This window comes from Bubalus kerabau, chromosome 1 (genome assembly GCF_029407905.1).
Source record: "Bubalus kerabau isolate K-KA32 ecotype Philippines breed swamp buffalo chromosome 1, PCC_UOA_SB_1v2, whole genome shotgun sequence".
NCBI classification, from domain to species: domain Eukaryota; kingdom Metazoa; phylum Chordata; class Mammalia; order Artiodactyla; family Bovidae; genus Bubalus; species Bubalus kerabau.
In genome coordinates, this window is record NC_073624.1 from 137,879,738 (window position 1) to 137,951,826 (window position 72,089).

A 72,089-nucleotide genomic window follows, 5' to 3' on the forward strand; every position below is an offset into this window, starting at 1 on the left:
TTTAGAAATGTGTTGTTTAATTGCCATATGTTTGTGTTTTTTACAGGTTTTTTTCCCTTGTAATTGATATCTAGTCTCATAGTGTTGTGGTCAGAGAAGATGCTTGATATGATTTCAATTTTCTTCAATTTACTGAGGTTTGACTTGTGACCCAAGATGTAGTCTATCTTGGAGGATGTTCCATGTGCACTTGAGAAGAAGGTGTATTCTTCTGCTTTTGGATGGAATGTCCTGAAGATATCAATGAGATCCATCTCATCTAATGTATCATTTAAGACTTGTGTTTCCTTATTAATTTTCTGTTTTGATGATCTGTCCATTGGTGTGAGTGGGGTGTTAAAGTCTCCTACTATTATTGTGTTACTGTCAATTTCTCCTTTTAGGTCTGTTAGTGCTTGTCCTATGTATTGAGGTGCTCCTATGCTGGGTGCATAGATATTTACAATTGTTATATCTTCCTCTTGGATTGAACCCTTGACCATTATGTAGTGTCCTTCCTTTTCTCTTGTAATCTTCTTTATTTTAAGGTCTATTTTGTATGATACAAGGATTGCTACTCTAGCTTTCTTTTGCTTCCCATTTGCATGGAATATATTTTTCCATCCTCTCACTTTCAGTCTATATGTGTCTTGAGGTCTGAAGTGGGTTTCTTGTAGACAACATATATATGGGTCTTGTTTTTGTATCCATTCATCCAGTCTGTGTCTTTTGGTTGGAGCATTAACCCACTTACATTTAAAGTAATTATTAATATATATGCTCCTATTGCCATTTTCTTTATTGTTTAGGTTGATTTAGTAGATCTTTGCTTTACCTCCTATCTTCTTCCTGGTTGATCTCTCAGTAAAACTCTTTTCTCAAAAGCCTATCACAATATTGGCCTTTCTCACTGTTTTTATTTTGTGATCAGTTCTTCGTGAGTGCAGGGGTGTTCTGCATTACCAGCATTATATGTGTATGTACTTATTAGCACAGGTCTGCATATTAAGGCTCCTAGAAAATATTGGTTTAACGGCAAAAAGAAAGTACAGAGGAACGAAAGGAGGAATCAGGCAAAGATTCAAATCCAGTTCTGTCAGAGTCTGAAGGCTGAGCCATTTCTAATTTCCCATACTACCATTACTGTGTTGTTGCATCCCATCCACTAGATTGTGGTCTACTTGAGTACAAGGTTAACATTTCACTTATCTTTACATTACCAGTGCTATGTAAAGTGGCTTCATATATAGTATATGATAGACATTTGTGGAACTGATTAGCAAAATAAACAGAACAACCTAATCATTTAATTTATGTGAGTGGAGACTGAGGAATGAGACCATTCCAGGAGATGTTAGTGAATTATATATGGCACTGAGCCTCCTCTTTGAAACTGTCCTTTATAAGTAACTGTCCTCTTCTTAGCATCATAGGGGAAAAAAAGCTCATCTGGTCTCTTAACCATAATGGAGTGTAACAAAAACTGACAATAAGTGGGTTCTCTGTATGCTGGTCTTCTTCTGTCTTCCCCTGACTTGGCTGAGAGCTGGGCTAACACACAATGGAGCTTGTTCTCCCTAGTCCTTCCTCTGTGACTTTTCTGCTGAGCTGCCATGCCCCTTTCTAATGTTTCTTTTCTCTTTCCCTTTCACTTAACTCAGCTTTTATGTATCTGTCCATCACTGACCCTCTAACTACCAGCTAGGATGGCCTGGCTCTTTTCTAACTTTCAAAGGAAGATGCCTGCTCTGAATGTGTGACATTAGAGAATGGGTTTGATAAGTCCTTAAGAACAGTTGTTTATATTCTTTCAAAATTTCCTGGGTAATAAACAGTTGTTTGAAAGTGAAGGGCAAAGTGGTATTTCATCAGCTTGTTCTCTGCTATTCCTGTGATGGCTCAAATCATACAACATTGCATTTCAACCTTTGTAAGGAGATCTCACCAGTTCAGGGCTACTGAGTGGGCTGAGTCACTTGCTTCCCTACTCAGTAGCCAGGGGCCTACTCAATTCTAGCCCAGTTGGAACTCCACTGGTTGAATCTTTGAAACTCTGAGGCTGATTGAAGCTTCTAAGCCAACAAAAAGAGGCAAAGGGCCTTTGTAATTCAGCAAGGAAATGTTCCAGTTCTTTTGCACTTTTGTAATGAAGGCTGGCCCAGCAGCCCTAGTGTCCCTGGCACACAGAGGGGGGTTGTAGGCAATAAAGGGGATGTGAGTCTTTGGGGTCACTCCTCTCTTCCCAGGACTTTTATAGATGACTTTCCAGCCATTGAGAGGTTCACTGCTCATTCACATTCCACAGCTTTGAATCTTGGGGAAAAAAAATTTTGTGTATCGATGAACTGCATCAGATGTTCCAATGCATCTTACACATGCCATGTCTCATTTACATCAATCCCTATCTAGCTTCATTAATTTGGGTCACTTGACCAGGCTTATAGGGATTTCGGTTTGCCATCTCAAACTTAATTTGTAAATTACAGGGCTAGGAAGATGTAAACTGTTCATCACTGTTGTTATTGCTAGAGTGAGTTAAAGTGCTTCACAGTATGAATTCAGGTATTAATTCCAGTACAGTGCAATGCCTCCAGTAAGCTGCATGAAGGGAGTTTTACTTTTCCTCCTAACATAATTTTAGAAAATGTGGCATTTTAAAAATCCCAGGACCAAAGTTGGAAATTCCATCATGACTAGTTTTGTTAGACATCTGGATGTGGAAACTGAAGTAAGTAGAATTGCAAACAGCAGCCCTGGAAGGAGCTTTGTGATTTGATCCTCAATCCTTGACTGTATAAATAAGCTATCAGGGACCGAGAGTAACTACTGGATATGACTCAGCTCATAAGATGACAACACTGTCCTCCTGATCATCAGTTAGAAATCTCCAAATATGCTGAATCCATTAGAATAATTATGGTACAGCATCTGAGTTGGCAATGAAAGAATGCAATGTAAAAGACTGTTCTGATACCACTTAGAAGCATCTGGCCCTAATCAGACTTTAATTTTAGACACAGTTCTACCTAAAGCTTTCTATAATTCATTACAGCAGAAGACAAAGAGTTATTTTTATGCAGAAAAAATTGGACTCAAGTAAAAGTTATTTTTAACACTTCATCTAATTACAAAGCTGAGCACAGTACCATGACTATTGAAATATGCTACAGAAATAACAAAGAGAGTGAACAGAAATGAAAGATTATCTTGACTAGCTGCCAAGGTAAGCAAAGATGAGGGGAATGATTCTCTTGATTAGAGGGGAAAGTGAGGAAGCAGTAATTTCTTTTCAGAATGTTTACACACTCTGTTTGGTTAGATATTTTATTACGGGTTCATGTTAACTATGATATTGATTATTTCTTAGCAGCATGTAGCTCATCTGAGCAATGAAGTGCATTTTTATTGCAAGTAACTTCAAGGAATATGGTATCCCACTGAGAAAATAAAGAGACAGACTTATGATTGGGTCAGGGAATGTGAATTTGAGCTAACAGACACAGAATCTAGACTTAGGCTACAGGTCCATATTCTTTCAGGCGATGTTTTCCTTCCCTCGGATAACACAAAACTGCATTATCATTGAGGAGGGAAACAGTAGCAATGACGAAAGAAGATCTATGCAGAAACAGTACCTTTTAAAAAGTGAAGCAAAAAAAAAAAAAATCTATATGATGAAAGAGAGCTCATAAGTCAGTCAACTATTTTGAGTTTTTGAAAAACACAAAGAACCCAGGTTTAGAGAAAAACTTCAGCTTACTCTCGACTCTCAATTACCTGTAGCAGGTTGAATAGATTTAATTTATCTAGTTTCTTTCTAATACACTGCTGCTGTGAAGCAGTCTGCCTACAAATCACAATCTTTCTAAACCTCAATTTCCTCATCCACTAAATAGTATAAATCAAGGTTATTTTGCACGAGAGGTTAAGTGTAAAAAGCTAAATCTCAATAAACAATAGTTTTAAATTTTAAAAAATTTAAAAACTGTCTGATGAACAGACCATTTTCTAAGACTCTGGACCGTCAGTATCGTTTCATTGTCTCTGGAAGTGATGGGAAGAATAGTTATTTTCTTATTCATTTAGTTACCCTTGCTGCCCAAGGAACAAACAACTTGAAAAAAGATATGTCTACTCAAGATGAGGGTTTGCACTAGTCCAAGATATATTACTCACTTGAAAAAGGAAGAGGGAGAAAGAGGTTGGAGCAAGTAATTTTCATGCTGTGAGCTAAAAACTTACTGAACTCTGAGTTTGACAGATCATCAGAGTTTCAGACATGGTTGTATATACATATGTTGTTATATAATTATAAATACCAGTGGCCAGTTGAGCAGGCTGGTAAAAGGCACCACTCCACGAGCATGGACATTTTTATTTTGCTTTAAATTCTTATTATTGTGCATCCACTATGTGTTCAACATACATATATTGTTTCGATGTGTATGTTTAGGTGTGTACTTTATATAACCCACCTGATTTAATTCTTGCCATTATACTATGGAAAGAATATTATTCTAATTTTTCAAGTGAGGGAACTAACACAGAGGCTAACCTGGATTCATGAGCAATTTTACAATGTAAAGTAGAGGTAGGTAGGCCAGTCAGGACTCCTTTGCATTAATCTAGTTGAGAGGAATTATTGGTCTGTGAGAAGGGAAAGTAGTTAATCTTTTGGGAAGATTCTATGATGTTGTTTTTCCCTAAATAGCATTTTACAGATATCAATTAATCCAGTTAAATTGCAACAGAATGTGAAAACATGTTCTTATGACTCATCTGGATCATATCTTGTACTTTCCCTTTAATAAATATGATTTATAAATACATTAAAAGCACTTGAATTCAGAGAGACTCTCCAAACCCCCTCCTAGTCTCTATTTTAAACATATTTAGATAGTGACATTGAGAAATCTGCCTTTCAAAGTGTTCTGCATCCTGACTGCCAGGCCTTGCTTTTAGAAATCTGAATAAAACTGAGTCTTTGGTAGGTGAGCATTATGTAGGTTCTGAAGGGATCACTATCATCTCATCAATTTAGCCTTATTATGAACCTACTAAATGAAGATATCCAATATAATGTTGTTTTATTTAGCTGTTTCTTTTATACTCCCTCTCTCTTCTCTATAGTGAAACATGTATACAAGACAGCATAAAATAGAATATATTAAAAATATATATTTATCTGAACTCCATCTTTTTTTGGGGGGTGTTAGTTCTAAAAGGTCTTATAGGTCTTCATAGAACCGTTCACCTTCAGCTTCTTCAGCGTTGCTGGTTGGGGCATAGACTTGGATTACTGTGATATTGAATGGTTTGCCTTGGAAACAAACAGAGATCATTCTGTCGTTTTTGAGATTGCATCCAAGTACTGCATTTCGGACTGTTTTGTTGACCATGATGGCTACTCCATTTCTTCTAAGGGATTCCTGCCCGCAGTAGTAGATATAATGATCATCCGAGTTAAATTCACCCATTCCAGTTCATTTTAGTTCGCTGATTCCTAGAATGTTGACGTTCCCTCTTGCCATCTCTTGTTTGACCACTTCCAATTTGCCTTGATTCATGGACCTGACATTCCAGGTTCCTAGGCAATATTTTCTCTTTATAGCATTGGACCTTGCTTCTATCATGAGTCACATCCACAATTGGGTATTGTTTTTGCTTTGGCTCCATCCCTTCATTCTTTCTGGAGTTATTTCTCCACTGATCTCCAGTAGCATATTGGGTACCTACTGACCTGGGGAGTTCCTCTTTCAGTATGCTATCATTTTGCCTTTTCATACTGTTCATGGGGTTCTCAAGGCAAGAATACTGAAATGGTTTGCCATTCCCTTCTCCAGTGGACCACATTCTGTCAGACTTCTCCACCATGACCCGCCCGTCTTGGGTGGCCCCACACAGCATGGCTTAGTTTCACTGAGTTAGACAAGGCTGTGGTCCTAGTGTGATTAGATTGCCTAGTTTTCTGTGATTATGGTTTCAGTGCGTCTGCCCTCTGATGCCCTCTTGCAACACCTACCATATTACTTGGGTTTCTCTTACCTTGGACGTGGGGTATCTCTTCACAGCTGCTCCAGCAATGTGCAGCCGCTGCTCCTTACCTTGGACGAGGGGTATCTCCTCACTGCTGCCCCTCCTGACCTTGAATGTGGAATAGCTCCTCTCGGCCCCCCTGCACCTGCGCAGCCACCGCTCCTTGGACGTGGGGTTGCTCCTCCCAGCTGCCGCCCCTGACCTCAGACACGGGGTAACTCCTCTCGGCTGCTGCCCCTGACCTCGGACGTGGGTTAGCTCCTCTCTGCTGTTCCTGCGCCGCCGCAGCCTGGCACTCTCGGCCGCTACCCCTGACCTCGGACATGGGGTAACTCCTCTTGGCCGCCACTCCTTGGGCATGGGGTCCTCCTGGCTTCTGCCCCTGACCTTGGACATGGGGTAGCTCCTCTCGGCCACGCTACATGCACCGGTCGCAGCCGCCCGTGCTACGCACGCCGGTCGCAACTGCTGCTGGGCTGGAAGAAGCACAAGCTGGAATCAAGATTGTCGGGAGAAATACCAATAACCTCAGATATGCAGATGACGCCACCCTTGTGGCAGAAAGTGAAGAGGAACTAAAAAGCCTCTTAATGAAGGTGAAAGTGGAGAGTGAAAAAGTTGGCTTAAAGCTCAACATTCAGAAAACGAAGATCATGACATCTGGTCCCATCACTTCATGGGAAATAGATGGGGAAACAGTGGAAACAATGTCAGACTTTATTTTTGGGCTCCAAAATCACTGCAGATGTTGACTGCAGCCATGAAATTAAAAGACGCTTACTCCTTGGAAGAAAAGTTATGACCAACCTAGATAGCATATTCAAAAGCAGAGCCATTACTTTGCCAACAAATGTCCGTCTAGTCAAGGCTATGGTTTTTCCTGTGGTCATGTATGGATGTGAGAGTTGGACTGTGAAGAAAGCTGAGCACCGAAGAATTGATGCTTTTGAACTGTGGTGTTGGAGTAGACTCTTGAGAGTCCCTTGGACTGCAAGGAGATCCAACCAGTCCATTCTGAAGGAGTTCAGCCCTGGGATGTCTTTGGAAGGAATGATGCTAAAGCTGAAACTCCAGTACTTTGGCCACCTCATGGGAAGAGTTGACTCATTGGAAAAGACTCTGATGCTGGGAAGGATTGGGGACAGGAGGAGAATGGGACGACAGAGGATGAGATGGCTGGATTCCATCACTGACTCAATGGATGTGAATCTGAGTGAACTCCGGGCGTTGGTGATGGACAGGGAGGCCTGGCATGCCGCAATTCATGGGGTTGCAAAGAATCAGACACCAAGAGCAACTGAACTGAACTGAACTCCATTTTGAAAAAATGTATGACTTATCTGTAAGTTACATGGTTGGCCACTAAAAACATTTCCTTCACTAACCTGATGCTAAAGTCATTCTGCCTTCAAAGAGGCTTCCAGTATCAAGATGTTAATTAATTTAGAGTGAAGTTTCTCAAACCTGACACTCCAAATGTCATTTTGGACCAGACAATTTTCTGTTGTAGGGAGTTAGTTGTCCTATGCATTGTAAGATGTTCAGCAACATCCCTGACTTCTCCACAATAAATGTCAGGGGCAAATGCCCCCTCCCCTTCAGGGATCACAGCCTTGTCATGGCGAAGGGGCTTGCATAACTCAATGAAAGCATGAGCCATGCCATGCAGGGCTGATGGATTGGTCATAGTGAAGAGTTCTGACAAAACATGGTGCTCTGGATGAGGAAACAGCAAACCACTCCAATATTCTTGCTGTGAGAACCCCATGAACAGTATGAAAAGGCAAAAATATATGACACCAGAACTGGAGCCCCCCAGGTTGAAAGGTGTCCAATATGCTACTGGGCAAGTGCAGAAGGCAATTACTATTAGCTCCAGAAAGAATGAATCAGCTGGGCCAAAGCTGAAATGATGCTTAGTTGTGGATGTGTCTGGTAGTGAAAACAAGACCAACGCTATAAAGAGCAATACTGCATAGGAACCTGGAAGGTTAGGTCCATGAATCAAGATATATTGGATGTGGTCAAGCACGATATGGGAAGAGTGAACATTAACATCTTAGGAATCAGGGAACTAAATGAATGGGAATGGGTAAATTTAATTTAGACGGCCATTATATCTACTACTGTGGGCAAGAATCACTTAGAAGAAGTGGAGTAGTCCTCACAGTCAACAAAAGAGTCAGAAATGCAGTACTTGGATGCTATCTCAAAAACGACAGAATGATCTTGGTTTCTTTCCAGGGCAAAGCATTCAACATTACAGTAATCCAAATCTATGACCCAACCATTGATGCTGAAGAAACTGAAGTTGAACACTTCCATGAAGACCTACAAGAGAACTAACACCAAAAAGGATGCTTTTCATCACAGAGGATTGGAATGCAAAAGTAAGAAGTCAAAAGATACCTGTTGTACAGGCAAGTTTACCTTGGAGTACAAAATGAAGCAGGGTAAAGGCTAACAGTTTTTTCAGGAGAATACACTGATCACAGCAAACACCCTCTTCCAACAACACAAGAGATGATTATACACATGGAGATCACCTGAAGATCAATATCAAAACCAGACTTATATATTCTTTGCAGCCAAAGATGATATATTCTTTGCAGCCAAACATGGAGAAGCTCTATAGAGTCAGTGAAAACAAGACTGGGAGCTGACTGAAACTCAGATCATGAGCTCCTTACTGCAAAATCAGGCTTAAATTGAAAAAAATAGGGAAAACCAATAGGCCTTTCAGGTGTGACCTAAATGTATTTCTTATGATTATATAGTGGAGGTGATGAATAAATTTAAGGGATTATATCTGGTAGACAGAGTGTGTAAAGAACTATGGATGGAGGTTCCTAACACTACATAGCAGGTGGTGATCAAAACCATTACAAAGAGAAAGAAATACAAGAAGGCAAAGTGGTTGACTGAAGAGGCCTAACAAATAGCTGAGGAAAGAAGAGATGTGCAAAGCAAGGGAGAAAGGGAAAGATATACTCAACTGAATGCAGAGTTCCAGAGAATAGCAAGGAGAGATAAGAAGGCCTTCTTGAATGAATAATGCAAAGAAATAGAGGGAAAAAATAGAGTGGGAAAGACTAGAGATTGCTTCAAGAAAATTGGAGATATCAAGAAAACATTTCATGCAAGGATGGGCACAAAAAAAGGACCTCAAAGAAATGGTAAGGACATAACAGAAGCAGAAGAGCTTAAGAAGAGGTGGAAGGAATACACAGAAAAACTATACAGAAAATGTCTTAATGACCAGTATAACCATGATAGAGTGATCACAACCTAGGGCCAGACATCCTGGAGTGTGAAGTCAAGTGGGCCTTAGGAAGCATTACTATGAGCAAAGCTAATGAATGTGATGGAATTCTAGCTGAGTTGCTTCAAATCCTAAAAGAAGGCACTGTAAACTGCTGAACTCAATTTATGTCAGCACATTTGGAAAACTCAGCAATGGTCACAGGATTGGGAAAAGACAATTTTCATTCCAATCTCAAGGAAGGGCAATGACAAAAATGTTCAAACTACCATACAACGACACTCATTTTACAGGCTAGCAAGGTAATGCTCAAATTCCTTCAAAACTAGGCTTCAGTAATATGTGAATCAAGAACGTCCAAGGATAGGGAACAAGATGGCCGAGGAGTAGGTGGACACGGAATATATCTCTTTTAACAGATACATCAGGAATACACCTTCAGACACAGAAGTACATGCAGAACCAGGCTTAGGAGGGCAGAAACCAAAAGGAAGAAAGAATTCAACCTTGAAGCCTGGGAAAAGGAGACCTCAAACACAATAAGTTAAAAAAAACAAAATGAAAAGGTAGATAACTAGTATCCAAATGAAGGAACAAACTAGAAACACAGAAGTCCAAATAAATGAAGAGGAAATAGGCAAACTACCTGAAAAAGAATTCAGAATAATGATAGTAAAGATGATCAAAAGCCTTGAGAAAAAAATGGATAAAATGCAAGAGAAAATAACAAAGACCTAGAAGAATTAAAGAAAAAACATGCAGAGACAAACAACACAATTACTGAAATTAAAAATACTGATGTTTGAGCTGGATCAGTGAGCTGGAAGATAAAATGGTGGAAATAACTTCTGAAGAGCAGAAAAAAGGAAAAAGAATAATAATAATAAAAAAAACTGAGGATAGTCTAAGAGACCTATGGGACAGTATCAAACACATCAACATTCGAATTATAGGGGTCCCAGAAGAAGAGAAAGAGAAAGGGTAAGAGAAAATTTTTGAAGAGATTATAGTTGAAAATTTCCCCAACATGGAAAAGGAAATAGTCAATCAAGCCCAAGAGGCACAAAGGGTCCCATACAGGATAAACCCAAGGAGAAACATGCTAAGACACATACTAATCAAACTAACAAAGACTAAACCCAAAGAAAGAATATTAAAAGCAGCAAAGGAGAAGCAACAAGTAACATACAAGGGAAATCCCATATGCTCAACAGCTGATCTTTCAGCAGAAACACTGCAGGCCAGGAGGGAATGGCAGGATATATTTAAAGTACTGAAAGGGAAAAATATACAACCAAGATTACTGTACCCAGCAAGGATCTCACTCAAAATTGGTGGAGAAATAAAAAGCTTTTCAGACAAGTAAAAGTTAAAAGAATTCAGTACCACCAAACCAGCTTTACAACAAATGTTAAAGGGACTTATATAGCTGAGAAATACAAGAGAAGAAAAAAGATCTACTAAGTCAACCTCAAACAATAAAGAAAATGGCAATAGGAGCATATATATTAATAATTACTTTAAATGTAAGTGGGTTAATGCTCCAACCAAAAGACACAGACTGGATGAATGGATACAAAAACAAGACCCGTATATATGTTGTCTACAAGAAACCCACTTCAGACCTCAAGACACATATAGACTGAAAGTGAGAGGGTGGAAAAATATATTCCATGCAAATGGGAAGCAAAAGAAAGCTAGAGTAGCAATCCTTGTATCATACAAAATAGACCTTAAAATAAAGAAGATTACAAGAGAAAAGGAAGGACACTACATAATGGTCAAGGGTTCAATCCAAGAGGAAGATATAACAATTGTAAATATCTATGCACCCAGCATAGGAGCACCTCAATACATAGGACAAGCACTAACAGACCTAAAAGGAGAAATTGACAGTAACACAATAATAGTAGGAGACTTTAACACCCCACTCACACCAATGGACAGATCATCAAAACAGAAAATTAATAAGGAAACACAAGTCTTAAATGATACATTAGATGAGATGGATCTCATTGATATCTTCAGGACATTCCATCCAAAAGCAGAAGAATACACCTTCTTCTCAAGTGCACATGGAACATCCTCCAAGATAGACTACATCTTGGGTCACAAGTCAAACCTCAGTAAATTGAAGAAAATTGAAATCATATCAAGCATCTTCTCTGACCACAACACTATGAGACTAGATATCAATTACAAGGGAAAAAAAAAACTGCAAAAAACACAAACATATGGCAATTAAACGACACATTTCTAAATAACCAACAGGTTATGGAAGAAATCAGAAGGGAAATCAAAAAATTTCTAGAAACAAATGAAACTGAAAACACGACAACTCAAAGCCTATGAGATGCAGCAAAAGCAGTCCTAAGAGGGAAGTTGATAGCAACACAATCCTACCTCAAGAAACAATAAAAACATTGAATAGACAACCTAACTTTACACCTGAAACAACTGGGAAAAGAATAAGAACAACAACAACATCAAAACCCCAAAGTTAGTACAAGAAAAGAAATCATAAAGATCCGAGCAGAAATAAATGAAAAAGAAACGAAAGAAACAATGTTAAAGATTAATAAAACTAAAAGGTGGTTCTTTGAGAGGATAAACAAAATCGAAAAACCTTTAGCAAGGCTCATCAAGAAATAAGAGAGAAGAATCAAATCAACAAAATTAGAAATGAAAAAGGAGAGGTTACAACAGACAAGGTAGAAATACAAAGGATTACAAGACACTATTATGAACAGCTATATGGCAATAATATAGATAACCTGGAAGAAATGGACAGATTCTTATAAAAGTTCAATCTTCCAAGACCGAATCAGGAAGAAATAGAAATTATGCACTAAAATTGAAGCTGTGATCAAAAATCTTGCAAGAAACAGAAGCCCAGGACCAGATGGCTTCGCAGGAGAATTCTATCAAACATTTAGAGAAGAGATAATGCCTATTCTTCTAAAACTCTTTCAAAAATTTATAGAGGAAGGGACACTTCCAAACTCATTCTATGAGGCCACCATCACCCTGATACCAAAGCCAGACAAAGACAACACAAAAAAAGAAAACCACAGGCCAATATCACTGATGAACATAGATGCAAAAATCCTCAACAAAAGTTTAGCAAACAGAATTCAGCAACACATCAAAAAGCTCACACACCATGATCAAGTAGGGTTTATTCCAGGAATGCAAAGGTTCTTCAATATACGCAAATCAATCAATGTGAAACATCATGTTAGCAAATTGAAAGATATAAACCATACAATAATCTCAATAATAAACTAATGCTTAAAATTCTCCAAGCCAGGTTTCAGCAATATGTGAACCCTGAACTTACAGCTGTTCAAGCTGGTTTTAGAAAAGGCAGAGGAACCAGAGATCAAATTGCCAACATCACTGGATTTTCGAAAAAGCAAGAGAGTTTAAGAAAAAAAATCTATTTCCACGTTATTGACTATGCCAAAGCCTTTGACTGTGTGGATCACAATAAACTGTGGAAAATTCCAAAAGAGATGGGAATACCAGACCCCCTGACCTGCCACTTGAGAAATCTGTATGCAGGTCAGGAAACAACAGTTAGAACTGGACATGGAACAACAGACTGGTTTCAAATAGGAAAAGGAGTACGTCAAGGCTGTATATTGTCACTCTACTTATTTAACTTATATGCAGACTACATCATGAGAAACGCTGGGCTGGATGAAGCACAAGCTGGAATCAATATTGCTGGGAGAAATATCAATAACCTCAGATATGCAGATGACACCACCCTTATGGCAGAAAGTGAAGAACTAAAGAGCCTCTTGATGAAAGTGAAAGAGGAGCGTGAAAAAGTTGGCTTAAAGCTCAACATTCAGAAAACTAAGATCATGGCATCCAGTCCCATCACTTCATGGAAAATAGATGGGGAAACAGTGGAAATAGTGGCTGACTTTATTTTTCTGGGCTCCAAAATCACTGCAGATGGTGGTTGCAGCTATGAAAGTAAAAGATGCTTACTCCTTGGAAGGAAATTTATGACCAACCTAGATAGCATATTAAAAAGCAGAGACATTACTTTCCCAACAAAGGTCCGTCTAGTCAAGGCTATGGTTTTCCAGTGGTCATTTACGGATGTGAGAGTTGGATTTTAAAGAAAGCTGAGCACTGAAGAATTGATGCTTTTGAACTGTGGTGTTGGAGAAGACTCTTGAGAGTCCCTTGGACTGCAAGGAGATCGAACTAGTCCATTCTAAAGGAGATCAGTCCTGGGTGTTCATTGGAAGGACTGATGTTGAAGCTGAAACTCCAATACTTTGGCCACCTGATGTGAAGACCTGACTCATTGGAAAAGACCCTGATGCTGGGAAAGATTGAGGGCAGAAGGCGAAGGGGACGACAGCGGATGAGATGGTTGCATGGCATCACCGACTCAATGGACGTGGGTTTGGGTGGACTCCGGGAGTTGGTGATGGACAAGCAGGCCTGGCATGCTGCAGTTCATGGCATCACAAAGACTTGGACACGAATGAGTAACTGAACTGACTCACTGACTGATCTCAATAGATGCAGAAAAAGCCTTTGACAAAATTCAGCACCCATTTATGATTAACACGCTTCAAAAAATCGGCATAGAAGGAACCTACCTCAACATGCTGCTGTTGCCGTTGCTACCTCAACATAGTAAAGGCCATATATGATAAGCCTAACAGCAAACATTATTCTCAATGGTGAAAAACTGAAAGCATTTCCCCTAAGATCAGGAACAAGACAAGGGTGTCCACTGTCATCACTGTTATTTAGCCTAGTTCTGGAAGTCCTAGCTATAGCAATGAGAGAAGAAAAATAAATAAAAGGAATGCCGATCGGAAAAGAAGAAGTAAAGCTCTCACTGTTTGCAGATGACGTGATACTGTGCATAGAAAACCCTAAAGATAGTATCAGAAAATTATTAGAGCTAATCAGTGAATTTAGAAAAGTTGCAGGATACAGAATCAATACACAGAAATCACTTGGATTTCTATATACCAACAATGAAAAATCAGAAAGAGAAATTAAGGAATCAATCCCATTCACCACTGCAACAAAAAGAGTTCAATATCTAGGAATAAACTTACCGAAGCAGACAAAAGAACTGTACACAGAAAATTATGAGACGCTGATGAAAGAAATCAAAGATGATGTAAACAGATGGAGCGATATTCCATGTTCCCTGGTAGGAAGAATCAATTTTGTGAAAATGACTATGCTACCAAATGCAGTCTATAGATTCAATGTGATCCCTATCAAATTACCAATGGTAGTTTTCACAGAACTAGAAGAAAAAAATTCACAATTCATATGGAAACACGAAAGACCCCCCATAGCCCAAGCAGTCTTGAGAAAGAAGAATGGATCTGGAGGAACCAACCTTCCTGACTTCAGATTATGCTACAAAGCTACAGTCATCAAGACAGCATGGTACTGCACAAAAACAGAAATATAGACCAGTGGAACAAAATAGAAAGCGCAGAAATAAACCCATGCACCTATGAGTACCTTATTTTTGACAGAGGAGGCAAGAATACACAATGGGGCAAAGACAGCCTCTTCAATAAATGGGGCTGGGAAAACTGGACAGCTACATGTAAAAGAATGAAATTAGAACACTTCCTAACACCATACACAAAGGTAAACTCAAAATGGATTAAAACCTAAATGTAAGACCTGAAACTATAAAACCCTTAGAGGGAAACATAGGCAGAACACTCAATGACATAAAGCAAGATCCTCTATGACCCACCTCCTAGAGTAATGGAAATAAAAACAAAAGTAAACAAGTGGGACCTGATTAAACTTAAAAGCTTTTTCACAGCAAAGGAAACTATAAGCAAGGTGAAAAGACAGCCCTCAAATGGGAGAAAATAGTAGCCAGTGAAACAACTGACAAAGGATTAATTTCCAAAATATACAAGCAGCTCATACAACTCAATGCCAGAAGAAGAAACAGCCCAATCCAAAATTGGGGAAAAGACCTAAACAGACATTTCTCCAAAGAAGACATACAGATGGCTAAAAAGGACATGAAAAGATACTCAACATCGCTCATTATTAAAGAAGTGCGAATCAAAAGCACAATGAGATATCACCTCACACTGATCAGAATGGCCATCATCTAAATGTCTACAAACAATAAATGCTGGAGAGGGCATGGAGAAAAGGCAATGCACTTGCACTGTTGGTAGGGATGTAAATAGATACAGCCACTATGGAAGAGGGTATGGAGACTCTTTAAAAAGCTAGGAATAAAATCACCATATGACCCAGCAATCCCATTCCTAGGTATATACCCTGAGGAAACTAAAATGGAAAAAGACACACTGTATCCCATTGTTCACTGCAGCACTATTTGTAAGAGCTAGAAGATGGAAGCAACCTAGATGTCCATCGACAGATGAACACATAAAGAAGTTGTGGTACACATACACAATGGAATATTCAGTTCAGTTCAGTTCAGTCATTCAGTTGTGTCCTACTCTTTGCGACCCCATGGACTACAGGACACGGGCTTCCCTGCCCATCACCAACTCCCGGAGAATGCTTAAACTCATGTCCGTTGAGTCGGTGATGCCACCCAATCATCTCAGCCTCTGTCGTCCCCTTCTCCTCCCACCTTCAATGTTTCCCAGCAACAGGGTCTTTTCCAATGAGTCAGTTCTTTGCACTGGTGGCCAGAGTCAGTTCTTCAGCATCTGTCCTTCCAATGAATATTCAGGACTGATTTCTTTTAGGAAGGACTGGTTGGGTCTCCTTGTTGTCCAAGGGAATCTGAAGAGGCTTCTCCAACACCACAGTTCAAAACCATCAATTCTTCAGTCCTCAGCTTTCTTTGTAGTCCAACTCTCACATACGTACATGACTACTGGATAAACCACAACTTTGACTAGATGGACCTTTGTTGGCAAAGTAATGTCTCTGCTTTTTAATATGCTGTCTAGGTTGGTCATAACTTTTCTTCCAAGGAGCAAGCGTCCTTTAATTTCATGGCTGCATATTACTCAGCCATAAAAAGGAACGCATTTGAGTCAGTTCTGATGAGATGGATGAACCTAGAATCTATTACACAGAGTGAAGTGCGTCAGAAAGAGAAAGATAAATATCATATTCTAACACACATATACGGAATCTAGATAAATGGTACTGAAGAAATTATTTACAGGGTGACAGTGGAGAAACAGACCTAGAGAATAGACTTATGGACATTGGGAGAGGGGAGGAGAGGGTGAGATGTATGGAAGAGTAACATGGAAACTTACATTACCATATGTAAAATAGATAGCCAAGGGGGAATTTGCTATATGGTGCAGGAAACTCAAACAGGGACTTGTATCTACCTAGAGGGGTGGGATTGGGAGGGAGATGGGAGGGATGTTCAAAAGGGTGGGGATATATGTATACCTATGGCTGATTCATGTTGAGGTTTGACAGAAAACAACAAAATTCTGTAAAACAATTATCGTTCAGCAACAAAATAAATTTCAAAAAATGAGTGAAAAAAAGAAAAAAATAGAATGTCCACATGTACAAGCTAGATGTATATAATGCAGAGAAACACAGGGAACAAACTGCCAATATCTTTGGATCATAGAGAAAGCAAGGGAATTCCAGAAAAATGTCTACTTTCTGCCTCATTAACTACTCTAAAGCCTTTGACTGTGAGGATCACAACAAATTTCGGAAAACTCTTAAAGAGATAGGATTACCAGATCACCTTACCTGTCTCCTCAGAAACCTGATTGCTGGACAAAGGCAAGAATTAGAACTGGACATGGAACAATGGACTGGTTCCAAATTGGGAAAAGAGTACATCAAGGCTGTATATTGTCACCCTGAGTATTTACCTCACATGCAAAGTACATCATGCTAAATGCAGGATGAATCACAAGCTGGAATCAAGACTGCTGGGTGAAACATCAACAACCTCAGATATGCAGATATACCACTCTAATGGCAGAAAGTGAAGAGGAACTAAAGAGCCTCTTGATGATGATGAAAGAGGAGAATGAAAAAGATGCCTTAAAACTCAACATTTAAAAAACTAAGATTAGAAATGGGGAAGATGGCAGAGGAATAGGATGGGGAGACCACTTTCTCCCCCACAAATTCATCAAAAGAACATTTAAACACCGAGCAAATTCCACAAAACAACTTCTGAATGCCGGCAGAGGACATCAGGCACCCAGAAAAGCAGCCCATTGTCTTCGAAAGGAGGTAGGAAAAAATATAAAAGACAAAAAAAGAGACAAAAGAGGGAAGGACAGAGCTCCATCCTGGGAAGGGAGTCTTAAAAAGACAGAAGTTTCCAAACACCAGGAAACACTCTCACTGCTGAGTCTGTGGCGAGCCTTGGGAGCACAGAGGGCAACATAACAGGGAGGAAAAATAAATAAATAATTAAATCCACAGATTACGAGCCCAACGGTAATCCTCCCAGCGGAGAAGCAGCACAGACGCCTGCACCGTCCACTAGCAAGTGGGGGCTGGGCAGGGAGGCGCGGGCTGCATGGCTGAGAGTAAGCATCTGGTCTGAATGCCCTGAGCACTATCTGAGTGAAATAACTTGGGCTAGCAAACCAGACTGTGGGATAACTACCATGCAAAAAGCCAGCCTTAACCTAAGACACCGCCAGGCCCGCGCACAGAACAAAGGACTGAACAGAGATAGCCAGCTACAGACCATCCCCCTCCAGTGACAGGCAGCCAGAGCCGGAAGGGGGCAACCGCAGCCCCAGAGAGACATTATCTACAAAACTGCAAACAGGGTTCTTTGCTAAGACTTCTTGGGGTTCTGGATGGTCAACATCTGCCTGAGAAAGTGCGCAGGTTGTACACCCAGAAATCCGAGCTGCAGGGAGGCGATAAGTCGCAGTGACCGCGCTCGCCAAACACCTCATCATCTGAGCTGCTCGGACCTGGGAAGGGCACAAAATGCAGGCCTAACTGAGTCTGTGCCTCTGAAGACTACCCGAGTGCCTGAACCTGAGTGGCTTAGACCTGGGAGGTGCATGCAGCCCAGGGCCGGCCTTGGATGGTTCCCGGCGGAGCAACCTAGAGCCTGAGCAGTGTGGGCAGGGAGGGCACACGCGCCATGAGCGGGGGCAGGCCCAGTGTGGCTGAGGCACTGCGAGCACACGCCAGTGTTATTTGTTTGCAGTGTCCCTCCCTCTCCACAGCACAACTGAACAAGTGAGCCTTTAAAAAAAAAAAAAAAAGTGTCCACCACCGCCCCTTTTGTGTCAGGGTGGAAATCAGACACTGAAGAGTCCAGCAAACAGAAGCTAAAACAGAGGGAACCACCTTGGAAGCGACAGATGCAATAGATTAAAACCCTGTCGTTAGTACCGATATCATAGGAAGGGGCCTATAGACCTTGAGTAATGTAAGCCAGACCAAGGAACTAGACGAAAATGAACTGGCCCCACAATACCCACAACAACACCAGAGAAAGTCCTAGATATATTTTTACTATTTTTACAATAATTCTTTCTTCCTTTTTTTTTAATTTTTTAAAAAAATTTAAGTCCTCTATCACTCCTTTAATTTTCACTTTTATGACCTACTATTACTTTGCAAAAAAAAAAAAAAACCTATTTTTTTTAAAAGCAAACTTAATATATGTATTTTTTATAATTTTTGTGACTTTGTTTATTTTTTTCTCTTTCTTTTCTTCTTCTTTTCTTTAACATTTTATTTTTGAAACTCCAAACTCTACTCTAGATTTTTAATTTTTGCTTTTTGGTATTATCAATTTTGTACCTATTTTTTTTTTTAATAATTTTTGTGACTTTTTTTTCTCTTTATTTTTCTTCTTCTTTTCTTTAACATTGTATTTCTGAAATTCCAAACTTTACTCTAGATTTTTAATTTTTGCTTTTCAGTATTTGTTATCAATTTTGTACCTATATTTTTTTTTATAATTTTTGTGACTTTTTCTTCTCTTTTTTCTCTTTCTTTTTCTTCTTCTTTTCTTTAACATTGTATTTCTGAAATTCCAAACTGTACTCTAGATTTTTAATTTTTGCTTTTTGGTATTTGTTTTCAATTTTGTACCTATATTTTCTTTATAATTTTTGTGACTTTTTTTTTCTTTTCTCTTTCTCTTTTTTCTTCTTTTCTTTAACATTGTATTTTTGAAATTCCAAACTCCACTCTAGATTTTTAATTTTTGCTTTTATGTATTTGTTATCAATTATGTACCTTTAAGAACCCAATCTTCAGTACCCATTTTTACTCGGGAGCATGATTACTGGCTTGACTGCTGTCTCCCTCTTTGGACACTCCTTTTTCTCCACCAGGTCGCCTGTGTCTCCTCCCTAACCCCTCTCTGCTCTACCCAACTCTGTGAATTTCTGTGTGTTCCAGACGGTGGAGAACACTTCGGGAACGGATTACTGGCTGGATCTGTCTCTCTCCTTTTCATTCCCCCCTTTTATCCTCCTGGCCAACTCTGTCTCCTTCCTCCCTCTTCTCTTCTCCATATAACTCCATGAACATCTCTGAGTGGTCCAGTTGTGGAGTGCACATAAGGAAGTGATTACTGGTTAGCCTGCTCTGTCCTCTCTTGATTCCACCTTATCTCATTCGGGTCACCTCTAACTCCCTCCTCCCTCTTCTCTTCTCCATGTAACTCTGTGAACCTCTCTGGGTGTCCCTCACTGTGGAGAAACTTTTCATCTTTAACCTAGATGTTTTATCAATGGTGCTGTATAGAAGGAGAAGTTTTGAGACTACTGTAAAAATAAGACTGAAAACCGGAAGCAGGAGGCTTAAGTCCAAACCCTGACTCCAGGGAACTCCTGACTCCAAGGAACATTAATTGACAGGAGCTCACCAAATGCCTCCATACCTACACTGAAACCAAGCACCACACAAGGGCCAACAAGTTCCCGAGCAAGACATACCATGCAAATTCTCCAGCAACACAGGAACACAACCCTGAGCTCCAATATACAGGCTGCCCAAAGTTACTACAAACCCATTGACATCTCATAACTCATTACTGGACACTTCACTGCACTCCAGAGAGAAGAAATCCAGCTCCACCCACCAGAACACCGACACAAGCTTCCCTAACCAAGAAACCTTGACAAGCCACCTGTACAAACCCACACACACCGAGGAAATGCCATAATAAAGAGAACTCCACAAATTGCCAGAATACAGAAAAGACACCCCAAACTCAGCAATATAAACAAGATGAAGAGATAGAGGAATATCCAGCAGGTAAAGGAACAGGATAAATGCCCACCAAACCAAACAAAAGAGGAAGAGATAGGGAATCTACCTGATAAAGAATTCTGAATAATGATAGTGAAAGTGATCCAAAATCTTGAAATCAAAATGGAATCACAGAAAAATAGCCTGGATAAAAGGATTGAGAAGATGCAAGAAAGATTTAACAAGGACCTAGAAGAAATAAAAAAGAGTCAATATATAATAAATAATGCAAAAACTCTCTGGAGGGAACAAATAGTAGAATAATGGAGGCAGAAGATAGGATTAGTGAATTAGAAGGTAGAATGGTAGAAATAAATGAATCAGAGATGAAAAAAGAAAAACGAATTAAAAGAAATGAGGACAATCTCAGAGGCCTCCAGGACAATATTAACCACTACAACATTCGAATCATAGGAGTCTCAGAAGAAGAAGACAAAAAGAAAGACCATGAAAAAATACTTGAGGAGATAATAGTTGAAAACTTCCCTAAAATGGGGAAGGAAATAATCACCCAAGTCCAAGAAACCCAGAGAGTCCCAAACAGGATAAACCCAAGGCAAAACACCCCAAGACACATATTAATAAAATTAACAAAGATCAAACACAAAGAACAAATATTAAAAGCAGCAAGGGAAAAACAACAAATATCACACAAGGGAATTCCCATAAGGATAACAGCTGATCTTTCAACAGAAACTCTTCAAGCCAGGAGGGAATGGCAAGACATACTTAAAGTGATGAAAGAAAATAACCTACAGCCCAGATTACTGTACCCAGCAAGGATCTCATTCAAATATGAAGGAGAAATCAAAAGCTTTACAGACAAGCAAAAGCTCAGAGAATTCAGCACCACCAAACCAGCTCTCCAACAAATAATAAAGGATATTCTCTAGACAGGAAACACAAAAATGGTGTATAAACTTGAACCCAAAACAATAAAGTAAATGGCAACGGGATCATACTTATATATAATTACCTTAAACGTAAATGGGTTGAATGCCCCAACCAAAAGACAAAGACTGGCTGAATGGATACAAAAACAAGACCCCTATATATGTGGTCTACAAGAGACCCACCTCAAAACAGGGGACACATACAGACTGAAACTGAAGGGCTGGAAAAAGATTTTCCATGCAAATAGAGACCAAAAGAAAGCAGGAGTAGCAATACTCATATCAGATAAAATAGACTTTAAAACAAAGGCTGTGAAAAGAGACAAAGGTCACTACATAATGATCAAAGGATCAATCCAAGAAGAAGATATGACAGTTATAAATATATATGCACCCAACATAAGAGCACTGCAATATGTAAGACAAATGCTAACAAGTATGAAAGGGGAAATTAACAATAACACAATAATAGTGGGAGACTTTAACACCCCACTCACACCTATGGATAGATCAACTAAACAGAAAATTAACAAGGAAACACAAACGTTGAACGATACAATAGACCAGTTAGACCTAATTGATATCTATAGGGCTGCTAAGTCACTTCAGTTGTGTCCGACTCTGTGCAACCCTATAGATGGCAGCCCTCCAGGCTCCGCTGTCCCTGGGATTCTCCAGGCAAGAACACTGGAATGGGTTGCCATTTCCTTCTCCAATGCATGAAAGTGAAAATTGAAAGTGAAGTCACTCAGTTGTGTCCAACTCTTAGCGACCCAATGGACTGCAGCCTACCAGGCTCCTCGGTCCATGGGATTTGCCAGGCAAGAGTACTGGAGTGGGCTGCCATTGCCTTCTCTGTCTATAGGGTATTTCACCCCAAAACTATGAATTTCACCTTTTTCTCAAATACACATGGAACCTTCTCCAGGATAGAGCACATCCTGGGCCATAAATCTAGCCTTGGTAAATTAAAAAAAACTGAAACATTCCAAGCATCTTTTCTGACCACAATGCAGTAAGATTAGATCTCAATTACAGGAGAAAAACTATTAAAAATTCCAACATATGGAGGCTGAACAACACGCTGCTGAATAACCAACAAATCACAGAAGAAATCAAAAAAGAAATCAAAATTTGCATAGAAACGAATGAAAATGAAAACACAACAACCCAAAACCTGTGGGACACGGTAAAAGCAGTCCTAAGGGGAAAGTTCATAGCAATACAGGCATACCTCAAGAAACAAGAAAAAAGTCAAATAAATAACCTAACTCTACACCTAAAGCAACTGGAAAAGGAAGAAATGAAGAACCCCAGGGTTAGTAGAAGGAAAGAAATCTTAAAAATTAGGGCAGAAATAAATGCAAAAGAAACAAAAGAGACCATAGCAAAAATCAACAAAGCCAAAAGCTGGTTCTTTGAAAGGATAAATAAAATTGACCAACCATTAGCCAGACTCATTAAAAAACAAAGGGAGAAAAATCAAATCAATAAAATTAGAAATGAAAATGGAGAGATCACAACAGACAACACAGAAATACAAAGGATCATAAGAGACTACTATCAGCAATTATATGCCAATAAAATGGACAACGTGGAAGAAATGGACAAATTCTTAGAAAAGTACAACTTCCCAAAACTGGACCAGGAAGAAATAGAAAATCTTAACAGACCCATCACAAGCACGGAAATTGAAACTGTAATCAGAAATCTTTCAGCAAACAAAAGCCCAGGTCCAGATGGCTTCACAGCTGAATTCTACCAAAAATTTAGAGAAGAGCTAACACCTATCCTACTCAAATGCTTCCAGAAAATTGCAGAGGAAGGTAAACTTCAAACTCATTCTATGAGGCCACCATCACCCTAATACCAAAACCTGACAAAGATGCCACAAAAAAAGAAAACTACAGGCCAATATCACTGATGAACATAGATGCAAAAATTCTTAACAAAATTCTAGCAATCAGAATCCAACAAGACATTGAAAAGATCATACACCATGACCAAGTGGGCTTTATCCCAGGGATGCAAGGATTCTTCAATATTCGAAATCAATGTAATACACCACATTAACAAATTGAAAAACAAAAACCATATCATTATCTCAATAGATGCAGAGAAAGCCTTTGACAAAATTCAACATCCATTTATGATAAAAACTCTCCAGAAAGCAGGAATAGAAGGAACATACCTCAACATAATAAAAGCTATATATGACAAACCCACAGCAAACATTATCCTCAATGGTGAAAAATTGAAAGCATTTACCCTAAAGTAGGGAACAAGACAAGGGTGCCCAGTTTCACCATTACCATTCAACATAATTTTGGAAGTTTTGGCCACAGCAATCAGAGCAGAAAAAGAAATAAAAGGAATCCAAATTGGAAAAGAAGAAGTAAAGCTCTCACTGTTTGCAGAAGACATGATCCTCTACATAGAAAACCCTAAAGACTCCACCAGAAAATTACTAGAACTAATCAATGAATATAGTAAAGTTTCAGGATATAAAACCAACACACAGAAATCCCTTGCATTTCTATATACTAATAATGAGAAAATAGAAAGAGAAATTAAGGAAAAAATTGCATTCACCATTGCAACAAAAAGAATAAAATACTTAGGAATATATCTACCTAAAGAAACTAAATACCTATATATAGAAAACTATAAAGCACTGGTGAAAGAAATCAAAGAGGACACTAATAGATGGAGAAATATACCATGTTCATGGATTGGAAGAATCAACATAGTGAAAATGAGTATACTACCCAAAGCAGTTTATAGATTCAATGCAATCCCTATCAAGCTACCAGCAGTATTCTTCACAGAGCTAGAACAAATAATTTCCCAATTTGTATGGAAATACAAAAAACCTCGAATAGCCAAAGCAATCTTGAGAAAGAAGAATGGAACTGGAGGAATCAACCTGCCTGACTTCAGGCTCTACTACAAAGCCACAGTTATCAAGACAGTATGGTACCGGCACAAAGACAGAAACATAGATCAATGGAACACAATAGAAAGCCCAGAGATAAATCCATGCACCTATGGACACCTTATCTTTGACAAAGGAGGCAAGAATATACAATGGAGAAAAGACAATCTCTTTAACAAGGCATGCTGGGAAAACTGGTCAACCACTTGTAAAAGAATGAAACTAGAACACTTTCTAACACCATACACAAAAATAAACTCAAAATGGATTAAAGATCTAAGTGTAAGACCAGAAACTATAAAACTCCTAGAGGAGAACATAGGCAAAACACTCTCTGACATACATCACAGCAGGATCCTCTATGACCCACCTCCCAGAATATTGGAAATAAAAGCAAAAATAAACAAATGGGACCTAATTAAACTTAAAAGCTTCTGCACAACAAAGGAAACTATAAGCAAGGTGAAAAGACAGCCTACAGAATGGGAGAAAATAATAGCAAATGAAGCAACTGACAAACAACTAATCTCAAAAATATACAAGCAACTCCTACAACTCAATTCCAGAAAAATAAATGACCCAATCATAAAATGGGCCAAAGAACTAAATAGACATTTCTCCAAAGAAGACATCCAGATGGCTAACAAACACATGAAAAGATGCTCAACATCACTCATTATCAGAGAAATGAAAATCAAAACCACTATGAGGTACCATTTCACGCCAGTCAGAATGGCTGCGATCCAAAGGTCTACAAGCAATAAATGCTGGAGAGGGTGTGGAGAAAAGGGAACCCTCTTACACTGTTGGTGGGAATGCAAACTAGTACAGCCACTATGGAGAACAGTGTGGAGATTCCTTAAAAAACTAGAAATAGAACTGCCTTATGACTCAGCAATCCCACTGCTGGGCATACACACTGAGGAAACCAGAATTGAAAGAGACACGTGTATCCACTCTTCATCGCAGCACTGTTTATAATAGCCAGGACATGGAAGCAACCTAGATGTCCATCAGCAGATGAATGGATAAGCAAGCTGTGGTACATATACACAATGGAGTACTACTCAGCCATTAAAAAGAATACATTTGAATCAGTCTAATGAGGTGGATGAAACTGGAGCCTATTATACAGAGTGAAGTAAGCCAGAAAGAAAAACACCAATACAGTATACTAATGTATGTATGTATGTATGTGTATATATATATATATATATATATATATATGGAATTTAGAAAGATGGTAACAATAACCCTGTATACAAGACAGCAAAAGAGACACTGATGTATAGAACAGTCTTTTGGACTCCGTGGGAGAGGGAGAGGGTGGGATGATTTGGGAGAATGGCATTGAAACATGTAAAATATCATATATGAAACGAGTCGCCAGTCCAGGTTCGATGCACGATACTGGATGCTTGGGGCTGGTGCACTGGGACGACCCAGAGGGATGGTATGGGGAGGGAGGAGGGAGGAGGGTTCAGGATGGGGAACATGTGTATACCTGTGGTGGATTCATGTTGATATATGGCAAAACCAATACAATATTGTAAAGTTAAAAAAAAAATAAACTGTTAAGTGTCAAAAAAAAAAAAAAAGAAATAGGGAAACACTGAAAACATATATTTCTATCTGTTGTGTTTATATATCATACATTATGATATACAGTTTTATAACATTTAGCTTTTTCTCCAAAATAGACTGTTGAAGCATTCTTAACTTCCATCTTGCTATTTAGACTAATTCTTAGATTCTATAGTTTTACATGTATTAGTGTGTATCCTGAGAATAAAATATATAAAATTTCTTAAAAAAATAAATATAAAAAACTAAGATTATGGCATTCTGTCCTATCACTTCATGGCAAACAGAAGTGGAAAAAGTGGAAGCAGTGACAAATTTTATTTTCTTGGGCTCCAAAATCACCGTGGACAGTGACTGAAGACACAAAATTAAGAATGCTTGCTCCTTGGAAAACAAGCTATGACAAAGCCAGACAACATATTAAAAAGCAGAGGTATCACTTTTGTCAATAAAAGTCTGCCTAGTCAGCTATGTTTTGTCCAGTAGTCATGTACAGATATGAGAGTTGGACCATAAAAAAGGCTGAGCATGGAAGAATTGATGCTTCTGAATTGTGGTTCTGGATAAGACTCTTGAGAGTCTATTGTACTGCAAAGAGATTTAAACCAGTCAATCCTAAAGGAAATCAACTCTGAATATTCATTCACTGGAAGGAGTAATGCTCTGGCTGAAACTCCAATACTTTAGCCACTTGGTGTGAAAAGCAGACTCACTAGAAAGACTGAAGACAAAAGGAGAAAGGGGTGGCAGAGGATAAGATGGTTAGATAGCATCACTGACTCAATGGAAAAGAATTTGGGCAAACTCCGGGAGATAGTGGAGGACAGAGGTGCCTGGTGTGCTGTAGTCCAGGGGGTCACAAATACCTGGACCTGACTTAGCTACTGAACAACAACAACTGCCCCATCAGTTAAATTCAGTCGCTCAGTCGTGTCCAACTCTTTGCGACCCCATGAACCACAGCACACCAGACCTCCCTGTCCATCACCAACTCCCAGAGTTCACTCAAACTCATATCCATCATGTAGGTGATGCCATCCAGCCATTGCATCCTCTGTCATCCCCTTCTTCTCCTGCCCTCAATCCCTCTCACCATCAGGGTCTTTTCCAATGAGTCAACTCTTCACATGAGGTGGCCAAAGTATTGGAGTTTCAGCTTCAGCATCAGTCCTTCCAACGAAAACCCAGGACTGAGCTCCTTTAGGATGGACTGGTTGGATAACCTTGCAGTCCAAAGGACTCTCAAGAGTCTTCTCCAACACCACAGTTCAAAAGCATCAATTCTTCAGCACTCAGCTTTCTTCACAGTCGAACTCTCACATCCATACATGACCATTGGAAAAACCATAGCCTTGACTAGATGGACCTTTGTTGGCAAAGTAATGTCTCTGCTCTTGAATATGCTATCTAGGTTGGTCATAACTTTCCTTCCAAGGAGTAAGCATCTTTTAATTTCATGGCTACAATCACCATCTGCAGTGATTTGGGAGCCCCCCAAAATAAAGACTGGCACTGTTTCCACTGTTTCCTCATCTATTTGCCATGAAGTGATGGGACCAGATGCCATGATCTTAGTTTTCTGAATGTTGAGCTTTAAGCCATCTTTTTCACTCTCCTCTTTCAATTTCATCAAGAGGCTTTTGAGTTCCTCTTCACTTTCTGCCATAAGGGTGGTGTCATCTGCATATCTGAGGTTATTGATATTTTTCCTGTCAATCTTGATTCCAGCTTGTGCTTCTTCCAGCCCAGCGTTTCTCGTGATGTACTCTGCATATAAGTTAAATAAGCAGGGTGATAATATACAGCCTTGATGTACTCCTTTTCCTATTTGGAACCAGTCTGTTGTTCCATGTCCCATACTTTGCCCAAATTCTGACAATAAAAATGTCTCTAGACACTGCCAAATCACCCTGGAGAAGGCAAAACTGCCTCAAATTGAGAACCATAGCCCCAGAAACAAGACTCTATTATTGTACTTTCAATCATGAACAAAATGATGTTCTCTGTTTTTCCATGTGTCAAAAGTCTGTAAGAATATGCCTCAATACACAAGTCACCATCATAATTATTAAAAACAAATTTAGCATTGTTAAAAGAAAAAGTAATACATGGCCATTGCAGATAAAAGCAGAAATACAGGTAAAACTATTGTATGGTACTTATTCAGTCTTCTTACATGTTTCAGAAACAGCCAGAATTATTATTTATATATTAATCTTTCTGGCAAAACCTCAAAATAAGATTATACTGTACTTACTGCTTAGTAACTTGATTGTTTTTAAATTAAAAATATATAAAATTTAGTTATCTACCTAGAGCATAATTTTAAATAGAATAGCATTCCACTGTATGGCTTTACAATTAGTAAGCCACTCATTCATTTTATAAATACAGCAAACTTCTATATGTCAGGCACTGTACTAGGTGCCAGGGTTAATACATGAAGAAGATAAACAGACAAGACATTGCCTCATGAAGCTGGAGAGACCAACAAAGAAAACAGATACAAGAGAGGCTAGGCAATAGCCTAATACCCTCTAGGAAAACAGGCCTTGGCAGCCAAGGCAGTTAGATGAACACAAACAAGAATAACAAAGTGAGGACTTGCTAGTGCTGAATACAACCAGGTGTCCTATTGATCTATGTTTTTCTCCATTAATTTATCATTATATTGCTTAATAAATTACTGAAGAATTTAAAATTTTACATAAACTTGGACATCTCCAATCATTCGTATTGCTAGTTTGGTAACCTTTTTGCTACTCTTCCCCCTTCCCAACTCCCCAAGATGCAGGCAAATGCTTGGTGTCTTGCAGCTGTGTTCTTAACAGGTCTAGATATGCAGAGTGACCCTTAGACCCTAATGGAAATATTCAATGGGTGAAAATTATGATTAAAAAGATATCTGAACTCAAATTGATATCACATTTAAGGTTTTCTTGATTTGTGTGTATGTGTTTCTTCTAAGTATAATAACAGCTCTGTGTATGTGTTAGTCGCTCAGTCGTGTCTGACTCTTTGTGACCCATGAACTTCAGCCTGCCAGGCTCCTCTGTCCATGGGATTTCCCAGGCAAGAATACTGGAGTGGGTTGCCATTTCCTTCTCCAAATAACAGCTCTATCTCCCCTGATTAGTGTCGATATCCTGCCAGAATGGTAATTCGTTTTTGCCAACTGATCCCTTGACAGAAGTAGCCTTGGAAGGAGTTCAGTGGAACTCTTCTTATTCCCTCTATAATCTGCAGAATCCAGAATTGTAGGAACGGTAAGTAAAACTCTATGACTGGGTTACTAGGAGTGATGAGAGAGAGGTAATCAGGATCATTTTTGTTTCTATTTCTAGGCTCCTGGACCTATGTATTTTGCTAATTGAAGGAACAGAACTATGTAACAGTCCCTGATTTAGGCCATACACTGTTCTTAGAAATGGAATCCTATCTTCACTGGGTATCATTTCTAAGTTGGCACTATAACAGGCAGTTCTGTTACTCTTACAGGCCAGCAGATCCAAGGTGGTACAGTGTGATGGGACTAGTAGATTCCATTGTAATATGTTCATTGCTGTACTTCCCTTACTTTAAAATAGGTTCCTCAGTCTGTGTAATGTCTTGTGGTCAGTGGATCAGTCGGTAAGACTGCAGATAGTGGTGCTGACTGAGGACTATGTGCAAAAAAAGACAAACTCATACCAAGAATACAAGTCAGTTTCCATCAAAATGGAAACTTCAACATTGTACTGTGGCACCTAGTCAATGCAGTACGAGGGGAAAAAAAGGCATTCAAATTAGGATGGGAGAAATAAAACTATTTGCATAAGACAGGGTTATCGTTGTAGAAATTCCTAATGAATCCACAAAAACCCCCTATGAGAACCACGAAGTGAATTTAGAAAGGCCATAGTGTGTGTGTGTCTACATACACACACACACTTGCAGCTTATGGCCCTTACATAACAATGGGATCAAACTATATTTACAAAGCAAATAAACAATAATAAAATCAACAACAGTATCATTTTAATGTGATGGGTTCTTTTTGCTTTATCACGAATATCAGACAACAATTATCATCCTACATTGTTTTGAGATGAGCATGCCTGTTATCTTGTTCCATGTGATAATTTCCATTCTTCTTCCACTCTTTTCTATTTCAGTTATTTATACAGCTTTCTACAATTTATTTGCATTTTAATTGGCTTGAACACATCATTTATTTGTTAACTCCTGATTAGTAAGCACAAAAAAGTGATACAACTTGGTCTCCATGCTATTATACAATCACAATTACAAAGACAAACTTTGGCACTGAAATGTACTGTTAGTACTCAATCATACTCCAGAATGTAATATTAATCAATTTTAAAAGATTTTCATAAAAATGTTAAAAATTACACAAGGACCTTCCATAATAATACAGTCATGGGCCATACAGAGGTTTATTGATCCTACTTTTGAGACATACTGCTAAATACTACTCATTTGGCAATAAACTCTATAAAGTCTGGTAGTATCTCTTATACTATATGCTATACATTAGAGCTAGGAACTTTTCAGGCTTTTATGGTACATTGAGAGGGTGCTCAGTGAGGGTTTACTTCTTATTTCCTAATACATAGAGGATATTCATCTGGTATTTATGGGTTAAAATATATCCAAATTCCTCTTCAGTGGACAGAATGCCTTTGATCTACACAAAATTCTAAGCTTCAAATTTTGTTTTCCCTGATTGTAAAAATAAGGACATTTCACATGTAGTTTAAGGAGTTGCTCAAATTAATATCTCCTGAATACTAAGCATTAATGCTTTATGCATTTCTGAGAATATAAGCTTTACCTCATTTGAACCTGCCACAGTCCTTTGAAGAAGGTTATGTTCCTATCCTCACTTATAGTACTTAAGAAAATTAAAGCCCTGAGGCTTAGAGAGTGATAACAATTAACCTGGCTACTACCAGAACTGGGGTTTATACTCAGGCAGGTTTATTTTGAACCAGAGTACCAGACCCCCATGTTCTAATGCTCAGTGAATCCTGGAAGCTTCTTGGATATCCTTGATAACATTTGTTTCCTGAGTTCTACAGTTTGCCCTCCAGCTTATTAAGTTGCTTAGAATGTCTTGTCCATGGGAATTCTCCAGGCAAGAATACTGGAATGGGTTGCCATGCCCTTCTCCATGGGATCTTCCCAACCCAGGGATCAAACCTAGGTCTTCCGCATTACAGGCGGATTCTTTAGCATCTGAGCCATGAAGGAGGCCCCAATGGGAGTTTAGTAAGCTTATTTGTACTCTGGAGTTTTATGCATCTATTTTTTTAATAGTTTGATTTGGGCAGCTGTTGGTTTGCTAGGAGCACTAATGTACTTATGTATGGATACTGACTTTTTATAGTAAAGAAAGAGATGATTCTAAATTTCTTTGATAATCAAAACTTAACCACTCCCCCTTAAAATACCCAAGAAAAGGAACTGCTTCTCCATTTTCTACATTAACCCAGATGGAACTGAAAGAAATTCACACGCCATCTGGATTTAATTAGACAGTATACTGTATAGATATGCTGGCAACAGCATGGCTGAGGGGAATTAGCTTTAATAGAAATAAATTTAGATTTGGAGTCAGAAATTCTGGTTTCTCTCTGGCCTCTGTCACTAACCTCTTACACTATGTTTTTCTTTTATCAAAAGAAAAGAATATGTCCTCTGGTACCTCCCTGAGTTTTACTTTTACTTTGGATATCATAAAATGTTTCAAAAAGCATAAATCACTGCAGAATATAATTCTTTTATTATTATCACAGTACTGTTGAATTTAAACCATATTTGTTGTTATTGCTGCTTTTAACAACTTTTATGAATATATGATAATTAAATTTTTTTGTCATTTTTGGACAAATGACACTTGCTTGGACCTAAGATGGGAGGCAGGACATTTTGAGTCTCTAATTGTGGAATCCAGTATCTCTGTATTGGGGCTTCCCTGGTGGCTAAGATGGTAAAGAATTTGCCTGCAATGCAGGAGACCTGGGTTTGATCCCTAGGTCAATCTCCGTGAGCCACAGAAACCTTCAGTCATGCAAGTACAGTTTGCCTTTATTTGCAGACTTCCTCTCCCCTTTCTATTTTCCTCAGGTTTCAGAAGTTTAAATATTCAGGCATGGATATAGAAAGCCAAAGAGTTATTATTGATTCCATATTGGGCTGAGGATTCCAACACAGCTCAAATGAGAGAAAAATAATCTACACAGAACATGTAATTAGCCAGCTGTGGCTGCGGGGAACCAGCTTCTATTAGAGGAATCTTGGATTAAATAATAGCAGTGTGCAGTTAGCTGATTCTTGCCCTAGTTAGGAAACTCAGTGACTCTGCACAGAGTTTGCTCATATAAAGGTATTTGTAACCATCTTCATTTCATGGCCAAATATTTGGAAATTTGGGACACGTAGTGTGTTTATAAAAAATGATCAACTGTTCATTAGGCAGCTCACAGTAGGAGGGGTGAAAAGATTCCATATCTCCATTTATATTATACTCTCAGCACTAATCTTGCTGCTTTGGGAAGTCAGAGGAAGATAAATAGACAAAAAACAAGCAAACAAAAAATTAGCATATGTGCACTGAAAACCTAAAAGCATCAAGTCTTTGTTTTGTTTTGCCAAAACCACTCTTTCAAGAGAATTAGTCTGATTTAGTAGCTGGAAAACACATCTTCATTAGTTTTCCCCCCCCATCACCAAACTTTAATTTTGCATTTTTTAAATTTCTTTAAAAATATTTTAGAAGTTCGAGATGGCAGAGTAGAAGGATGTGTGCTCATCTCCTCCTGCAAGAGCACCAAAATCACAACTAGCTGTTGAACAACCATTGACATGAGATGCTTAAACCTACCAAAAACAGATACCCCACATCTAAACACAAAGAAGAAGCCTCAGGGAGAGGGTAGGAGGGTCATGATCATGATAAAATCAAATCCCATGCCCACTGGGTGGGTGATCCACAAACTGAAGAAGAATAATATTAAAGAAGTTCTCTGACTGTTGTGAAGGTTTTGAAACCCCATGTCAGGCTTCTGACAGACCTTTGCCGGTAGAGTAATGTCTCTGCTTTTTAAAATGCTGTCTAGGCTTGTCATAGCTTTTCTTAAAAGGAGCAAGCATCGTTTAATTTCATGGTTGCAGTCACCATCTGCAGTGATTTTGGAGTCCAAGAAAATAAAGAGGATCTTTTACTTTTATGTAGTTTGTTTCATTTTTTTCTATTTCATATTCAGTGCTCTCATTTCATTTAGTTTATGTTTTCCATCTCTTCTTTTTTAGTGATGAACTTTCTCAAGATTTTATCAAGCATAGTAGAAAAGTTTTTGTATACATATATTCAAGTAATATATAACATATATTTTAGAAAAGTTATGAATTTTTGCCTAACTAAAAACTTTATGATTCTGCTTGTTTGACTTAGTATGAACAGAATACTAGATTTCTAATTAAAAAAAAAAAAAAAGCAACAAGCATCAAAAGTTCACTGTATAGCACACAGAATTATAGTCAATATTTTGTAATAATGTAAATGGAAAATAATTTCAAAAATAATATATGTGTATAACTGAATCACTCACACACAAAAGAATTCTACATTTTGAAATTTAGTAATGTTTATCTTTTTACCAGTTTTTCTAAATGTCCTACAGACATCTAATAAACACATGTGAGATACAAAATTTTAAATACATTTGTGTAGGATATGATTAATATAAATTAAACATAAATCTATTATATTTAAATTATTAATGACATCATTCAAAATGCTCCTAGACTTATTTTTTATGCACTTGATAAAATATTTTCAGAGAAATGTTAATATATCTATTATATTTTTTCTTTTCCCTTATATATCTCCTGGTTTTTGCTTTCTGTGTTTTTGTTTCTTTGTTGTTGAGGTGTCTAATGGTTTATGATGTCTATATTCTTTGTTAATTGTATCTTTTACCATTAAAAACATTCATCTTTGTTTCATTTAAAATAAATAAATTTAAAAAATATTTTTTTTAAAGTATTATTGCAAAGAAAGCTGAGCTCTGAATAATTGATGCTTTTGAACTGCAGTGTTGGAGAAGACTCTTCAGAGTCCCTTGGACAGCAAGGAGATCAAACCAGTCCATCCTAAAGGAAATCAGTCCTGAATATTCATTGGAAAGACTGACGTTGAAGCTTCAATACTTTGGCCACCTGATGCGAAGAACTGACTCATTGGAAAAGACCCTGACGCTGGCAAAGATTGAAGGCAGGAGGAGAACGGGATGACAGAAGATGAGGTGGTTGGATGGCATCACCAACTCAATGGACATTAGTTTGAGCAAGTTCTGGGAATTGATGATGGATAGGGAAGCCTGGCGTGGTGCAGTCTATGACGTTGCAAAGAGTTGGACACAACTGAGTGACTGGACTGAAGTGATTGCAAAGATGGTATGTTGTTTTGGTAGAAAATTTTTTATTTATTGACAAATAAAAATGAAATAAGATGAAAAAAAAATCAACTTGAACTAACCCTGGGGTTTATCATCATCTTTGCTGACCTTAGCTTACTGCTCAGTGAAAATTAAAATCAGATAAATGATGTGACAGTCCTTTAAAAGGGTCATGTTGAATATAGAACACTAAGAAATAACCTTCACTGAGAGCTTACTAGATACCAGACATTGTTCTGACCACTGTGCAAGGGTCCTTATGACAACCCCAGAGAGGCACTGCTATCCCTACCACAAAGATAACAAATATCAAAGATGTTTAGTAATTCACCAAGAATTGCAAAAAAAGGGACAGAACTTGAATTCAAATCTAGCAGTCTGACTCCAGAGCTCATACTCTAAATCAAGAGTCATCAAATTATATCCCAAAAGTCAAATCTAGCCCTACCACTTGTTCTTGTCAATAAGGTTTTATGGAACAAACACAAACATACATACATACTGCAATCAAAATCTTAAAACTCAGGAATAAATCTTGCTGATTATCGGTAGGTATATCCACGGTTTTCCAATTCTTTCCTGGTTTTTTTTTTTTTTTTTTGGATGGGAAAGGGAAGAGATGATTTAATGGCTAAGAATAGAGCGTATGCTAAACTTAATATTGATACCAATTCTAGACAACTACCACTCAAAGGATTTATAAGAAAGGGAAAAGAATTCTATATTACCTCAAAGGGAAAAGAGTATGAATTCGTTGAAACCTTTGTATCTGTTAGATAGGGCTAAACCCTCAGACAGACTTTGATAATGTAGTTTTTGATAAGCACAGCTGGCTGTATTGTTGTCACAGCTCATGACTCGATGAGAATACTGATTAATGCCTTGACTTCAAGAAGGACTCTGAAAAGTGCCACTAAGTTTGAGATCCTGGTTTGGAAGTCAAGAATTGTGCGATGTAAATATATCTTTTACAATATAAATACTATTCATTTCTTAAAACAAAACAAAATCTAAAGACCAACAATTAAACAAGTGAATATCAACATGTGTTTATTAAGCCCTGCTATGACAACTATAAAATAGATACTATAAAGATAACATCTCTGTTTTTAAGATGCGTACAACCTTGCTGTAATAAAGTTTATCCTCTTCACAAACAGAGCTCCTTGCCAGTATACATTCATTGTTTAAAGCACACATCCCAGATTATTCTAGTCTATGGGGACTGTGAGCTTTCACTGCCTTTGAACTATTTTATAATGCTGTAAATCGTAGATAACTGACAGCAGTACAAAAGAGTTCTTGTGTGTGTATATGCAAATAAATTCTGTCCAGTGTAAATTCAAAGACTTCCCTCTTCTACTATGGAAATACTCAGTTGTGTATCCATTTGCAAATTCATCTCAACATTCCTGATCTATAATAAAGTCTATTCTTCAGATAATTTTTGAACTGGTTATAACATCTTAACAGTTTTCTTTAAGACGTGGTCACTGTATATCTGTTATAAAATTATCCCTTAACATGAATTTAGGCTCTAGAGACAGTCAGAGATCCTAATCCTAGTTTAGCTGTTACCAACTGTGTAACATTAGGCAAAACTGGGTTTCCCTCATAGCTCAGTTGGTAAAGAATCCACCTGCAATGCAGGAGACCCCAGTTCAGTTCCTGGGTCAGGAAGATCTGCTGGAGAAGGGATATGCTACCCACTCCAGTATACTTGGGCTTCCCTTGTGGCTCAGCTGGTAAAGAATCCACCTGCAATGCGGGAGACCTGGTTTCAATCCCTGGGTTGGGAAGATCCCCTGGAGAAGGTAAGGGCTACCCACTCCAGTATTCTGGCCTGGAGAATTCCATGGACTATACAGTCCATGGGGTCAAAAAGAGTCAGATGACTGAGTGACTTTCACTTTCATGAAGGGCAAGTATGAGTATATCCTGCTAAGGCTTCTCACTCAGAACTAGGGACTGTAGTGATGCTCATCAATTCAGGGGACCCAGTTTCGATCCCTGGGTTGGGACAATGCCCTGGAGAAGGGAAAGGCTACCTACTTCAGTATTCTGGCCTAGAGAATTCCATGGATTCCATGGAGTTGCAAAGAGTCGGACTCAACTGAGTGACTTTCACTTTCAGACTGTTGTGGGATTATGTGATATGTTACTTCTGTTCTAAAACTTAGATGCACTTGATAAAATAAAATTGCTATTTTAAGGCAAAAGAAATTAAAAAATAAATACTGTAATATAGTTTATTTATAATAAATAGATGTATTTATTTCTTGTTAATTTCTGCTGTATAGCAAAGTAATTCAGTTGTACATATATATATGTAAAATTCTTATTGATATTCTTTTCCATTATGGTTTATCACAGGATATTGAATACAATGCTATATAGTAAGACGTTGTTGTTTACCCACTCCATATATAATATCAATAGCATGCATCTGTTAATCCCAAACTTCCAACACATCTCCCCCCACCTAGAAACCTCTAATCTATTCTGTGAATCTGTTTCTGTTTTGTAAATAAGTCCACTTGTATCATATTTTAGATTCCACATATAAGTGATATGTGGTATTTATCTTTCTCTGACTTACTTCACTAAGTATGATAATCTCCTGGCCTATCTATGTCTGGATATATATATATATATGCCCAGGACTGGGATTTCAGGATCATATGACAACTCTATTTTTAGTTTTTTGAGGAACCTCCATACTGTTTTCCACAATGGTTGCACCAATTTACTGCTTTACCAACAACAGTATAGGAAGGTTCCCACTCCTCCAAAACCTCTTCAGCACTTGTTATTTGTAGATTTTTTAATGATGGCCATTCTGACCAATATGAGGTAGTATTTCATTGTAGTTTTGATTTGCATTTCTCTAATAATGATGTTGAACATCTTGTTATGTGTAAGGCAAGAGACATTTAAACACATATTTTTTTCTCTGCTGTTTGGGCCTCCTCTCTACCATTTGGTGCCTTTAGTGTGCATTGTGCATCTGTGTCATGTATTAACCACACCTTTCCAATAGCAGAAATAGCTGTTCAACCATAAATATCTATTTTTCTCCTTCTGGAGCCAACCACGTAACTCCTTAGAAGATAATATACCTTTATCAATTCTATAAGGTGTTGCAATGACCTACCACTGGCCTTGTACATGCAGATATCTTTGGCGAACCTTACATACAATGCCAATATATCATTTCCCTTAAAGATAGCAACTGGTATGGAACAAATTGGGTCAGATGACTTGGGGATATTCTGGGCACCATAATGGAAGTTCTTAGTTTAAATACTAACTTATGACATCATTAATGTCACTAGCTATGTTACTTGTATTTTGTCTATATAAGATTGTTACTTCTCCCACTACCAAATATGTGACTGAGTCTCTAATAAAAATAACTATGACCAGGTGACTTGAAATGATTGAGCAAATACATAATTCTATAAGATCAATATTGTAACTCTAGATATGGGAAGAAACAATGAGAGAACCATATCCTGGAACATAACAGACTAGTAGAACAGGTGGTCCAGAGCTTTGGACTACTATTAACAGGGCCTAGTCCAGTAATAAGACACTGAGTGGCCTATCAATGAAGCCTTTGCTTGACCTGGGAATAAGCATTCTGAGCACCATGGAACAAACTGGTCACAAAATGCCTCCCAAACCTTGAACAAAATGAAAACAAAAAGGAAGGGATTGTAGAATAATGTGGCCCACCATCCAGTTCTCTAAGAATCAAGTCATTAGGCACTGCAGTTGCTGACCTACAACACGCCCTCACAGGAATTCCGCTTGAAGATCAGGATGAGTTACTTTGTGCTCTAGGAAAATTGGTACTAGTCCTCAGATAGTTAAATATTTTCAGGAGAAAATTTTATGAGCCCAGTTTCTTGCATCTTCCCATACTTAGGAAAGCACTTAAACCACTAAGATATCTGTTCCTCATGAATAGCAGTAACATTCTGTCAAGATATGGCCTTGATTGCATGGCCATATTACCAAAATTACATACATGCCTAATTCCTCCCTTACCTCTTCAGAACAGTCTTTAGAGCTTTCTGAAAGACTGTCTCCCATGTTATAATCCACAGGTTGGCTAGCACAGACTGATGTATTTCCTCTTAGACTGACCATTAATTAATTTTATATCAACATACTCAACAACAATAAAGACTATCTTTTAAGGAATTAGCAGAGTCAGGTTATGAACTGGTTACTTTGTAACAGCAATAAAGTAAAAGGCTCATTCTATCAATATCCAGGAAATAAAATGAATGTGATTTCTTTTTTAAAGAAAACAAAAAAAAACCTTTAAAGTTCCAACTTTGAGGCTTATGATACAACTACCTAAATTGGTCAAAATGTTTCCCAAAACCATGTAAATGAAACAGGCTAATGACTTTCAAATTCGTTAGGCATATTTAGTATGCAAAGGTTAATCAGTGAATAATCTTTGCAATTATGTTTGTACAGGAAGACACCCACAATAGTCAATTACATGAACTTCCTCTCCTCAATAAGTTTTCCTGAAGTTCTTCCTCTAAATTCTGATCTAGTACACATTTACTATGAGTTATTTTTCAGTGGATTAAGAACACAGGCTATCCTCAAAAGATCAGTAATCTTTATCCTTAATTCTAACTCAAATCATGAATATAATTAATTCCTCCTACAGTTATACTTTGCCTTTTACATTTAGAAATACTGCCAACAAGCCTCTTTTTTTTGAAACTGGAAAACATAATTAAATATCTCTAAGTAGTGAAGAGTCAGTTGACAAAACAGAACATATCACTGTGTGGTATTAATGCCATTTATGTGAGCAGCCATTAATTCCAATTTGAGGCCCCTTTCAAAATCTTGCAGAGATTAAAATGGTCTCTAGATTTTAGAAGATTTATTATCAATCTTCTTAACTTCTGGAACCAAAATTATTCCACCCATCCCTACTTCAACATTTTCCACCAATCTAGTCCATGCTATACTTACATACATATAAGCAGCATTTCCTAAATGAGAAATGAGAGAGTCCCCATAAGCTCTGTATAAAGTAACTTCAGATGACTGCATACAACATCCCTCTTGGAGCTTCACTAAACATTGGATTACTGAAGATTCTGAGAAGGCCTATGGCAAAGAAACCTGTTTAACTTTGTTAAATTTACTACCTGAGACCTCTGAGAAAAGTTGAGATAGATATGAGTGTCTTGAGAGGTCAGTGGGGGTGTCAGAGAACTTTTAAGATTGTCAAATAATCAGCCATTGAAAGTGAAAGTGTTAGTCACTCAGTCATGTCTGACTCTTTGCAACCCTGTGAACTTGTAGCCTACCAGACTCTGTCCATGGAATTCTCCAGGCGAGAATACTGGAGTGGGTTGCCTTTTCCTTCTTCAGGAGATCTGCCTGACCCAGGGATCAAACCCTTTCTTCTGCACTGTAGACAGATTCTTCACCATCTAAGCCACCAGAATTAGCAGTTGAGGTGAGCCTCTTCTTCCAGGTGAACATGAAAAAAACCCAGATTGCTCTCCTCTCACCATTCACCATGTTTCTTTCTCTACCCAACTTTACAGATGAACTACTTTTAAAAGAGGGCTTGCAGCAGTGGCAGACTAGAATCACCTGAGGAACATCTAGAAAATACAAATACCCAGATTTTATCTAAGACCAATTAAATTAGAATCTTTATAGACGTGGTTGGACACTGGTATTTTTTTTTTTTTTTTTTTAGATTCCACATGTATTATTTTTTTTTTAATTTTATTTTATTTTTAAACTTTACATAACTGTATTAGATTTGCCAAATATCAAAATGAATCCGCCACAGGTATACATGTGTTCCCCATCCTGAACCCTCTTCCCTCCTCCCTCCCCATTCCATCCCTCTGGGTCGTCCCAGTGCACCAGCCCCAAGCATCCAGTATCATGCATCGAACCTGGACTGGCAACTCATTTCATACATGATATTTTACATGTTTCAATGCCATTCTCCCAAATCTTCCCACCCTCTCCCTCTCCCACAGAGTCCATAAGACTGTTCTATACATCAGTGTCTCTTTTGCTGTCTCGTACACAGGGTTATTGTTACCATCTTTCTAAATTCCATATATATGCGTTAGTATACTGTATTGGTGTTTTTCTTTCTGGCTTACTTCACTCTGTACAATAGGCTCCAGTTTCATCCACCTCATTAGAACTGATTCAAATGTATTCTTTTTAATGGCTGAATAATACTCCATTGTGTATATGCACCACAGCTTTCTTATCCATTCATCTGCTGATGGACATCTAGGTTGCTTCCATGTCCTGGCTATTATACACAGTGCTGCGATGAACATTGGGGTACTCGTGTCTCTTTCCCTTCTGGTTTTCTCAGTGTGTATGCCCAGCAGTGGGATTGCTGGATCATAAGGCAGGTCTATTTCCAGTTTTTTAAGGAATCTCCACACTGTTCTCCATAGTGGCTGTACTAGTTTGCATTCCCACCAACAGTGTAAGAGGGTTCCCTTTTCTCCACACCCTCTCCAGCATTTATTACTTGTAGACTTTTGGATTGCAGCCATTCTGACTGGTGTGAAATGGTACCTCATAGTGGTTTTGATTTGCATTTCTCTGATAATGAGTGATGTTGAGCATCTTTTCATGTGTTTGTTAGCCATCTGTATGTCTTCTTTGGAGAAATGTCTATTTAGTTCTTTGGCCCATTTTTTGATTGGGTCATTTATTTTTCTGGAGTTGAGCTGTAGGAGTTGCTTGTATATTCTCGAGATTAGTTGTTTGTCAGTTGCTTCATTTGCTATTATCTTCTCCCATTCTGAAGGCTGTCTTTTCACCTTGCTAATAGTTTCCTTTGATGTGCAGAAGCTTTTAAGGTTAATTAGGTCCCATTTGTTTATTTTTGCTTTTATTTCCAATATTCTGGGAGGTGGGTCATAGAGGATCCTGCTGTGATGTATGTCAGAGAGTGTTTTGCCTATGTTCTCCTCTAGGACACTGGTATTTAACACAGTGTCCTCAGGTGAATGGAATGTGTGGGTAGATTTTCAACAATCATTAACTAAAAGGAGATGGTCCTCTGAATAAGAATCAACCGGCAGTGAACAAACCTTCAGAGCAAGGGCATTATTCTAGGTACAATCAAGGAAACAGAAAACAACCAAAACTTGTCTCTGTACTCAAGGAGCTTTCAGTTACTTACAGGAGAAAACTTCCATTAGGAAAAAAAAATAGCCAAAGGCTCTAAGTGGCGAGTATATGTGTACATGTGAGTTCTAAGTCGCTTCAGTTGTGTCTGATTCTCTGCGACCTTATGGACTGTTACAGTCCATAACAAGCTCCTCTGTCAATGGAATTCTCCAGGCAAGAATATTGCAGTGGGTTGCCATGCCCTCCTCCGGGGGATCTTCCCGACCCAGGGATCAAACCCATGTCTCTCATATCTCCTGGACTGGTAGGTGGGTTCTTTACCACTAACACCGCCTGGGAAGTGTATATGTAGGTAGCAACTAAATGCTGCAGAAATTTAGAAATGAGAAATCAGTGGAAGTTGGAATGGCCAAAGGTTTCATGGCAGAGGAAGGAGGTCACTGAAGATTTAGAGGGATATGAAGTCAACAAATATCAACCTTGACGTTTTCACATCAACTTTGGGATATATTTTCAGGAGTGTAGGGGACTGTTGTTGGAGAAGGTGATGGCATCCCACTCCAGTACTCTTGCCTGGAAAATCCCATGGACGGAGGAGCCCAGTAGGCTGCAGTCCATGGGGTCGCTCAAAGTTGGACAGGACTGAGCAACTTCACTTTCACTTTTCACCTTCATGCATTGGAGAAGGAAATGGCAACCCACTCCAGTATTCTTGCCTGGAGAATCCCAGGGACAGGGGAGCCTGGTGGGCTGCTGTCTATGGGGTCGCACAGAGTCGGACACAACTGAAGCGACTTAGCAGCAGCAGCAGCAGGGGACTGTTGAAATATTCATATGTTTGTGGCCTAAATTTTTAAGACACCACCAAACCTTTGTAAATATAACTTATGTCTGTAAAATTTCAATTTTCAAAACAGCTCCCAAATGCAACACTACTGTTATTTTCTGTTTAGGAAACTGACACTTGGAAGAGCTAAAAGTAAGTGATAGCTTTAAGGAAGTGTGGTAAATAGGCAGGTCCCTATAAGACCTGGGGGAACAAACATGTAACCTCTGAGGAACTCGTATTCAGGCCACGTGCCAATGTTCTCAGAAAAGTCAGTGTTCCTTCTGCCTTTTTGGTCTCTTCCTAGTTCACACAGGAAGGTCACACTTCCCCGTAAGCAGCGGTGCAAAGCTCTAATGGCCTGATTTCCCTTTTAGTAGCCTACAGCCTCCTTCTCTGCAAGGGGAATTGAAATTAGTCCTTGACTACTGTGCTTCTCTTGGTAGGAAACAGTCATTTTATTTCTATTCATTTCAACACAGTTTCTTTGGTACTGAACCTAAGGGTTTTATACAGAGAAAAAAAAAAGCATTGAAATTAATGTATATTTTGTCTCCTTTCAAGAGTATCTTTTTTTACACACATGGAGTCTGAGGTATCTAGACTTTCATTTCTGAGAATCACACCTTTGTAACACTCTTGTCAAAAGAAACTCATTAACTTTTCCTAATGGAAAAGTTAGAGGCATCACAGGCTTATTTGAAGTTGAAGTTTTATTCTAACAGAGTTGGCTGAAGATCCTTTGGTGGGGGGGTCTGACTGAACATTGACCCCAATTACTGGCATTTTTTGTGCTTCAGTGCTGCTGCTTCAGAATAAAAACCAATAACTCAACCCTACAGAGAAGCTTTATAAGCTTCCCTAGTGAGTCTGTAGCTTATTTCTCTTTTTTCATGGTCAGTGAATTGATTTTTCCTGTTGCTTGTACATGGCATTCAATTATAGTGCATTGCCAGAATCAGATGACAATATGCTATTAGAAAAATTGTAGAATATGAGGGGAAAATACAAATTTTGAAGACTTCTCCATGGATAACATCCCAGGTTTTGGCTCTCTATTCTGGAAAACTTATCACAATTTTAGGTTGCTCTACCAGATAGTTTTGATCTTGATTTTTGGGGGGAGAACATAACAGTTACCACAGTTAAGAGTAATGTGTAAATTTGCTTAATTTTCTATTTGGGGGTATCACTAAAATATAAACGGAGCAATTTTTTTTTTTTTTAATCAGGGATCCTTTAGAGTTGATCTTAAAATCAGGCTATTAAAAATGAGTTAGTCGTCACCAAAAGAAAAAAGTAAAACAAACAAAAAAATTGAGTAGCCATGATGGAAAACAGTATGGAGGCTTCTCAAAAAACTGAAAATAGAACAACCATATGACAAAGCAGTTCCGCTCCTGAGTAAGAGTGTGTGTGTGTGTGTGTATACACACACAAAACAACCTCAAAACACTAATTTGAAAACATACATGAACCCCGGTGTTCACAGCAGCATTATTTACAATTGCCAAAATATGGAAACAACCTAAGTTTTCATCAACAGATGAATGGATAAAGAAGTTGTGGTATAATCTTCTTTATATCACACAAAATGGAATACTATCCAGCCATTAAAAAGAGCAAAATTCTTTCATCTGCAGCAACATGGATAGACTTGGAGGGCACTATGCTAAGTGAAATAAGTCAGAGAAAGAAAAATACTGTATGATACAACTTATATGTGGAATCTAAACAATACAACAAACTAGTGAATATAACAATATTTTTAAAAAGGTGAATGTAAAGTAACTTTCAAAAATTTTATAAAAATAATTTGCATCCACCACAGGTGTACACGTGTTGGATGCAAATTATTTTTATAAAATTTTTGAAAGTTACTTTACATTCACCTCTTTAAAAATATTGGCATAGTCACTAGTTTGTTGTATTGTTTAGATTCCACATAATGCATGTTGATGTATGGCAAAACCAATACAATATTGTAAAGTAAAAAATAACAATAATAATAATAATAAAAGAAAAAAATAATAATTTGCAATAATTTGATAATTTTTAATTTAAAAAATGAGTTACCATTTTCTCCTCAAGCAAAAGCAAAAAAAAAAAAAAAGACGCCATGTATCCTGGTTACAGGATTCAAGCCAAGGGAATGACAAATAAGAGCTGTGAAGTTTCCCTTCCAGGAAACCTGTTCAAATTGAAATAGGAGGCCTAAATTGACTTTAGGAGGAAAGTCTAGAAAAAGTGGAAATAAATTATCTGACAGGTTGTGTTTGTGAGCAATTCTATTGAAATGCTGGCTGCCAGAGGATGTATAAAGACATTAAGTGTTAACACAGAGAAAATCAAGTAAATTCTTTTAAAAGATGCAATAAAATAACTCTAGGAAAAACAAAAATTATGTTCAGGGAAAGAAAATAATATCATGACTTGGCACAGTAATGAATTATATTTATATAATTACACTAACCTAAAGTTAACCTTTTGTTTTCTTTTGATTAACTTTTTTAAAAAATTTATTAATTACTTTACAATATTGTAGTGGTTTTGCCATACATTGACATGAATCAGCCACAGGTGTACAGGTGTCCCCCATCCTGAACCCCCTTTCCACCTCCCTCCCCATCCCATCCCTCAGGGTCATCTCAGTGTACCGGCCCTGAGCACCCTGTCTCATGCATCAAACCTGGACTGGCAATCTATTTCACATATGGTAATATACATGTTTCAATGCTATTCTCTCAAATCATCTCACCCTTACCTTCTCCCACAGAGTCCAAAAGTCTGTTCTTTACATCTGTGTCTCTTTTGTTGTCTTGCATATAGGGTCATCTTTCTAAATTCCATATATATGTGTTAATATACCGTATTGATGTTTTTTCTTTCTGACTTACTTTACTCTGTATAATAGGCTCCAGTTTCATTCACCTCATTAGAACTGATTCAAATGCATTCTTTTTAATAACTGAGTAATATTCAATTATGTATATGTACCACAGCTTTCTTATCCATTCGTCTGCTGATGGACATCTAGGTTGCTTCCATGTCCTGGCTATTGTAAACACTGCTGCGATGAACACTGGGGTACACGTGTCTCTTTCAATTCCGGTTTCCTCAGTGTGTATGCCCAGCAGTGGGATTGCTGGGTCGTATGGCAGTTCTATTTCCAGTTTTTAAAGTTAATTCTTTAAAAAATGGACATAAATACCAGATGAAACAGGTAACATACTTGAAGGGAGTTGCCTTTGGAGAACAGGGTAAATGTTGCTGGTGGTGGTGGGGGGGCAGCTAATTTTTTTTATCTGTTTTGTTTTAGTATAAGCTACTAGCACTATTTGACTTTTAGAACTTTGCATCTGTATGATTTTTTATTTAAAAACTAAACATTTAAAACACAAGTTTGTATTTCTAGCCCTTTGAGCATAAGTACAAACCTAACACACTTTCCTCCAGTTTTGTGGAGCAGTGCTGGAGGAGGGAATTGACTTTTTAAGCATATGGCCTAGGATGACTTTGGTGGAATCTGTAGGATGAAAAAAGATCCTTAAGACTGAGGATCTGGAAAGGATGGGGTCGAATTTTGTTGATAACATCAGCTGGCACCAATCCAGCCCTGATGAATAAGGAGAGAACATTTCATCAGCCTCAGAGTGTTGAGTTCTGCATGTTCCTTTGAGCTGCTGAGTTCTTCCTTGCCCTTACTGGCTATTGGCCCAAACATAATTCTCATTTTGAAAAATATTCCTCTGGGCTTCTGGGTGTGCACTGGGCTTGTGTTTAACTCTTGGATATGTCAAAGCACCTTGCTGTATCTAAGGTCTTTGGATGAATATGAATACAAGAGGCTGAGGAACTAGAACACATTTTGAAAAAAAAAGGTCAAGGGTTTATCTTGAACATTTCCTTGTGAGCAGACCTTCTCTGTACCTTCTTCAGTTCAGTTCAGTTTAGTCGCTCAGTCGTGTCCAACTCTTTGCGACCCCATGAATCACAGCACGCCAGGCCTCCCCCTGTCCATCACCAACTCCCGGAGTTCACTCAGACTCACGTCCATTGAGTCAGTGATGCCATCCAGCCATCTCATCCTCTGTCGTCCCCTTCCCTTCTTGCCCCCAATCCCTCCCAGCATCAGAGTCTTTTCCAATGAGTTACCTCTTCGCATGAGGTGGCCAAAGTACTGGAGTTTCAGCTTTAGCATCATTCCTTCCAAAGAAATCCCAGGGCTGATCTTGCAGTCCAAGGGACTCTCAAGAGTCTTCTCCAACACCACAGTTCAAAAGCATCAATTCTTCAGCACTCAGCCTTCTTCACAGTCCAACTCTCACATCCATACATGACCAGAGGAAAAACCATAGCCTTGACTAGACGGACCTGTACCTTCTTACTCATCCTTAAAGCAATTTTTCTCAGTTTGCAAAGTAGGACGCAACACATGGCGGTAAGTTTGGTGGGTGGTATGTTTGAGTGTTTTTCACTTGAGTAAGTTTAAAAATCTAAATCAACTGATTTAGTTGGCTTTTGTGATGTGGATAACTATATGCATGCATTAATGTTCTGTCATGCCTGAGTCATTCAAACATAGCAAAAATGTTTCTGGGACTGGCAACCGGTCATTTGAGTTGAGGTATGTGATTTTCTTCATGATCTGAAACAGTGGATTTGTTTACAACCAGGTTAGGAATTAAAGGAGAAATACATTCCAGTTTAGGGTCAGATTAAGAAGGAACATGATATTTATTTGGGGAAAGAATTTAACATTATTTAAATGTCTACCATGTACCAGGCACTTCACATATATTATTTTATTAATCCTTGCAAAACCCTGAATTATTCTCAAAGCCAAGACACTGAAAGGTCATGTTACTTTTCTAAGGATTTCCAGCTAGTGAGTTGTGTAACTGTAATTTTAACCAAAGTGTAGGTAGAAACCAGAAAAGGAAAGAGGCTGAACAATTTTTATCAACATAAATCCACTTGCAACAAAATTACTTGTAAAACTTGTTAAAAAGTGGTAATTGTCGGGTTCCACTCCCGACCTACTAAGTCAGAATTTCTGGGAGAAAAGTCAGGGAATACCCAGTGACTCTTACGTACTCCACAATTTGAGAACCGCTGTATCATAACAGTAAACTGTGCTCCAATTATCTTGCAGACTACATGGTGTTATCCTTCAATTAAACTTCCTTGAAGATCAGCCTTCTTTTGTCATCTACTATTTCTCAATCTCTATGGATGCAGTCAGAATTTTTGGAAACTACATACAGAAAATATCAAAAGATTATATTCTAGACTTAAATTGGGCCACAAAAAATTAGCATTTTCTCTTTAATACTAGTTAATGCGATAGTCATACAAAACAATAGAGAAGTAGGAAGAAAAAGAATTGAGAAATTTTCTGTGTGTGCATTCATGGTAAGATGTGTTGCACTGGTATATTGTGGCATCTTCTCTGTTGATATTAGTTTTAACATTCATGCAAAGATCTTTCTCTCCACCCCTTCTCATGGGTCAGTGGGTGTGTGCTAGTCCTTTTTTTATTCTTTCTCTCGTGCTTATGCATAACTTATACCTTAAATAACTTAGAACTTGAGAAGATAGAAGAAGTAGGGAAAACCACTAGACCATTCAGGTATGATCTAAATCAAATCCCTTATGAATATACAGTGGGAGTGAGAAATAGATTTAAGGGCCTAGATCTGATAGATAGAGTGCCCGATGAACTATGGAATGAGGTTCGTGACATTGTACAGGAGACAGGGATCAAGACCATCCCCATGGATAAGAAATGCAAAAAAGCAAAATGGCTGTCTGGGGAGGCCTTACAAATAGCTGTGAAAAGAAGAGAAGCGAAAAGCAAAGGAGAAAAGGAAATATATAAACATCTGAATGCAGAGTTCCAAAGAATAGCAAGAAGAGATAAGAAAGCCTTCCTCAGCGATCAATGCAAAGAAATAGAGGAAAACAACAGAATGGGAAAGACTAGTGATCTCTTCAAGAAAATTAGAGATACCAAAGGAACATTTCATGCAAAGATGAGCTTGATAAAGGACAGAAATGGTATGGACCTAACAGAAGCAGAAGATATTAAGAAGAGATGGCAAGAATACACAGAAGAACTGTATAAAAAAGATCTTCACAACCCAGATAATCACGATGGTGTGATCGCTGACCTAGAGCCAGACATCCTGGAATGTGAAGTCAAGTGCGCCTTAGAAAGCATCACTATGAACGAAGCTAGTGGAGGTGATGGAATTCCAGTTGAGCTATTTCAAATCCTGAAAGATGATGCTATGAAAGTGCTGCACTCAATATGCCAGCAAATTTGGAAAACTCAGCAGTGGCCACAGGACTGGAAAAGGTCAGTTTTCATTCCAATCCCAAAGAAAGCCAATGCCAAAGAATGCTCAAACTACTGCACAATTGCACTCATCTCACATGCTAGTAAAGTAATGCTCAAAATTCTCCAAGCCAGGCTTCAGCAATATGTGAACTGTGAACTTCCAGATGTTCAAGCTGGTTTTAGAAAAGGCAGAGGAACCAGAGATCAAATGGCCAACATCCGCTGGATCATGGAAAAAGCAAGAGAGTTCCAGAAAAACATCTATTTCTGCTTTATTGACTATGCCAAAGCCTTTGACTGTGTGGATCACAATAAACTGTGGAAAATTCTGAAAGAGATGGGAATACCAGACCACCTAATCTCCCTCTTGAGAAACTTGTATGCAGGTCAGGAAGCAACAATTAGAACTGGACATGGAACAACAGACTGGTTCCAAATAGGAAAAGGAGTTCATTAAGGCTGTATATTGTCACCCTGTTTACTTATCTTATATGCAGAGTACATCATGAGAAACGCTGGACTGGAAGAAACACAAGCTGGAATCAAGATTGCCGGGAGAAATATCAATGACCTCAGATATGCAGATGACACCACCCTTATGGCAAAAAGTGAAGAGGAACTCAAAAGCCTCTTGATGAAAGTGAAACTGGAGAGTGAAAAAGTTGGCTTAAAGCTCAACATTCAGAAAACGAAGATCATGGCATCCAGTCCCATCACTTCATGGGAAATAGATGGGGAAACAGTGGAAACAGTGTCAGACTTTATTTTTCTGGGCTCCAAAATCACTGCAGATGGTGACTGCAGCCATGAAATTAAAAGACACTTACTCCTTGGAAGGAAAGTTATGACCAACCTAGATAGCATATTCAAAAGCAGAGACATTAGTTTGCCAACAAAGGTTCGTCTAGTCAAGGCTATGGTTTTTCCAGTAGTCATGTATGGATGTGAGAGCTGGACTGTGAAGAAGGCTGAGCACCGAAGAATTGATGCTTTTGAACTGTGGTGTTGGAGAAGACTCTTGAGAGTCCCTTGGACTGCAAGGAGATCCAACCAGTCCATTCGGAAGGAGATCAGCCCTGGGATTTCTTTGGAAGGAATGATGCTAAAGCTGAAACTCCAGTACTTTGGCCACCTCATGCGAAGAGTTGACTCATTGGAAAAGACTCTGATCCTGGGAGGGATTGGGGGCAAGAGGAGAAGGGGACGACAGAGGATGAGATGGCTGGATGGCATCACTGACTCGATGGATGTAAGTCTGAGTGAACTCCGGGAGTTGGTGATGGACAGGGAGGCCTGGCGTGCTGTGATTCATGGGGTCACAAAGAGTCGGACATGACTGAGCGACTGATCTGATCTGATTTGAAAAGGTTATTATCAGAAATTTAATTAAAATATATAGACAAAAATCAAGTGCAATGTCAAGTTAAGAAAACATAGAAAAGAGGGTGAAAATAATGGGAGACTTTGACCTGCCCATGTTTTCTATAAACCCAAATAAAAGGGTTATGCCTTAAATATAACAGAGCAGAAATGACCAAAAAGGGTAAGAGGAGTGTAATCTCTTCCTGCTGAGTCCTTTTCCAAAAAGGGAAGTGTGTTAATGTGGAAAGTGTGTTAATGTGTTAATGTGTGTTAATGGAAAGATGGCATCAGAGTTTGGTTTTCCTTTTCTAATAATTCAGCGTATCTTAAAATCGGAGACTATCAGGTCACCAGTTCAATCTGCAATATTCATTCTGATTTTAACATGTATTTATTAAATGGCTTCTATCCTAAAGCACTCTGGTTTCTGAAATACTGCACTCCTACTTAGGGAATCAGGACACATAGGTTGCAATCTCAATTAATTGTGTGACTTCAAAAGTGGTAATTCATTTGTTCTGATCCTCAATCTCTTTCTTCTATAAAAAGCAATTCAGATTATTTCTGAGGCTCTTTCAAGCTCTGTGAGCCTGTGTCTGCATTTATACTTGTGCCACAAAGAGTCTGAATATTTTCTTTAGTGGACTAGGAAATTAGTCTGAATATTTTCTTTAGTGGATTAGGAAATTCTGAATAAGGTTTTAAGCTTTTTGAAACTGATGAAAAATTGTAATTGTACTGGAAGATACTTAAAGTCAACATGGTAGTGATTATTTGGGGAAAAGGTACTCAGTGGGGCTTCTGGGGTGGCGCTAGTGGCAAAGAACCTGCCTGTAGATCCCCCTGGAGGAGGGCATGACAACTCATTCCAGTATTCTTGATTGGAGAATCCCATGGACAGAGGAGCCTGGTGGGCTACAGTCCATGGGGTCGCAAAGAGTTGGACATGACTGAGGAGACTTGGCATGCACATACATATTTAGCTAACATGAGTCCAATCAAGGTTCCTAGTCAGCACCTTTCTGTTTCACAGACAGTTATCAAGTTAACTGTTCTGCTGATAAAATAAAATGCTAAGGTTTAAGGTATAAAGTGGATAGGAGAAAGTGATAAAATATTTTTATCCTGCTCACTCTGAGGTGAAATCTTCTGTGCATACTATTGCATTCCAGTTGTTTTTGAACACCTTCAGTTTAGTTCAGTCGCTTAGTCATGTCCAACTCTTTGTGACCCCATGGACTGTAGCACACCAGCCTTCCCTGTCCATCACCAACTCCCAGAGCTTGCTCAAACTCATGTTCACTGAGTCGGTGATGCCATCCAGCCATTTCATCGTCTGTCATCCCCTTCTCCTGCCTTCAATTTTCCCCAGCATCAGGGTCTTTTCCAGTGAGTCAGTTCTTTGCATCAGGTGGCCAAAGTATTGAAATTTCAGCTTCAGCATCAGTCCTAATGAATACTCAGGACTGATTTCCTTTAGGATGGACTGGTTGGATCTCCTTGCTGTCCAAGGGACTCTCAAGAGTCTTCTCCAACACCACAGTTCAAAAGCATCAATTCTTCAGCACTGAGCTTTCTTTAGAGTCCATCTCTCATATCCATACATGACTACTGGGAAAGCCATAGCTTTGACTAGACGGACCTTTGTTGGCAAAGCAATGTCTCTGCTTTTTAATATGCTGTCTAGGTTGTTTACAGCTTTTCTTCCAAGGAGCAAGCGTCTTTTAATTTCATGGCTGCAGTCACCATATGCAGTGATTTTGGAGCCCAAGAAAATAAAGTCTGTCACTGTTTCCCCATCTATTTGCCATGAAGTGATGGGACCAGGTGCCATGATCTTAGTTTTCTAGATGTTGAGTTTTAAGCCAACTTTTTCACTTTCCTCTTTCACTTTCATAAAGAGGTTCTTTAGTTCTTGTTTGCCTTCTGCCATAAGGGTGGTGTCATCTGCATATCAGAAGTTATTGATATTTCTCCCTGCTATCTTGATTCCAGCTTGGAATCCAATTGATTCCAGCTTTGTACATTTATTGATGTACAAAGAGTTTTTACTGATGTACAATAAACTGCACATATTTAAAGGGTTCAATTTTATAAGTTTGACATATGACATGTGTCCACATGTTAAATATAACCTATGTTCCATCATTACACTAAAGTTACTGAACATAATACACCACTCTGAAAAGACCCCTTCTGCCCCTTTGTCATCTCTCTCACCCCTGCCCACATTACCCGCCTCCTGCTCACCCATGTGGCACCCAGTGATCTGCTTTCTGTCACTACATGTTAGTTTGCATTTCCTAGAATTTTGTGCAATAGTATTACATAGTAGTTTGTTCCTTCTTTTTTTTATCTGGTGTCTACGCTGAGCAATTATTTTGAGATTCTTTCACACTGTTGCTTGCATCAAGAATCCATTCCTTTTATTACTAAATACTATTTCATTTATGGATATAATATATTTAGTTTTTCCATTCACCTATGGATGAACATTGGGCTGACAGTTTGGGGCTGTTACAAATACAGCTGTTATGAACATCTGTATAAAGTCTTTCTATAGACATATACTTTAATTTGTCTTGAGTATAAATACCAAGGAGTGAAAGGCCTGGGTCATATGGCAGGTCTATGCTTAATGTTGTAAAGAACCTCCAAGCTGTTTTCCAAAGAGACTTCTGCCATTTAACATTTCTACCAGCAATGGGTGATATACTTATCATTATGAAATGACACTGTTAGTATGGCATTCCTTTTTCCATACTTTCAACTTGTTTGCGTCTTTACATTACAAGCAAGTTCTTTATATGCATCATATACTTGGGACAATCTCTGTCTTTTAACCGAGGTATTTAGATTATTTATACATGGTTCACATTATTAATATGGTTAGATTTAAATCAACCTCCTATTTAACTTCTCTTTGTCCTACATGTTCTCCGTTTCCTTTTCCCTCTTTTTCTGCCTTCTTTTGGATAACCAGGGTATTTTCTATGAGTCCATTTTATTTCCTTTGTTAATTTGCATGTGGGCTTATTTGCTAACAATTCTTCTTCTTTGTTCTGTTATTTAAGGGATGCTTTAGGACTTAGAGTATACATGTGTAATGTACCTCAGTTTATCTGCAGGTGATAATGTATCATTCCAAATGATATTACAAGGACCTCGTAACAGTTTACTTCCAGTTCTTCCCTATTAGTCTTTGTGCTATTACAGTCATACATTTTACTTCTACCTACCTTATAAACTCTACACCGTTGTGTTACTGTTTTTAATTATGTACTCAATTATCTTTTAAATATACTTAAACAATAAAAAAATCTTTATGGTCTTTGTATAGATCCCAATTTCCAACTGGTATCATTTTTCTTTGGCCTCAAGAGCTTCTTAAAACATTCCTGTAGTATAAATTACTGCCAATGAGTTATTTCAGTTTTTGGATGTTGGAAAAAGGCTTTATGTAACATTCTTTTGGAAAGATATTTTCACTGGGTATGGAATTCTAGATAGTTTTTCGCTCTTTCAGAAATTTTTAAATGTTGCTTTGCTGTGTTTCCACTGGCACTGTTTGCTTTTTTTTTTTTTTTACAAGAAAGCTTCTGTCATCATTATCTGCATTCTTCTGCATACAATGTGACACTTTTCTCCAGCTGCTTATAAAATTTTCTCACTATCGCCAGTTTTGGGCAATTTGGTTATGATGTACATTGGGGTAGTATTCTTTCCATTTCTTAATTCTTGGGATCTTAAGTTTTGTGAAGGTTTATAGTTTTCATAAATTTGAAAACTTTTTGTTCACCATTTATCTTTTTCTAGTTCCCTCTTTCCTGGAAACTCCAATTATGCATACATTAACTCACTTGAAGTTGTACCATAGTGTACTGATTTTTATGTTCTTTATAATTTTTTAGCTAGTCTTTTTTTCTCTATGTTTGATTTTGGATAGGGTTTATTGTGTGTATTCAAGTTCACAAAACTTCTCTGATGTTTAATCTGCTATAATCCTATTAATGCTTTTTTCATCTAGGTTTTATTTCTAGGATTTATTTTTATGTTTTTTTGTCTCTAAAAGTTCGACATGGCTCTTTTTCTATACTTTTACCTCTCTATTTAGCATGTTCAGTTTTTACTCTAGCCTTCTGAACATATGAAATATAGTATAATGATTTTCCAATGCCCTTGTCATTTAACTTTAACATTCTGTCAGTCCTGGGTCAGTTTTGGCTGATTAGTTTTCCTCCTTATTATAGGTTTTCCTGTTTCTTTGCATGTCTGGCATTTTTTTGATAGAATGCAGGATACTGTGTTTTACTTTGTTGGGTGTTGGATATTTTTGTATTCCTATAACTACTCTTGGGTTTTGTTCCGGGACACAGTTAAGTAATTTGGCAATAGTTTTATCCCTTCTGTCACTGCTTACAAGATTTATCAGGCAAGACTTGAGCAGTGTTTTGTCTAGATCTAATTATTCTCCACTACTGAAGCAAGACTATTCTCAGCATTCTATCCAAATAGTTCATGAATGACGAGTTTTTCCTTTCCAGTAGGGGTTGGATCTAGTCCTATTCCCTAGTTTATCCCGCTAGTTCTGGCCCCATATGGGATCTGAGTGATGTTGTCTCTGATCTTTTTGAGTATTTCTTTCTTTGTACTCAAACAGTTTCTGCACATACATGCCCTGATCATTATGTTACTGAATACTTGAGGAGGACCCTCTGTCAATCTAGAGAGAATACTCTTTTGGCAGACCTCTCCTCTCCAGCATCCTGCCTGCAAACTCAAAGTGTCTTGGTCTCTCCAGATTCTCAGTTCCAGCTCAACTTCAGTTTTGCAGCCTCTGCCTGTGTTTTTCCTCAGTGTGCAATGGTCTGGAAGCTCTCAAGCAACAAATTTTGGCAATCCTAGGGTTCCCTCATTTGTTGGCCATCTCTCTGAGATCACTGTCTTTCATTGCCTAATATACATCTTAAAAATCATTTCTTAATTTACTGTGATTTTTTTTTTGTTTCAGGCAAGAGGAGAAATTTAATTCTTATTACTACTTTGCCAGAACCAGAAGCCTTCTCAATATTTTTTTTTCTTTTAAAAAAGAGTAACCTGACAATACTAAGTGGAAGAGAGGGTAAGAGCACAGAAATCACTTAGGAAAAAATTCTATAGCATTTTGGAATAAGAAATAACCCTAATTACATTTTTGTTTAAATACATAAATAATATATGAAAGACTTTGAAAATCCATCTTGCAGAAAGGCTCAAGAGTAGCTTCAAGAAATGTATCATTTATAATCATGCCAATATCATTATTTTTATACATCCTCAATGCAAAACAGAAGAGGGAAAATATCATCCTAGTCATAAACTGTAGTCTTAAAACATGTGACTCTTTCCCCTGCCCCAACTTGGCCATGCTGATGCATTTACTATGCCTTGGGTAACTGCAGCCAAGGGCACTGTAGACAGCAATGAGGTTTTAAAAGGCTTCACATGAGACTCAAGTCTCATCTTTACAAAATGACGCAAGAGCTCATTACTGTTGATGAATTTTAAATAGAGCAATCATTTTGATTGCTTAAGTCTGACTCAGTAAGACTGCAAAAGCATTTCTCACATCATGCTGAATCCTCAAAAAAATTTCAGGATTCTACCAGACATTTTCATGAAAAAATCTGAAAAATGTCCAGAATTTCCCATATTACCACCAGACCAATGTGATTCTTTCTTCTGTGCCACCATCTATGGGCATTAAATAGAAAGAGAGAATAGAGTACTAGAGAATAAAGTTAGGAAGGTTAAAATTAAACCTTGAATTTCATACTTGTTCTTATACTTCCTATTTTTCATATATTTATTCTCATTTTCCATTCCCTTTTTCTGAATTCTTTCTTTTAGCTTTACAAAAGTATTTATGGTACCTCAAAGTCTTTAGGAAAGGAATGGGTAATAACACATGCAGTGCATGTAAATGGCATTCTAGTCAATTACAGCAGGTGACTGAACTGTTTGGAGGGCAGACACGTCACATCTTATTAAGAGCAAGTAGAGAATCAGTCTGGATAAGGCAATGGCACCCCACTCCAGTACTCTCGCCTGGAAAATCCCGTGGATGGAGGAGCCTGGTAGGCTGCAGTCCATGGGGTCGCTAAGAGTCGGACACAACTGAGCGACTTCACTTTCACTTTTCACTTTCATGCATTGGAGAAGGAAATGGCAACCCACTCCAGTGTTCTTGCCTGGAGAATCCCAGGGACGGGGGAGCCTGGTGGGCTGCCGTCTATGGGGTCGCACAGAGTCAGACACGACTGAAGTGACTTAGCAGCAGCAGAGAATCAGTAACAGCCTGATGTGATGCTAGAACTAGAAAGGCCTTAGTGATTTTGTGGTCTAGGGATAGCAAGATTTGGCATAAGGGCTTTCATTCCTCCATCCCATGCTTATGGTTAATTTATCACAAAACACTCTCCCAATGCATCAGGTTTTATCTTTGCTGTCTCAGCTCCGTACCTAATACTAAAAGTAGGAATTCAAAATGAATTCTATTTGCAATTCAGGACCTAGTCCACTCTCTTACTGTTATAGATATGGGAACAGAGGCTTCCAATCAGCTGTGGGGCTCAGATTGAGCCCTAACTCTGAGCATGTTCATTCTAGAATGTCTCCAGAGTCCCAGAGGGCCAAATATTTTCTGTGAATATACAATGACAAAGCAGATATGTAGAAACAGGATGACAGAGCTGTCCTGGAAAGAAAGATTAAGAGATGTTCATCTTGCTCTGCTCGTTGCCAGACTGAAAATGTTACCAAAAAAGACTTTCAAGTGCTTTAGAAACTAAAATTGTTTGTCAAGCAACCCAAAATCAAAGGGTAGCATGAGATTTTTGTTTGCCTGTTTTTCTTTTTTTTTCTTTTCCATCTTTATATAGAAGCAGAAGAAAATATACACATATAAAAGTATTTCAGAGTCACTGGAAGTCTCCACCCATTTCAAAACTCCTCTTCCATCATCAATTCTTAATAAGTAACATTCCTTTAGAAGATATATAGCTTATCAGAACTTACTGAATGATTACAGTGAAAAGTAAATTCCTGTGGAGAGAAGCAATTCTTGACTAAGGTGTCAAAAAGTATCAACAGATTCCTTTTCTCGAGGAAGTCTGTATAAAGAGGGGAAAAAACAGAAAATCCATAGAAAGAGAGATGTGAAAAAGGTGAAGATAATATTTTTAACAATACTGAGGACATATGAGGATTAAGTGAATTGTCCAAGGTCTTTCAGGTAAAACTGAATTTTGAATCCTGAATTCCTTGAACTTACTCTGCACTCTTCTGCATTGTACACAACCCTAGAGGTTCCTCAGAGACTCTTTCCATGACCAAAAATTATCTATCACTCAAAGTTCCAGATAACAATCACTGATATTAAGGGAACACTTACTATATACTAGGCTATATGCTTAATGCTTCTCATATGTATTACTTCATTTAACATTCACAGAAAATCTATGAAGTTCATTTTTTATTATTCATTTTTATTATTATATCCACTTTGCAGATAAGAAAATTGAGTCTTAGAAAAGTAATTTGCCTAGTGACTTTCTAGATAGAAAGTGACAGAGTACAGATAGGAAGCACAATCCATCTGATTGCAAGCCAAACTTCTGATCACTATAGCAATCTGCTTTCAGTCTTTCCGGAGCCAAATAGAAGAATCTTAGCCTGGATTTGTATGTTCCTCAGTATTAAGAATGCATTATGGGACAACATATAAAATTCTAAAGAATTCTTATTCTTTCTTCAGTTTTGCTAAAAATCAACAAATCATGTGAAGGGACATCCAACATAAGATTGTGAGAGACAGCTTAACTGTGGAAATCAACCACTAAAACAAGGTCCTTGATCAAGCTGACTCTTGCAGGAAGGCAGGGTTTTTAACATTATTCTCTTGGGCTTGCTTACTGGAGATATGCTGAATCATAGATCAACTGTCCCACTTTCAATAGCTGATCAAAAATGGGAAGTCTGACTAATGTCTGTTGTTGGACTTGCACAGACTTGAAATGAGTCACAGATACTGCATGCACTGAAGCCATTCATTCAAATGACATTTACTTGAACATATACTAAGTTGAAGAAATGATGCTAAGTTTTGAGGATTCAAAGGTAAAACAATATGATCACAGGATTCAAGAGCCTCTTGAGGTGATAGGCTGACTGCTGTAAGTAATTACAAAACCAAGAGTAGTTGTTATTATGGAAATAAATACACACATTGCACTGCAAATACCAGAAGAGGGGGTTCTGTCCTAGTCCACTGGGTGTTAACACTGGACTGTCCACAGTCTGGGTGGCTTATAAACAATAAAAAATATTTATCACAGTTCAGGAGGCAGGAAGTTTAATATCTAGGTTATAACCGATTAAGTATTTGGTGAGAGTCCACTTTCTGTTTTATAGACAGCTGTCTTCTGTGTCCTAACATGGCAGAAGGGACCTGGGAACTCTCCAGAACCTCTTTTATAGGGGGCATTAATCTCATTCACAAGGGCATTGTCTTCATGACCTAATCACTTCCTCAAGGCTCCACTTCCAAATACTATTACACTGTGGATCAGGATTTCAAAACATGAACCTTGATGGGGAACACAACATTCAGTCTATAGCAGCTCCTAAGTCTTCCAACACAGTCTTGGGAAGGCAAGACAGGATACCCATTGACGGCTTAGACAGAAGTCATGTTTTTGTTTTGGGCAGTGCCACAAGAAGGATAAAATCACACAGAGTTGAGGATGAAGTTACTACCCAGGAAAAGGCATTATTGAGTAACTCTGAAAGTTGCTAACAGCTATTCTTTCCTGGAAAGGAGGTATTAAGACCCTAAGTTTCTAGTTATATAGGAATTTAAACATGTAAGTTGAACGCTCACAAGTCTCTGTCTATGAATCCATATAAAATCACTTAATATTAATATTTTGGTCATTTATTTCAAGCTGCTACTGCTAATCAGGACTTCTGGTTCCTTGCCAGATTCCTCAAAAGGTGACAGAAAGCATGAAATTAGATATTAGTGATGATTGCCCAACATTATGAATATACTAAAAGTCTTAAGAACATCCTTTAAAATTATTACAAAGGTAAATTTCACATTTTATGAATTTTACATTAAAACAAAAAAATTTCCTCAAAGTATTTCCAAAACTCAAAGGATGTTTTTAAAATGATTACAAAATCCATTCCAGACTTGATTACTTCTGGCCTCTACTACACATCACTTGTTTTATAAATTTTTAAAACTCTATGTAATAAAATACTTCAGGCATGCAGAAAATGCACAGAATATCCACAATCCAAAATTAATATCATTTTGTCATTTTCAGATTACTTTCACTTAAGATTTTTTTTCTTCCATTAAAAGTGAAATGTTGGCACTTACTTGGTGGTCCAGTGGTTAAAAGTCTGCCCTGCAATGCAAAAAACGCAGGTTCTATCCCTGGTCAGGAAACAAAGATCCCACACACCATGGATGAACTAAGCCCACACACTGCAACTATGTGCCAATGCACTTTGAGCACACACCACAACTAGAGAGCCTGCTGCCACAACTACTTCAGTCCACGCGCACTGGAGCCTGCGCACCGCAACACTGAGCCCAGACACCACAACTCGTGTCTGTGCACCCGAACAGAAGATCCTGCATGATGCGACGAAGATCCTGCATACTACCTAAGACCCAATGCAGGCAAATAAATATATAAACTTTAAAAAAATGAAATGCTACTTACAGTTGAAGACTTTTCCCATCTCATTCTCGGCTCTCCTCAAAGACAGCGATATTTCTGAAGCTGTTATGCTTTCCTTCTGTAACACAGTTACAAATATTTACCACTTGTATGTTTCTTCATAAAGTGTAAACAATATTTAACAAGTTTAAATTTAAATATTTTTTACCTCACACAATTTTTATTCCATAATATATTTTCAAGATTTTTGTTGAAACAGGTAAACATGCTTAACTCAGTTTAACTGCTACATGATAAATATTTCATGATATGTATATACAAGTGTTCACCCATCCCTTATGTATGGGCACACAGATTGCTTCCAAATATTTGCTATTACAAATAAGAGAGAACTCATCGTCCCTGTTAAGTCAGTATATGCACATTTCCATGAGTTTCTCAAAAATGTACATGTGAAATAAAATTTGAAAGATATTACCAAATGCCTCTTCAAAGAAGATGTTGCTATTTTCTCACATTTCCCCCCACATTTGTTATATTACGCTTTATTTTTGCTAGTTCTCAAGGATGAGAAATAGCATCTCCTGATTTGTATTTCGTTAATTATTAGTGAGTTTGGCCATCTCTTAAGTTTTTTGGCCATTTGCAGTTCTTCCTCTGCAAATCTGCAGTTTGCACCTTTGCTAGTTTACTGTTTGTTGCTTGTATCTCTTACTAATTTTTGGAAATTCTTTATATATTCTAAGTTCAATTCTTTGGATTGCACATCTCCAAGTTTGACACATATAATAAAAAATTTAAATATACATATAATCAAATTGATCAATTTCTTCTTTACAATTTCAACCTTTACATATTATTTAAGAACTTCTTTCCTGTCTTGTCACATTTTATTAACAATTTTACTTTTTTGTTCTTTACATTTATGTACTTACTCATTGTGCAAATTTTTTGGCAAAAGGCCTTTTTTTTCCCCACCTGCCTGTTAGACAACTGTCAGAGCAACTATTGGTAAACAGTGCATTTTTCCCCAATATAATGTCACCCCTTACATATACCAAGTATTCTTTTCCTGTTTCACATATCTCTTCATTTATTCTGAAGCCAGTACCATGCTATATTAAGGACTATAGCTTTATAATAAGCAGGGTTTGATATCTGAACTAGTCCTCAGTCACTGGTTAGATTCCAGGAGCAAGGAAAACCCTGAGATAGATATAACCATGCAAGAGCTTTGTCACAGATTCCTCTTGGAGTTAGAACACATGGAAGGGAAAGGAAGGAAGCTGAACTGGGCAGCAGGAGAGGTTGAGCTATGATCCATTCTTACTGAAGGTCTCAGTGAACCTCAGAATTGTCCTGAGGTGGGACAAAGGTGTGGCCTTTATACCCTAGCATTGATCAGTAAAACACCTTGGACAAGGGGCATGGCCTTGGGCTGGAAAACTCTTCTTAACTGGGGCAATGTCCAAAGGCAGCTGACAACTAAGGAGAGTCTGTTGGCAGCACTTGTCATTTGGGGCATAAATCCCTTCATTCCTACAGAGGGATCCATGTCCCACATCATATACCCCCTTTCTTTCTTATTCACAGTCACTTCAACTCGAATTGGCTCTTTACTATTGAAATGAATATTACAATTATCTCATAAAATTTCACAAAATTAAAACACCTGTTCAGGTATGACTGAAATTTAGAATGCATAAATCATTCACAGTGAGATGACATTTATGATATTGTTTTCCTATTCACTGACAAAATCACTGCATATGGTGAATTTGCAGCTATGAAATTAAAAGACACTTGCTCCTTGAAAGAAAATCTATGACAAACCTAGATAGCATATTAAAAAGCAGAGACATTACTTTAACAGCAAATGTCCATCTAGTTAAAGCTATGGTTTTTCCTATAGTTATTATGGATGTGAGAGTTAGACCATAAAGAAGGCTGAGGGCCAAAGAATTGATGTTTTTGAACTGTGGTAATGGATAAGACTCTTGAGAGTCCCTTGGACTGCAAGGAGATCAAACCAGTCATCCCAAAGGAAATCAATCCTGAATACTCATTGGAAGGACTGATGCTGAAGCTGAAGCTCCAATACTTTGGCCACCTGATGCAAAGAGCCGACTCATTATAAAAGACCCTGATGCTTGAAAGATTGAAGGCAGGAGAAGGGGATGACAGAGGACAAGATGGTTGAATGGCATCACTGACTCAATGGACATGAGTTTGAGCAAGCTCTAGGAGATGGTGAAGGACAAGGAGGTCTGGCATGCTGCAGTCCATGGAGTCGCAAAGAGTCAGACACAACTGAGAGATTGAACAAGAAAAATTCATTGACTATGGTCTTAACTATTTAAGTCTTCTTTTATGCCTTGCAATAATAATTTACAATATTTTCCAAAATTATCTTGTACATCATTTGTTAGGTTTATTCCTAGATATATTAGTTTTTGCTGCTGTTTCATTGTGATTATTATTATTATTATTACTTAAAAATTTGGTAAAAATGATATATAAGGACTTCAAATAACTCTTCTATTTTGGATTTGAGGACAAAAGGACAAAGTAGAAGGATCTGAGTGCATCTTATCTCACAAAACAACAGTATCACAACTAACTGCTAAATGTGTGTGTATTAAGTTGCTTCAGTCATGTCTGACTCTTTGTGACCTTATGGACTATAGCCCTCCAGGCTCTTCTGTCCATGGAATTCTCCAGGTAAGAATATTGGAGTGGATTGCCATGCCCTCCTTCAGGGGATCTCCCATTCCAGGGATTGTACACATGATCTTACATCTCCTGCACTGGCAGGTAGGTTCTTTATCACTAGCGACCTGGGAAGCCCAACTGCTGAATAACCATCAACAAAAAGTCTGGAACTTACCAAAAAAGATATTCTACTTCCAAAGACAAAGAAGCCACAACAAGACAGCAGAAGAGGAGCATTCATGATATAATCAAATCCCATATCTACCAGGTAGGCAACCCAAAAACTGAAAAATAATTACATTGCAAAGGTTCTCCCACAGGAGTGAGAGTACTTGGCCCCATCTCAGGCTCCCTAGTCTGGGGGTCTGACACTGGCCCCCAGAGCATTTGGCTTTGAAGGCTAACAGGGCTTGATTGCAGGAACTCCACAAGTCTGAGGGAAACAGGAACTCTATTCCTGCAGACCACATACAAGGTCTTATGCACACTGGGACCCAGGGGGAAAAGCAGTAACTTCACAGGAGTCTGGACCAGACCTACCAGCTGGTCTTGAAGGAAGGTCTCCTGGAGAGACGGGGTGACCACCTTGGGGTGGTTCAATGTGGAGAGGAGACACTGATGATGGAGGTACTGGAAAGTATTCACTGATGTGAGCTGTCCTGGAGGCTGCTATTTTGATGCCAAGACCTTGCCCCATACAACAGTCTATAAGTTCTATTGCTGGCCAAACAACCAATGCCTCGGGCCAAACAACCAAAAGGGCAGGCACACAGCCTCATCCATCAGCAGATAGGCTGTTTAAAACCTTCCTGAGCTCACAGTAACCTGTAAACACACACCTTAACATGGCCATGTTCACCAGAGAAACAAAGTGAAAGTCGCTCAGTCGTGTCCAACTCTTTGTGACACCATACACTATATAGTCCATGGAATTCTCCAGCCCAGAATACTGGAAGTGGGTAGCCTATCCCTTCTCCAGTGGATCATCCAACCCAGGAATTGAACGAGGATCTGCTGCACTGCAGGCGGATTTTTACCAACTGAGCTATCAAGGAAGCCAAAAACACAAGAAAAACAAGCCCCAGCTAAACCCACCAGTGGGCTGGCACCAATCTCTTCCACCAGGAAGCCTGCACAAGCCTCTCAGGCCATCCTCAACCACAAGGCGGAAAATGCCAGAAGCAAGAGGAACTATAGTGCTACAGCTTGTGGGACCACAAATACAGGAAGTTAGACAAAATAAGATGGAAGAGGAATATGTTCCAGATGAAGGAACAAGAAGAACAACTAAGTGAAGTGTAGTTAGGCAATCTATATGAAAAATAATTCAGAGAAAGATAGTAAAGATGATCCAAGATCTCAGGAAAAGAATAAAGACACAGACGGAGAAGATACAAAAAATGGTGAACAAAGAGTTCAAAGAACTAAAGAACAAATAAACAGAGATAAACAATGTAATAAATGAAATGAAAAATACACTAGAAGAAATAAATAGCAGAATAAATCAGGCAGAAGAATCAATAAGTGAGCAAGAAGATAGGATAGTGGAAATCACTGCTGTGCAACAGAATAAAGAAAAAAATGAACAGAGTTTAAAACTTCTCTGGAACAACATTAAATGCACAAACATTCACATTATATGGGTTCCAGGAGGAGATAAGAGAAAGGACTTGAGAAAATATTTGAAGAGATTATATCTGACAAGTTCCCTAACATGGGAAAGTAAACAGTCCCCCAGGTCCAGAAAGCACAGAGAGCAAGAAGGAACATGCTGAGAAACATATTAATCAAACTGATAAAAAAATTAAAGACAAAGAGAAAATATGAAAAGCAACAAGGGAAAAGCAACAAATAACATACAAGGAAATCCTCATAAGGTTATCAAACTGATTTTATAGTAGAAACTCTGCAGGCCAGCAGAGAGTGGCATTATATATCTAAAGTAATGAAAGGGGAAAACTTATAACCAAGAATACTCTATCCAGCAAGGGCCTCATTTAGATTCACTGGAGAAATCAAAAGCTTTACAGAGAAGCAAAAGTTAACAGAATTCACCACTACCAAACCATCTTTACAACAAATGCTAAAATAACTTATCTAGGAGGAAAAGAAAAGGCCACAACTAGGAACAAGGAATTACAAATGGGAAATCTCACTGGCAGTAAAAGTAGGAAATCATCCACAAATATGATATCAAAACCAGTGAGCAAAGTACAAATTCTGGATTTTGAGAATGAATTTTAAATTAAGAGACCAGCAATTTAAATCAATCTTGTGTTTGTATGTGAGTGTGTGTGTATATATATGTACACACACATATACATACACACTGCGAAATGAAAACATATTAACTGCAACTCAAAAACCTGTAAGATATACATGCAAAAATGAAAAAATGAATCCAAGCACAGCACTAAAGAGAATTATAAAATCACAGGAGAAGAAAACAAAAGGAAGGGGAAAGAAAAAAGACCTATGAAAATAAATCCAAAAAATTTAACAAAATGGCAACAAGAACATTCAGATCAGTAATTATCTTGAATGTAAATGGATTACATGCTCCAACCAAAAGACATACACTGGCTGGATGGATACAAAAACAAGACATATACACACTGTCTGTAAGAGACCCATTTCAGAGCACAGGTGTAGACTGAAAATAAGGAGGAGGAAAAAGGTATTCCATGCAAATGCAAGTCAAAAGAAACCTGGAGTAGCAATAATCACATCACACACAATAGACTTTAAAATATTGTTATAAGAGACAAAGAAGGATACTCCATAATAATCAAGGGATCAATCCAAGAAGAAGGCATAACAATTATAAATATATATGCACCCAACACAGGAGCACCACAAATGCTAATAGTCATAAAAGGAAAAATTGACAACACAATAATAGTGGAGGACTTTAACACCCGACTCACATCAATGGGCAGATTATCCAGACAGAAAATTAATAGACCAGATGTACTTAATTAATATTTATAGAGCACTGCATCCAAAAGCAGAATACACATTCTTTCCAAGCACAAATGAACATTCTCAAGGATAGATCACACGCTGGACCATAAAGCAAGCCTCAGTAAATATCAGAAAATTGAAATATTAGCAAGCATCTTTTCCAATGATCTCTTTAGAAATCAACTCATTAGAAATCAACTACAAGAAAAAAACTTCACAAAATCACAAACACATGGAGGCTAAATAATACATCACTAAACCAATGGATCACTGAAGAAGTCATTGAGGAAATAAAAATACCTAGAGACAAACGACAATGAAAACACAATGGTCCCAAACCTATGGGATGCAGCAAAAACAGTTCTAAGAGGGAAATTTATAGCAGTACAACTTTACCTCAGAAAACAAGAAAAATTCCAAATAAACAACCTAAAGTTACAACTGAGGCAACTAGAGAAAGCACAAACAAAACCCAAAGTTAGTAGAAGGAAAGAAATAATACAGATTAGAGCTGAAGTAAATGAAATAGATGCAAAGAAAAGATAAAAGAAATGAAAATCTTTTTTTTTTTTTTTGGAAAGATAAACAAAATTGATAAACTTTTAGGCAGACTTGGGTCTCCTGCACTGCGGGTGGCATCTTTACCATCTGAACCACCAGGGACGCCCCAAGGAAAAAAAGAGACCATTCAAATCAATAAAATTAGAAATGAAAAAGGAAAACTTGCAACATGAAAACAAAGGGTCATAAGAGACTTCTATAAGCAACTATACACCAATAAAATGGATAATCTAGAAGAAACAGATACATTCTAAGAAAGGTACAATTTTCCAAGACAGAACCAGGAAGAAATAGAAAATATAAACAGACTAATCACAAGTACTGAAATTGAAACTGGGATTAAGAAACTCTCAACAAATGAAAGTCCAAAACCAGATAGCTTTACAGGAAAATTCCAGCAAACATTTAGAGAAAAGCTAACACCTATCCTTCTGAAACTCTTCCAAAAAAACTGCAGAGGAAGGAAAACTTCCAGAGTTATTGTATGAGGCCACCATCACCCTGATACCAAACCCAAGCAAAGATACCACAAAAAAGAAAATTACAGGCAGTATCACTGATGAACATAGACCCAAAAATCCTCAACAAAATACAAGCAAACCAAATTTGATAATATATTAAAGGTTAATACAAGTGGCATTTACCCCAGGGATGGAAAGATTTTCAACATCCACAAATCAACCTGTGTGATACATATCATGTGCTGTCATTTATATGTGAAATCTAACAATATAATACAAATGAACTGAATTGCAAAACATAAACATACTTAGATAACAAACTTACAGTTACCAAAAGGGGAAAGATAAGTTAGGAGGCTTGCGATTAACATATACACACTACTATTTATAAAATAATCAACAGCGACCTACTATATAGCAAAGGGAACTCTACTCAATACTCAGTAATAGCCTCTATGGGAAAAGAATCTGAAAAAGGATAGATATTTATATAGACATAACTAAATCACCTTGCTGTACATCTGAAACTAACCAACATTGTAATCAACTATACTCCAATATAAAATAAAAATTTTTAAAGGGAACAAATAATTATTCTACCATGATAAAATACATGGCAAACTTGATGAATTCTTATTATTTCTCTAATAAGAAATGCTCAATGTGAATATAAGATTTTTCAGAATTTTCAAGTTCTCTGTCCATGAAAAATATAACGACAACAGAAGACCAGAATCTGGTTTCTACCTCTAGAAGGCCTTAAATCAGCATTACAAGTCAGACTGCTAAGTCTAGATAACGTGCAAATACCTACAATTAAGGAACTAATCTGTGTGGGGACCACTTCTATTTACTTGGTAAAGACAAACTTCATCAATATTATTTATCTATAATTTACATTCATTAAAACTCACCTATTTTTTAGGTATATACAGTTCTATGAGTTTTAACACTGGAGTGAGTAGCCATTCCCTTCTCCAGGGTATCTTCCTGATCCAGGGATTGAACCTGTGTCTCCTGCATTGCAGGAAGATTCTTTACCATCTGACCCATCAGGGAAGCCCTTTAACACATGCCTTGACCCTATAACAGTGTTCACAATAAGAACAGTTTCATTGTTCTCCAAATTCCCTTGTGCTGCCTCTGATAATCATACCTTTCCCTGACCTTGTATCCCCAGCAGCCATTGATTTGTTTTTTGTCACTACAGCTTTGCCTTTGCCAGAACATCATAAAAAGCAATCATACTGTATGTAATTTTTTGAGGTCAGATTTGTTCACCTAGCATAATCCATGTGAAGTTTATCCATGTTGTTACATATGTCAATTGTTTGCTTCTGCTTAATGCTGAGTAATATTCCATTGTATTAATTGAAATACTTTGTTTAGACACCTACCTATTGAAGACAATGTGGGTTGTTTCTAGGTTGGGATGATCATAAATAGTGCTGCCTAAATATTTTTATACTTTTATACAAGTTTTTATGAATGTAAGAATTCATTTCTCTATGGTAAATACCCATGAGTGAGATTGCTGGGAAATATGGTAAGGGTACATTTAAATTCACAAAAAAACTACTAAGCTATTTTATAGAAGGGCAGTGCCACAAGCAGTGTATGAATGTCCCCAAAGCTACACATTCTTTACCAGAATTGAGAGTGCCAAGATTAGGGTATTTTGTATTTTCTTTAAAACTTAAGAAATTCTATCCTAGAGGTGTACAATATGGATAGTAAATAAGCACACAAAGAAACACTGAACATCTTAATCATTAAGAAAATGCAAATCATGATCTTTTAATCATGATCTTTAATACCTTGAAAAGGGTATTCAGTTTCACACTAAAAAGACAAAAAATACTTCTTTCCAAGAGGTAAGTTCAGTTCAGTCACTCAGTCCAACTCTTTGCAACCCCATGGAATGCAGCACGCCAGGCCTCCCTGTCCATCACCAACTCCCAGAGCCTACTCAAACTCATGTCCATTGAGTTGGTGATTCCATCCAACCATCTCACCCTCTGTCATACCCTTCTCCTCCCACCTTCAATCTTTCCCAGCATCAGGGTCCTTTCAAACAAGTCAGCTCTTCATATCAGGTGGTCAAAGTATTGGAGTTTCAGCTTCAACATCAGTCCCTCCAAAGAATGTTCAGGACTGATTTCCTTTAGGATGGACTGGTTGGATCTCTTGGCTATCCAAGGGACTCTCAAGAGTCTTCTCCAACACCACATTTCAAAAGCATCAATCCTTCAGCACTCAGCTTTCTTTATAGTCCAACTCTCACATCTATACATGACTACTGGAAAAACCATAGCCTTGACTAGATGGACTTTTGTTGACAAAGTAATGTCTCTGCTTTTAAACATGCTGTCTAGGTTGGTCATAACTGTTCTTCCAAGGAGCAAGCGTCTTTCAATTTAACGGCTGCAGTCACCATCTGCAGTGATTTTGGAGCCCCAAAAAATAAAGTCTGTCACTGTTTCCATTGTTTCCCCATCTATCTGCCATGAAGTGATGGGACCAGATGCCATGATCTTCGTTTTCTGAATGTTGAGTTTTAAGACAACTTTTTCACTCTCCTATTTCACTTTCATCAAGAGGCTCTTTAGTTTTTCACTTTCTGCCATAAGGGTGGTGTCATCTGCATATCTGAGGTTATTGATATTTCTCCCAACAATTTTGATTCCAGCTTGTGCTTCATCCAGCCCAGCGTTTCTCATGTTGTACTCTGCATATTAGTTAAATAAGCAGGGTGACAATATACAGCCTTGATGTACTCCTTTCCCGATTTGGAACCAATCTGTTGTTCAATGTCCAGTTCCAACTGTTACTTCCTGACCTGCATATAGGTTTCTCAGGAGGCAGGTCAGGTAATCTGGTATTCCCATGTCTTGAAGAATTTTCCACAGTTTGTTGTGATCCATACGGTCAAAGGCTTTGGGATAGTCAATAAAGCAGAAGTAGATGTTTTTCTGGAACTCTCTTGCTTTTTCAATGATCCAATTGATGCTGGCAATTTGATCTCTGGTTCCTCTGCCTTATCTAAATCCAGCTTGAACATCTGGAAGCTCATGGTTAATGTACCTTTTAAGCCTGAATTGGAGAATTTTGAACATTATTTTGCTAGCCTGTGAGATGAGTGCAGTTGTGTGGTAGTTTGAATATTCTTTGGCATTGCCTTTCCTAGGGATTGGAATGAAAACTGACCTTTTCCAGTTCTGTGGCCACTGTTGAGTTTTCCAAATTTTCTGGCGTATTGAGTACAGCACTTTCACAGCATCATTCTTTTAGGATTTGAAATAGCTGAGCTGGAATTCCATCACCTCCACTACCTTTGTTCCTAGTAATGCTTCCTAAGGCCCATTTACCTTTGTATTCCAGAATGTCTGACCCTAGATGAATGATGACTCCATTGTGGTTATCTGGGTCATGAGGATCTTTTTTTGTTTAGTTCTTCTGGGTATTCTTGCCACCTCTTCTTAGTATTCTACTTCTGTTAGGTCCATACCATTTCTGTCCTTTATTGTGCCCATCTTTGCATGAAATGTTCCCTTGGCATCTCTAATTTTCTTGAAGAGATCGCTAGTTTTTCCCATTATATTGTTTTCCTCTATTTCTTTGATCAATGAGGAAGGTTTTCTTATCTTGCCTTGCAATTCTTTGGAACTCTGCATTCAAATAGATAGATCTTTCCTTTTCTCCTCTGCCTTTCACTTATTTTCTTTTCACAGCTATTTTTAAGCCCTCCTCAGACAACCATTTTGCCTTTTTGCATTTCTTTTTCTTGGAGATGGTTGTGATCACTGCCTCCTGTACAACGCCATGAACCTCTGTCCATAGTTCTTCAGGCACTCTATCAGATCTAATCCCTTAAATCTATTTGTCACTTCCACTGTATAATCGTTAGAGATTTGATTTAGGTCATAGATGAATGGTCTAGTGGTTTTCCCCTACCTCTTCAATTTAAGTCTGAATTTGACAATAAGGAATTCATGATCTGAGCCACAGTCAGCTCCTGGTCTTGTTTTTGGTGACTGTATAGAGCTTCTCCGTTTTTGACTGCAAAAATATAATCGATCTGATTTTGGTATTGACCATCTGGTGATGTCTATTTGTAGGGTCTTCTCTAGTGTTGTTGGAAGAGGGTGTTTCTATGACCAGTGCATTCTCTTGGCAGAACTCTATTAGCCTTTGCCCTGCTTCATTCTGTACTCAAAGGCCAAATTTGTCTGTTCCTCCAGGGATCTCTTGACTTCCTATTTTTGCATTCCAGTCCTCTATAATGAAAAGGACATCTTTTTTGGATCTTAGTTCTAGAGGGTCTTGTAGGTCTTCATAGAACCGTTCAACTTCAGCTTCTTCAGCATTACTGGTTGGGGCACAGACTTGGATTACTGTGATATTGAATGGTTTGCCTTGTAAACGAAGAGAGATCATTCTGTTGTTTTTGAGATTGCATCCAAGTACTTCATTTCAGACACTTCTGTTGACTATGATGGCTATTCCATTTCTTATAAGGGATTCTTGCCCACAGTAATAGATATGATGGTCATCTGAGTTAAATTCACCCATTCCAGTCCATTTTAGTTCACTGATTGCTAAAATGTTAATGTTCACTCTTGCCATCTCCTGTTTGACCACTTCCAATTTGCCTTGATTCATGGACCTAACATTCCAGGTGCCTATGCAATATTGCTCTTTATAGCATCAGACTTGACTTCCACCACCAGTCACATCCACAACTGTGTGCTGTTTTTGCTTTGGCTCCGTCTCTTCATTCTTTCTGGAGTTATTTCTCCACTGATCTCCAGTAGCATATTGGGCACCTACTGATCTGGGGAATTCATCTTTCAGTTCAGTGTTGGCAGTGTGACTCTCAACTAGATGGTTTTGGATGGGAGAAAAAAACGGGATATTCAATAAAGATTCTGGAAGAATGCCAAAAATAAGAAAACACACTCCATAGTGTCTTGAAAGTCACTTGCCAGGTATCTCTAATCTGTTGCTGGAAATTGGGTGTAGAATTGATTTTCCAATAATGGATTTTTGACTGTTGTTAAAAAAAAAAAAAAGGTATTACATTTGCAGTTGAAAAGTGTGATTTTTCTGTGCTGTTTGAAAATCCAATGGTGCCTTCACTACAGGAAACAATGTATTACATACAGATAAATAGAGGGAAACTGAAATACTGGGCATCAGTCCCACCAAAGGGTTCCATAAAATTGAGAAAGACCTTTCATGGTTTGTATAAATGCTAGAAACTTGAAGTCAATTTACAGCCATAGACTTAAAATCCTGCCAGGAGACCTTGCCTCCTATCAGTTATCCTCCCTGCCCCAACAAGTACTAAGAGCCTCTGTTCTCTTGGCCTTCCCTAGTTTCCCCTCAGTGCTTTGGAATTGTGAACGTCTCCCCCTACTTGCTTCTGCCTGAGAATGGAAGCAATCCCAAGTCCAGGCCTCCTGATCTCTGGTCTTGTTTTGTATCTCATCCTGGCTCCAACTCTCCCCAAACCACAGCCTCAGGCTTCAAGCCAGGGGTACTTCCCACTCTCTCAGCCAGACAGGCTT